The sequence below is a fragment of the Electrona antarctica genome, assembly GCF_951216825.1.
Source record: "Electrona antarctica genome assembly, chromosome: 9".
Lineage (NCBI taxonomy): Eukaryota > Metazoa > Chordata > Actinopteri > Myctophiformes > Myctophidae > Electrona > Electrona antarctica.
In genome coordinates, this window is record NC_136790.1 from 43,831,883 (window position 1) to 43,903,971 (window position 72,089).

The 72,089-nt window shown below is 41.8% G+C and overlaps 3 protein-coding genes across 3 annotated transcripts in view; 2 read left to right on the forward strand and 1 right to left on the reverse strand.

Moving 5' to 3' along the window:
- LOC306929425 (GTP-binding protein REM 1-like) overlaps positions 1–7,576 on the forward strand; it is a 10,379-nt gene extending 2,803 nt beyond the window's left edge. The window contains exons 3-5 of the mRNA XM_079509962.1: positions 605–687; positions 3,219–3,411; positions 4,373–7,576. Coding sequence (XP_079366088.1) covers positions 605–687; positions 3,219–3,411; positions 4,373–4,671 — 575 coding nt within the window. The 3' untranslated portion in view covers positions 4,672–7,576. The remainder of the gene's footprint in view (positions 1–604; positions 688–3,218; positions 3,412–4,372) is intronic.
- Positions 7,577–14,341: 6,765 nt separating this feature from the next.
- LOC306930009 (procathepsin L-like) lies at positions 14,342–43,942 on the reverse strand (the record flags this gene model as incomplete). Its single annotated transcript, XM_079510746.1, has 10 exons — positions 14,342–14,495; positions 14,771–14,882; positions 15,428–15,593; positions 16,446–16,637; positions 17,140–17,240; positions 18,174–18,273; positions 41,864–41,959; positions 42,491–42,633; positions 43,507–43,600; positions 43,865–43,942. 10 exons carry the CDS (start codon positions 43,940–43,942, stop codon positions 14,396–14,398), a joined length of 1,182 nt encoding a protein of 393 aa, XP_079366872.1. The 3' UTR covers positions 14,342–14,395.
- Positions 43,943–51,551: 7,609 nt separating this feature from the next.
- cers5 (ceramide synthase 5) overlaps positions 51,552–72,089 on the forward strand; it is a 48,999-nt gene continuing 28,461 nt past the window's right edge. Inside the window, exon 1 of the mRNA XM_079510416.1 lies at positions 51,552–51,824. Coding sequence (XP_079366542.1) covers positions 51,652–51,824 — 173 coding nt within the window. The 5' untranslated portion in view covers positions 51,552–51,651. The remainder of the gene's footprint in view (positions 51,825–72,089) is intronic.

Genomic DNA, 72,089 nt, shown 5'->3' on the forward strand with positions numbered 1-72,089 from the left:
TAACGATGATGTCACTTGTAGACGGGTTTCTGAACTGTCCACAGCCCCCTGAGATAGAGGGGCTACGGTACAAAAGAAATACCATATTATCATCAACATTAGTGAGGAGCAATTATATGAAGATAGTGGAGATGTCCCGATACTGTATCGGTATCGGAAAAGTATCGGTATCGGCCCTTTTTGGTCATATCAGGTCATATCGGTATCGGCGAATATCCTGTCTAACCACCGATCCGACACAGAGGTAAGGGGTTGACATATGGCAGGTACGAGATAATATCAGTAATTTTCTTTTTTTTATTATTATGAATATTATTCTCTGGTATCGGAATTCGGTATCGGCTTTGCCTTCTGGCTCAACTCTCTTTTCGTGCGGTACAGCGACTGCAATACCGCCCCTGCCGCTCCGATTCTCCGGCTGATCTCCTTCTCCGTCCTCCCCTCACTCGTGAACAAATGTGTGAAGTCGTCCTTTCAAATTACAGCAGTGTTTAATTATTATGTTTTGTCAGGGGAAAATGAGTCAACCAACAATATGTATGAGAGGGACATTCATTCATACAGTATATTAATAACAATAAGTTATGAATTATTATAATTATAGAGAATACATATGAGAGGACACTGGCTGTGGACGGACAAGAGACCACCCTGATCGTCATGGATACCTGGGACAACGACAAAATGGTACACTGTGTGTGTGTGTGTGTGTGTGTGTGTGTGTGTGTGTGTGTGTGTGTGTGTGTGTGTGTGTGTGTGTGTGTGTGTGTGTGTGTGTGTGTGTGTGTGTGCGCGCCCGATCTACAAGTGTACAATACGCTTGCAGTTGCAGGACATGTTGTGTGCTTGTAAATCATCAAATTCTGGTGTGCGACATAGGCTTTGGACAAGGTATAAATCGGGCTTACTGCAATAAGCTGGGCTCACATAATCAGGGTGATTTTTTTTGTATTCAGATAGCCAGCAATGAGTAAAATCCTCCGAAAAAAAATGTAGTCTCTGTGACACATCTTGGGGCCACAATCTGCAATAAAAGATGTTCCTAGAAGCTTTGTCATTGGTCCAAAAAGAAAACCCGGTCAAAATGACTAACCAATCAGGAAGTAGACAGGCGAATCGACCAATGGCAAATCTTCTAGGGAAATCTTTGAATGCAGATTGTGGCCCCTAGATGTGTCACAGAGACTACATTTTTTGGGGAGCGTTTTACCCATTGCTAGCTGTCTGAATAAAAAAATAAAAAATATAATAAAAAAAGCTCATTCAAATTTTGACATAATATTGCTTATAGCTACTTTAAGTCTCCTCAAGTTGCTCACAGGACGGTCTGGGACGCCCCGGAAAATGTTCAAATATTTGATATTTAATTATTTATCTGGGATCACTACACCGTCTGAGTGGAGCTATACAGCGGGAGACAGAGAGAATATAGGGATATAGGGGTTCTCAACGTGGATCACTACGCCGTCTGAGTGGAGCTATACAGCGGGAGACAGAGAGAATATAGGGATATAGGGGTTCTCAACGTCTGAGTGGAGCTATACAGCGGGAGACACAGAGAATATAGGGATATAGGGGTTCTCAACGTCTGAGTGGAGCTATACAGCGGGAGACAGAGAGAATATAGGGATATAGGGGTTCTCAACGTCTGAGTGGCGCTATACAGCGGGAGACAGAGAGAATATAGGGATATAGGGGTTCTCAACGTCTGAGTGGAGCTATACAGCGGGAGACAGAGAGAATATAGGGATATAGGGGTTCTCAACGTCTGAGTGGAGCTATACAGCGGGAGACAGAGAGAATATAGGGATATAGGGGTTCTCAACGTTTTTGGCTACATGGGGGCCCCTGGAAATGCTTTGGCCATGTCTCGCGACCCTCGCCCCGCCCCCCCTCCCCACTCTGGGCCACAATACAAATTGACTGCTACAATAACCTCAATAATAGAGAGTATGCGCATGCTTAAAGTGAATGGCACATCGAGTGGCAAATCGAGTGGCAAAGCAACAGGCAAAGTGAGTTTAACATTGTTTAAAGGTATATTCAGTGATTTCACTTAATTCAAATATCACTTATTTTTTGGATAATCCTCCCTACTATAAAGTGTGCTGACCATATAAGGAGTTTCTCCCTATCCCCAGTGAGCCCCTGGGGTAAAAAAAAACCCTAGTTTCGGTTTGGGCTTTGGGTGGCAAAGCCTTCATCCAATCAGGATGAGAGGGGCCTTCCTCCAATCATGATCCAGTGGGGCGGGCCTTGGTGCACATGCTGTTGGTCTGTTGTACTTCCCCCACTGTAGAGCGTGTGCATGTGCACATCTTGTTACCGGGTGGACCGGGTATTTTTTCCAAATCACCCAAATCACTGAATGCTCCTTTAATGTTGTTTAATGCAATCAGATATGACTTCTGTGTGGATGTATGGGCTGTCAAGGCCAGAAAGTAGTCATCATCAAACTTCCTGGTTTGATGATGATGTCACGTGTGACGCGCATACCCTCTATAGAGAAAACACATCATAAATAAATACTGAAACCAGATATAAGGAAAGTTTATGCATGTACTATGGTATATGTAAACTCTTAATTTCCACTTTCCAGCCATTCAGTTGCAAAAAAATAAAAAATATTTGTACATATTTTATTAATAATCTGGGGATCCCCCAAAATACTTTGGCAATTCAATTAAATTCAAAGGAGCTTTATTAGCATGAGAAAACGTACGTTTACATTGCCGAAGCAGAAGTGGAACAAGACAATCAAAATAAACAATGTATTTACAAATACATATTGGATATAAATAGGAATTAAATAAAGGTGTAAACAGAGCTGTGTTACATTAAGACTTTGGGTAATACTATCTTGTGAAACTATAAAAGATTGTGCATTTTTTGTCAGAGACAGTTATACAATATACATCCATATATAATTAGCTTTATACTTTTGATAAACAGTGTACACACAATGGTTTGTATTCCTTAAGGTGCTTGTATTCCATTTGACATCCTTCTCCTGTCACAGCAGCTCACAATTCTCGCACATTGTTGTACTTCACCCAACAGATATGGGAGTTTTTTGTCATTAGTCATGTTTTCAAACTCTCCTTGGGTGATTGTAATATGTCTCTGATGTCTTGGTACAGTGGGCAGACGGTTAGGAAGAGTAGCTCAGTCTCTACCTTGTTTCGTCTGACTCTCTCCCCCTATGTCTCTCTCTCTAGGAAGAAGAGGACTCCTGTATGAAGATGGGCAGTGCTTATGTCATCGTCTACTCCATCACTGACAGGTCGAGCTTTGACTTCGCCTCCGAGCTGAGGATCCAGCTGCGTCGCACGCGGCAGGCCGACAACATTCCCATAATCCTCGTGGGCAACAAGAGTGACCTGGTGAGGTCGCGAGAGGTCGCCGTGGAAGGTAGCTATATGTGCGAGGTCAGAGGTCACGTGTGTATGTGCATGTTCGTTCATGAGGGGTGTGCCCACATGTTATATTACGGCAGAGGGCCAAAATAAATGAATTACCAGCTGCATTATTATTATTATATGCGGGGGTTCCGCTATAACTGCCTCTGTGTCAGTTTCAGCGCAGTAGTATAGGTAGGAACCAAAATTCTCTAAGGCGGAACTACTGTGTTCTGAGTCGTTTGTTTCTGCCCAGACATATTTGCAGTGCGCACATACACATCGATGATAGACTCAGAGTGTAGAGTAGGAGAGTATAGTGACACGCTTTGATCTCGATCTTCAAACTAGTGACTGAAAGCTGACAATGTTTACTAAGACAATAAAATCAAGTGTTAACCTTCTAATCCATTAATGAGAACCATAGAGTTATAATATATCTAGAGAGCGACAGCCCCGCCCCCTTTTTGAAGGGGGGAAAAGCATTTTGAAGGACCCGGAAGACTTCCGGGTAGTATAGTATACCCCTCGAGCGTTGATATGATTGGTTGGCTCCCTCTCGTGCTGTTCTTGGGGTACCTCTACGTCACGTCCTACGTCACAAATTCCTTCATGAATGTAACCTGGGCCCAGCAGCACGCTCTCTTGCTCGTGCATTTTGACCACAGTCAGTGGCTTCAACGTTGCCCAGCCGTTCTGGGGGCTTGGGCGTTTGACTGTAGTTCCTGTGTTTTTGCCACCATTTCCCAGAGGGACGTGCGTGTGACTAACTATAGTTCTTGTGTTTTGCCTACATTTCCCAGAGGGCCGTGTGTGTGACTAACTAACTATAGTTCTTGTGTTTTGCCTACATTTCCCAGAGGGCCGTGTGTGTGACTAACTAACTATAGTTCTTGTGTTTTGCCTACATTTCCCAGAGGGCCGTGTGTGTGACTAACTAACTATAGTTCTTGTGTTTTGCCTACATTTCCCAGAGGGCCGTAAGTGTGCGGTGGTGTTTGACTGCAAGTTCATCGAGACCTCTGCGTCGCTGCAGCACAATGTGGCCGAGCTCTTTGAGGGCGTGGTCAGACAGATCCGCCTGCACCGTAACCATGCCGACAGAGAAGAGAGGGGCGTGGCCACTGGCCACGGACGGCGGCCACACGGGAAGCGCAAGGAGAGTGTTACCCAGAAGGCCCGGCGCTTCCTCGACCGACTGGTGGCGAGGAACAACCAGCGCGTGGCCGCCAAAGTCCGGTCCAAGAGCTGCCACGACCTGGCCGTACTGTAGACATTATTACTATTATTATTATTACCAAAACTTTGTGTGATAGGAACTTTGTTTGTTTACATAAACCAATTTAACACCATAGACTCCAAATTCTGGGGCGAATGTAGCAGCCAGACATTGCAAATCTACAAGCTCACAAGCTTGGTAGAGCTTTGGTGTTTTTTGGTGAGAAAAAGCAGACCAAGTACTGAGGCCTTAAGTGAAAATACACATTAATGAAACCAACCAGTCTATGAAGCTATCTATGAAATCTGAAAAGGTTTAATCTGTAGCAACTAGGGGTGTAATAATATAGTAACTGCATCGAAAAATCGGTTTTAATTTCAAGAATCGAAGTATATCGAAATGAAAACGGCAACATTGACTATGTATCGTATCGTTTTGCAATGCAAATAATCGGTATCGAATCGTTTTGCTATGCAAATAATCGATTGTATCAATATTACATTTTTGTGCGTGCAGGTATTTATGCATTTTTAGAAGAAAAAAGAAAAAGAGGGGTTTAATTACTTAGTTTAAAATAATGTCAATGTATTTTAAATAGTTGCAGTATCGATTTCAAATCATTGAATCGTATCGTATCGGATTACCATATTGAACCAATATGGTCCATGTATCATATCGTCAACCATGTATCGTGATACGTATCGTATCGCTGTTAAAATGTATCGTTACACCCCTAGAATTCACTGTGTAGAGACTAGAGGGAGGGGCACATGTTCCCAGATCTTTCACTGTGTAGAGACTAGAGGGAGGGGCACATGTTCCCAGATCTTTCACTGTGTAGAGACTAGAGGGAGGGGCACATGTTCCCAGATCTTTCACTGTGTAGAGACTAGAGGGAGGGGCACATGTTCCCAGATCTTTCACTGTGTAGAGACTAGAGGGAGGGGCACATGTTCCCAGATCTTTCACTGTGTAGAGACTAGAGGGAGGGGCACATGTTCCCAGATCTTTCACTGTCAGTGAAAGTTATGCAGTGTGATGCTGCACACTCTTACTGTGTAAAGAAGACACACACACACACACACACACACACACCAAGATAACCTGGGGTATTCGGGCTATAGAACGGCCCTCCTGACAACCTCCATTTAAATTGGGAGCCATTATTTTGGCTTCAAAGATCCAATCTTGCGGCTCCCGATGTGAACGAGAGAAAGACAGACTACAAGGAGACAGATGAGAAGTGAATGGCAGGACTAAAGGCTTCTTCTCACACATAATCCCAACATTGTCTGTAAAGTGTCTTCTCACACATAATACCAACATTGTCTGTAAAGTGTCTTCTCACACATAATCCCAACATTGTCTTTAAAGTGTCTTCTCACACACAATACCAACATTGTCTGTAAAGTGTCTTCTCACACATAATCCCAACATTGTCTGTAAAGTGTCTTCTCACACATAATCCCAACATTGTCTGTAAAGTGTCTTCTCACACATAATCCCAACATTGTCTGTAAAGTGTCTTCTCACACATAATCCCAACATTGTCTGTAAAGTGTCTTCTCACACATAATCCCAACATTGTCTGTAAAGTGTCTTCTCACACATAATCCCAACATTGTCTGTAAAGTGTCTTCTCACACATAATCCCAACATTGTCTGTAAAGTGTCTTCTCACACATAATCCCAACAGTGTCTGTAAAGTGTCCTCTCACACATAATCCCAACATTGTCTGTAAAGTGTCTTCTCACACATAATCCCAACATTGTCTGTAAAGTGTCTTCTCACACATAATCCCAACATTGTCTGTAAAGTGTCTTCTCACACATAATCCCAACATTGTCTGTAAAGTGTCTTCTCACACATAATCCCAACAGTGTCTGTAAAGTGTCCTCTCACACATAATCCCAACATTGTCTGTAAAGTGTCTTCTCACACATAATCCCAACAGTGTCTGTAAAGTGTCCTCTCACACATATCACAACACTGTTTAGGCTATATGGTGTCTTCTCTTCTCACACATATCACAACCGTTTGTCACCACTGCAAATTATACTGCCTCTGCTAATCTGCTGCTTCCACATGTAACGCCCGGGATTCGAACTCTGGCCTCCCGCGTGAAAGTCCAACATCTTAACCACTAGACCACGTGAGATGAAATGACGTGAGGTGCTGCGTTCTGGCAACCCCTGACAATCTGAATAGCAGCCTGTAGTGTGTGACGCCTCATTTGTTTTAGAATATTGTAGCGTGTGTGCATGTTTAAGAAAGAATCTTATTAGACGCTATACCAGATTAAAAGTCCTGCATTCTGAGCCCAGTTTAAAACACTAGCTGTGACTGCATTGTCTACTGTAGTACTGTCACTGTCCAATGGTTATTTTGTGACATCATTTCATTGTCCAATCAATTAACCCGTTTTATTTCACTGTCCAATCAATTAACTTGTTTTATTTCACTGTGTCCAATCAATTTATCATTATCACCAACGGTTTGATGTCACTGTCCAGTCCTATGAAATGTTTCATTTCACTGTCCAAGCATGTATAAGCCGTTACATGTCACTGTTAGAGTTGTCCCGATACCATTTCTTTTCAGACCGAGTATGTGTACAATACTTAATTTTTAGTACTTGCCGATACAGAGTACCGATACGAGTACTTTTTTTTGTTTTATTGAGTAACCACTTATTTTACCCCCTTCTTCTCCAATTTAATTTAATTGTCATGCCTACACTTGTCATTTATGCTTGTAGATCGGCTGTTGGCGATTTGCGATTTGAGTATCCCACGCTGAAAAAATGTCAGGCGGCTGTGTTGAGCCAAGAGGAAATGAAAACAAAAAGCATGGGTTACTTTTATGATGAGGGGTTGGTAATGCGCAAGTGTGTCCAAACGGTGCCTGCAGGAATCAGATTGGAGCGCAGTGGTCCAAATTGTGGTCCCCACTGCATACAGACAGCAGGTTCTCTCGTTAGCTAAAACATATTTTTATACCCTTGTAATTATTTATTGCATTGTATTCTTCTAACGAAATATAACCTTGTTAAAGTGTGGTGAATAAACTACAGTTCACTTTCCAGCCTTGTTGCATCCTTTAATAACCCCTAGACCTAAGGGAATGTAACAAGTGTTGAGTCAGACTTGCTCCCGTCGCATTTGTTCAGCCTAGTGTCAATTGGATGTTTTGGTATTCGGGTCAAAGTATCGGGGCCGGTTCCGAGTACCGAGTACACCGGAACAACTCTAGTCACTGTCCAATCAATTTTATCCTGTGTCATGTGACAGTCTCTGTCCAATCACATAAACTGTTTCTTGACACTGTCCAATTGCATACCCTGTTACTTGTTATTTCAAGGACCTTCAATTTAATACCGCAGTCAGGTCGAAACTAGTGTCACACAAAAATAGAAAAAATAGCAGATCTGCTCACATTACGACACTATGTGACGAGTTGTGAGGTTGTAGATCAGTAGAACAATGGTACTACAGGGGTATGTCTCCCCCTGGTGCTATGTGGAGGTACTACAGTGGTGAGAGAAGGGGAAATGGAAGAATTATTATTGTCTCCACCAAGCCGAAGGCATGGGGAGGCATGGGGAGAGAGTATGTGTTGCACTCCGTCCGTCCGTGTGTCCGTCCGTCCTTCCGTCTGTGAACAGCTAATCTCCGGCACCGTTAACCCGGTCGATGCCACATTTTGCACACACACTCCCTGGATGCCAACGATGAACCTCTGCCCCAAAATTTCCAGAACGGCTTGTTATAGCGCCACCAGGAGGCCGCTTTGTGCAAAACAAGTTTTTGGACAGTACACCTACAGATTTTGTCCAAACATCACGCAAATTGGTACACAGTCTCTCTAGAGCCATTCAACGAAACGGGTCTTTCAGATTTCTCAGACTCCATCCTGATTGGCTAAGATTGGCTTCCAAAGTTCGCAGGAGTGCTCAGTTTCTAACAAAATGCTGTAAATCATGAACACATTGTGTGACTTCCGTGAAATTGTGCACGCACATTCCCACTAGGCCGAGGAAGAAATGCCACATGAACATTTTCAACTCAGCCTCATGGTGGCGCTATAACTGGCCGAAAAGTGTTTTTACCTCTAACTGCACAGATCTGTGGATAACTTTGTATGCCAACTCCCTAGAGGCCAAGGAAAAACCTTTGCCTGGAATTTTTCACATCTGCTCTTTATAGCGCCACCAGGAGGCCGACCTATGTAAAACACATTTTCTAATATTACTCCTTCAGATTTTATCCAAATTTCACGCAAATCGGTACACATGCTCTTCATAGTCATGTGATCAACACGGGTTTGTTTGATTTCTCATAATCCACCCTCATTGGCTACGATTGGCTTCTAAACCTTTCAGGAGTAGCCCGCTTTGTACCCGTTTTGTACAAATCGCCACAACTACTCAACGCAGCGTCCGATTGTGGTGAAACTGTCCATGCATATTCCCACTAGGCTTTGGAAGAAATGCCACTTGACAGTTTTCAAATCAGCCTCATGGTGGCGCTACAACAGGCCAAGCCGCGTCACACACACACGTTTATATTGCTCCTAAACATTTTGCCAAACATCACACACACACTCCTATCCTCCTGGTGGAGACCTGTGCCCAGAAGGGCACTTTTTCTAGTTATTATATGAAATACTCATCTGAACACATATGAGCAACCCGCGGCCGCATACACATACTTCGAACTGTGTCATGCATACGAAATGCTTGCACGCATAAAAGTGAAACATATAATATATATCTGAAACACTCACACATGCACACATGAAAAGGCCATAGCCACTTGCCCTAATGGCTATGGGCATTTTTAGATAAAGGAGTGTTTTTGTGCCAAACTAATGCTTGCAATTGATTCAGAATCATGAAAACCCCCTAGTTTGACACGTCACATGCTACTTAAAGTATAATGAAATTTGGTTGATAATGGTACCCCATCTTTCAGCAGCTGACACAAAGTTTCCCAAGGGAGATGGGTTGGAACAAATGTATATGTGATACAGTGATTGTAGACACCTTTATGAACACATCTGTGAAGAAAGCTAGTGTTAAGCATTTTTTTTTGCAGATTTGCCACACATTTAGCTAATTCTCCCTTATTTTAACTGCTATCTTCTCTGATAGCAGATGGACAGCCTCAAATGGACAGCCTCAAATGGACAGCCTCAGATGGACAGCCTCAGATGGACATCCTCAAATGGACAGCCTCAAACCTTCAGATGGACAGCCTCAAATGGACAGCCTCAAATGGACAGCCTCAAACCTTGGCGCTGTGGGCAGAGACGGCAGCAACAACGGGTCAAAGGAGGCAATGACCTCACTCACTACTTCCTCTCTCCTGCTGGAAAAGTGCCATTTCAAGATGCTGCAATTATTTAATCAGCATTTCGTGCTTGTGTATTTCTTTTAGCTTAAATTTAGAGTAGCAATATTTTTTTACCCTATTTTTCTCCCCAATATAGTTATGCAAATTAATGCCCCCCCCCCCCCCCCCCCACACACACACACACATATTTCAACCAACTTATATTACATTTCAATAAAACACAAAAATGTATCATGTCATTTTGATAATACAAACATCGTCTATATTTTACTACAGTTCAAAAACACCACTTGAGACCTACTGCAATGTGCAAATGTACTCTTTTTTTGTGCTTAAATGCAATCTGAACATTACATTCTGAACACAGAATGCATTATATTCTGAACACAGCTCACAGTCCAGCAAGTGTTCATATAATGTCATGACTGCATTGCATCTGTAAACACAGGTCACAGCTGAACTACTGAACAAGAAATGACAGCAATCACTACTACATACAGTAATTATATAATAAAAGTGCAATGGGTTTGTAAACAGTCAAAAGAATTACAATAAAAGCTTGCTTTCCTTTGGTAACAATGTGGGTGGCTTGTGCACACATAAGTAAATACAACACATTTAAGCTAACTCTTTCCTCGTTTCATGTCGATCAGTCCAAAAAGCCCCAAAAAACATCTACAAAAAAGACAAACTAACACATTGTTGTGAGCTAGTAGATTGCCTATTTCTTCTGACCTTTTTGAACCTCGCATGGCTCTGACCAATCCATATTACAACTAGAAAAAGTGCCCTTCTGGGCACAGGTCTCCACCAGGAGGATAGGAGTGTGTGTGTGATGTTTGGCAAAATGTTTAGGAGCAATATAAACGTGTGTGTGTGACGCGGCTTGGCCTGTTGTAGCGCCACCATGAGGCTGATTTGAAAACTGTCAAGTGGCATTTCTTCCAAAGCCTAGTGGGAATATGCATGGACAGTTTCACCACAATCGGACGCTGCGTTGAGTAGTTGTGGCGATTTGTACAAAACGGGTACAAAGCGGGCTACTCCTGAAAGGTTTAGAAGCCAATCGTAGCCAATGAGGGTGGATTATGAGAAATCAAACAAACCCGTGTTGATCACATGACTATGAAGAGCATGTGTACCGATTTGCGTGAAATTTGGATAAAATCTGAAGGAGTAATATTAGAAAATGTGTTTTACATATGTCGCCCTCCTGGTGGCGCTATAAAGAGCAGATGTGAAAAATTCCAGGCAAAGGTTTTTCCTTGGCCTCTAGGGAGTTGGCATAAAAAGTTATCCACAGATCCGTGCAGTTAGAGGTAAAAACACTTTTCGGCCAGTTATAGCGCCACCATGAGGCTGAGTTGAAAATGTTCATGTGGCATTTCTTCCTCGGCCTAGTGGGAATGTGCGTGCACAATTTCACGGAAGTCACACAATGTGTTCATGATTTGCAGCATTTTGTTAGAAACTGAGCACTCCTGCGAACTTTGGAAGCCAATCTTAGCCAATCAGGATGGAGTCTGAGAAATCTGAAAGACCCGTTTCGTTGAATGGCTCTAGAGAGACTGTGTACCAATTTGCGTGATGTTTGGACAAAATCTGTAGGTGTACTGTCCAAAAACTTGTTTTGCACAAAGTGGCCTCCTGGTGGCGCTATAACAAGCCGTTCTGGAAATTTTGGGGCAGAGGTTCATCGTTGGCATCCAGGGAGTGTGTGTGCAAAATGTGGCATCGACCGGGTTAACGGTGCCGGAGATTAGCTGTTCACAGACGGAAGGACGGACGGACGGACGGACGGACGGACGGACGGACGGACGGACACACACACACACGGACGGACGGACGGAGTGCAAAACATACTCTCTTCCCATGCCTTCGGCCTGGTGGAGACAATTAGAAACTAAAGTGAACAAAACAAAACTAAAACTGAACTGAGAAAAGAATCCAGGCTCTAATCTGGAAATAACCAAGGGATACATAAAGTGCTGTCCTCCTTTCACTATCCTAAATCAACTAAAACAAATCTAAACTGAAAACAAAAACCCAAACCCCCCAACTGTCCTCCAAAAAACAGTTATGGTATTGGCATATCCTGGAACTATGTACACAGCAGCAGAATTAAATGTACACTACCTGAACTGGAAAGTATCTGTCAAAATATATAAGCTGCATGAAAGTTTTACCTGCAACAATAGGCAGATTAATCAGTAGCATGAATTTATAATTCAAAACGCATCTCATGAACTGGGGCTCTTTTTAAATGTTTGTCCATGTTTTTGGTTTTGTTTTAGTTTTTAGCTTGTGTTTTTTAAATAGGCTCTATGTTTGATGTTGCACTGCCAATAACTGAGGGGAAACGGTATTTCATGTTCTTTTGTATGCAAGTACATAGGAAAATGACAAATAAAGTGATTCTGATTCTGATTCTGATGAAGCAACTACACAGAACTGAAAAGGGCTCCTCCTTTTCCAGCCAGATGCTTGAGTTTTAGAAGCCTGCAGGCTGAGACACCAAAGCTCATCCTCATCATTTTTGTTAGACATGGTATCGTATCGTATTGTTTTGAAATTAAAATAATCAGTATCGAATCGTTTTGCAATACAAAAAAATCAATTATATCAATACCAAGTACTTGCGTGTTGTACAGCAATTTTTACAAAGAAAAAAGCTACTTTTCCATTCAATATTGCTATGGAAAAGTAATAATAAGTCAATATTGTCCATCAATAAATGTGTGTGTTCTCTGTGTTCATATATACAGGTTTGTCCATGTGTTCAAATATAATGTCTATGTATTTGCCAGAGAATGGCTGTACTTATTCATATCCATATTCATACATTTTCCCTTACTATCCACGTGTTTCACATAGATTTAATTTCTTCGCTAAATAGTCACTGTATGGATTTTAAATCATTGAATCGTACCGTATCACCATAAAGAACCAATACCGTCTATGTATCATATCGTCAACCATGTATCTTTTCGCTGTTAGAATATATCGTCACACTCCTACTTGGTTAAACTGGGGTCCCAGCTCCCAGGCGTTTGTGAACCACTGGCTTATTGTCCAGACTCCTGAACCACTGTAATTATAATACGCAGCTCTACTTTCTAGGTTGTATTTTGACAATAACGTAACAATCATTTTGTGTCTCCTTAGTTTCGATTAATAATTATATGTTTATTCAATTTTACCAAACAAAGAGAATACAGTCAAAGTGAAATATGTCAAAATAGGCCGTTACACCTATACCTCAGTCAGTGGAACAGTAGGTCTTCTATATTAGGACTACCTAATATAATTAACCTAATTCATAAATGATATGTGTATAGACTAGACTAGAGTAGGCTATACGTTATGGACACTGTTCAGGCTATTTTAATGTATTGACATCTCCACCAAGTGGGAGTAGCCTATAAATGCTGCATGGGTGTCCTGAACTACTGTATCTTAAAAAATATAAACAAACAGTATTCATTGCTGTACGTCCAAATGTCATCACATTTAACTAAACAGAAATGGGTACAAATGTGTTAATTGCATTGTGAATTTTTGATGACCCTTGGTGTCATCTTGAGTTGGTTTGTGTTACTGAACGTTCGAGAAACCAGAAATATCAAAGAAAAAACACACGTTTTGAGGCGCATGCACGTTACATTTTTAACAATGCAAGTTGGAAATGCATGCCCCACCCAGATATTAAGTCTGTGTCCCCTTTACAGTATGCCTGAATGATGTCAGAACAGGCCTTACACACACACACACACACACACACACACACACACACACACACACACACACACACACACACACACACACACACACACACACACACACACACACACACACACACACACACACACACTTTTAATGAAATTGAATTGAATTGATCCCATGATCCCATGCACACATGCCAGAAGTCTGATGCGGGCTCCCTCTGTTGGACTATACAAAGTGTTAACCCGGAAGCTGAACCTGTCCAGAACCTGACACTTTTCCAGTTCTGTGATGGTTCGTTGTATACGGTATATGTTTCCATTATAACCAAGCCTTACACGCTCACTATAAGAATCACAATGTGACGTGTTGTGGGCCTGATGTGGTACATCGGCTATTTGCATCACTATTTAAATTTAAAAGGGGATCTCTGAATGACAACAGAAATTGGAAATGAAACACTGTCAGGAACTTGGAACAAAATTGTTGCTCTTTATTTGACGTATCGTCGTTAAGACCTTCGTCAGGACAGACAATAACAACAGGGCACAATAACCACCAAACATCTAACGGCTCCACCCCCAGTGTGTGTAGGTCATTATTGTCCACCAGTAGTCCACTGTGTCGTAGTCTAGTAGCCAGCTGTCCTTGTCCCATGCATTCCCCCCTACCCCCCCCAGACGAGGGGGTAGCTGGTCGTTCAGACGAGGGGGAAGCTGGCTTCTGTGGCAATCCCACACTGGTTGTCCTTGTTCCTGCTCATCTTGATGTAGCCCATGTCGCCCCAGCCCTCTCCCCAGCTAGACAAACACACATTTATACCAACTGTCAGGGTAGTGCATATACATGTGTACCAAGACATTAACATTATTCTTTTAAAAATATGAACGTTATTAAAATGTTAGTGTTTTGACAAGTATTTGGGGACCCACTTGCAATGTCAATCAGGTCCCACCATTTTTGTACTGTACTGTACTGTACTGTACTGTACTGTACTGTACTGTACTGTACTGTACTGTACTGTACTGTACTGTACTGTACTGTACTGTACTGTACTGTACTGTACTATGTTTACCTGTTCTTCACTAGCCAGTAGTCCAGTCCATCCTCTGTAGTACCATAACCCACCACCAGGACAGCGTGACTCAGGTCAGACTCACTGCACTCTGGTTCATCATACACATCATCTACAGGAACACGCACGCACGCACGCACGCACGCACGCACGCACGCACGCACGCACGCACGCACGCACGTAATACGGTACTACTTGTAACTTAAGGACATCATCATTTTGATGTTATTTTATTTTTTACCCCTAACCTGTGATACAGTGACCCTGATCTCTAAATATACCTAATCCTAACACACGTTTTATTTAGCTTTGTAAAAAAAAAAAATGAATATAGAATAGAACAGAATAAATAGTACCTGAGTTCTACTGGAAATTTTATCGAAAATGAATTGCGTTTTTGAAGGCCTAAACATATAAAGTTGTGCTTTTTTTTCTACAATATTTTTGGGGCTTTTTATCTTTATTGACAGATTAACAGTAGTTTGACAGGAAAGGGGGAAAGAGATGGGGGGGGGGGGGGGGGGACACACGCAGCAAAGGTCGTCGGGTTCGGGACAAGAACCTGCGCCACGCTGTCAGGCCAGGATTACCAGCCTTGGTGCCCGGACCGCTCGGCCATGTTAGTTTCAGTATACAATAGCGCTGCATGGTTCTCACCTGACTTGAAGAGCTGGAAGGACTCGTGGTTGGCGTCGATGGCGACAGACACCGGCCCCTGGGTGGCCACAACATTCTGCAGTAACTCCTCGGTGGCTCCGGTGAGGTCCACCCAGCCGCTGCAGGTCGCTCCCACGGTGCTGGGGTCAAAGCGACAATCCCCGCCCTGGCGCCATGCAGTGGAGGAAGGACGAAAGAGCACCTGCGGTTATTAGTCGAGTAAAAAAAAAAAAAAAAATTGTAAAATATTTTTTTAATTGACAAACCTTTATCTAGCTCTGCATAATAATAACTGGCACTTGTACTCAAGTATAATTTGATTTATTTGTTTATTTATTTTTACATGACGGTGTGGCTACGTTTAGGCTACTGTCTTAAAGGACCACTTTCAACCTATCCTCATATTCAGTACCAGGTCCTCACTAATGCTCATTATAATATGGCGCCATTTCGGAAATCGTTGACCAAACCTGCCTATCCATGATGTCATAGCGTCTGTATCTCGGGCGCCATTTCAGGGAAGGCAAGCTTCTGCGTGCGTCACAGAAGGGGGCGTTCGGTATAGGCCAATCAGAGGCAATGTAAACGTTTGTTTTCTCATGCCAATATAAAGCTCAATTGAATTGATAAGTCTGTGATTGGCCAGCCCAGCGTGCCATCCGCACATCCGCTTATCTATAGGTGTTTATGTCTGTGTGAGTAGACAGACATGGTGACTATCCTGCTTGGCACTCAGCATCAATGGGTTGGATTGGGGGGGGGTCAAATCAACGAATCAAATGATTTCCGAGCGCGGCACAGAGAACAAAATTTCACTGCAGTAACGTGTGTGACAAATCGTACGACTTTGACTTTGATGATATGTCACAATTTTCTGTCTACTCGTGCTTTGTCTCAGAGGTTGATAGGCCTATTATCATGAGCATCAGTGATGGCCAATTATATGAAGATATACGTTTTAAAATGTAGTAAAGGAATTCAGAGTACAATAGAGTACACTTATTGTTCCACCACTGACTTCTTCTTCGTAGGGGTAGGACTCCTCGGTGTCCAGGCCTTCGTTCTGTGCAATGTAATCAAAGGCCTGGTCCATATCTCCTCCGTCGCAGCCCTGGTTTCCGTAGCTTCCGGAACAGTCCACCAGCTGCTGCTCGCTGAGAGAGACCAGTTTCCCCGTCTGTCTGAAGTGCTGTCCCTCCAGAGAACCCGTCTGGAGGTGGGTGGGACAGACAAGGACAAAGACATATCTTTTATATATAGTTTTATTTCGGTCTTGTCATGTACAGAGTTAGGTCACAACTAACATTACAAAAACAGTATAATGCCTACCCTTTCTGTCTTCAACAATAACAAAAGTGTTCTTTTCAAGATTTCAGATTTAAACAGTGCCGCATATGTGCGTTTTGTAATCTCTGAGTCAGCATCATTGGAAAAAATGATGATCCTGCCCTCAATATATTTCAGAGAAAAACAAAGGCTGAATGAATGAATGAATGAATAATAATGCGCACGCACACACGCGCACACGCGCACACACACACACACACGCACGCACGCACGCACGCACGCACGCACGCACACACACACACACACACACACACACACACACACACACACACACACACACACACACACACACACACACACACACACACACACACACACACACACACACACACACACACACACACACACACACACACGCAGCATACCGCGCTGAAGGCCCAGCAGGAACCACACTGCCCCTGGTCCTTAACATCAGTGACATATCCCATGTCCCTCCAGTCCACTGCGGTGGGCAGCTTGATGCCACCTGGAGGTATGAAACCATAATATCATTCATTATCGTTCATCTCGGGTCACGCTCACAATAATCATTATCGTGGGGATATTAATCTATGGTTATCGTTGTCATACACTGGACCTGAGTTAGCTCTGTACTTCAGAATCAGAATATCTTTATTGTCATTGTGAAAGACAACGAAATTGATTAGCAATCCAGCTCAGTCCATTAAAAAATAATCTATGTAAAAGTCATACTTCTACTCATAACTACAGTTACTGGATAAAGACACAAACACAAACATGCATTAACCACCTCATTTCGGCTATTTTCTAAAGATTTGAAAACTTGAAACATTCTGCAAAATGAGTACTTTCTCTTTTGTCCATCCGGACATTTACATTTTGAATTTCGTTCTTTTAATTGTAACAGAATATTTCTATATTGCAGTATTCATACAACATGTGCATGTGAATATACTTTTGTTACCTTTCACGAATACGATTCATAACAGCCCTAATGATGGTCCCAGAGCCATAAAGTAGGACAGAGTTACGACATTGAGGGGGCAGAAAACTGAGCGCTGTTCATGCAGCCAGGAGAGTGACAAGCTGGAGTTTGAAATACATTGTTTACAACGAGGGCGGCGCAAATATCAGCAATTTTAGGCATGTGTGCAACATGACAACTGTTTTAAAGTATTACGGTAGTACAGTGACAACTATCTACTCTCTGTAATGTTTAAGTTGTACTATTATTAAAAAAACGATCTATCATAAAGGGATTTAAGATCATTAAAGCTGGGCTGTTGCCTGAGTCCAGTGCATTCTGCCATAACTTCCGGTCCAGGACATTGTCACTCTTCGCCCATAGCACTAAGAGCCGCCATTGGACTGGCCCCATTATGTGAACGGAGTTGTCTTAACTCTGTCTTACTCTATGGCTCTGGATTGTCCCACGTACCTGCCGGTGGCAGGTAGGCGGAGCCTGTACGGCGAGGCATGGAGGAGTTGGAGGAGCGCAGGGGGCCTCGGGAGATGAAGCGTCCGTATTCCTTTCTGTCCTGTTCACATGGGTCAGAAGAAATGAAACTCTAAGTACATTTACTCAACTATTGTACTTTTTGTGAGGTACCCTCACACAAAAAAAAGAACATGCCGTAATCCTGGTCTCTATACTGACTCCCCCTGGTCAGCTGGGGTGCCTGATGAAGTGGAACGGAACTGATTGGAATAACTTATGATGAATTCCTGTTCTGTCCTTTGTCTATATAGAAGTGTCTATTTGTACGTCTCTAATTGTCTCCACCAGGCCGAAGGCATGGGGAGAGAGTATGTTTTGCACTCTGTCCGTCCGTCCGTGTGTCCGTCCGTGTGTCCGTCCGTCCGTGTGTCCGTCCGTCTGTGAACAGCTAATCTCCGGCACCGTTAACCCGGTCGATGCCAAATTTTGCACACAAACTCCCTGGATGCCAACGATGAACCTCTGCCCCAAAATGTCCAGAACGGCCTGTTATAGCGCCACCAGGAGGCCGCTTTGTGCAAAACAAGTTTTTGGACAGTACACCTACATATTTTGTCCAAACATCACGCAAATTGGTACACAGTCTCTCTAGAGCCATTCAACGAAATGGGTCTTTCAGATTTCTCAGACTCCATCCTGATTGGCTAAGATTGGCCTCCAAAGTTTGCAGGAGTGCTCAGTTTCAAACAAAATGCTGCAAATCATGAACACATCGTGTCATTTCCGTGAAATTGTGTACGCACATTCCCACTAGGCCGAGGAAGAAATGCCACATGAACATTTTCAACTCAGCCTCATGGTGGCGCTATAACTGGCCGAAAAGTGTTTTTACCTCTAACTGCACGGATCTGTGAATAACTTTGTATGCCAACTCCCTAGAGGCCAAGGAAAAACCCTTGCCTGGAATTTTTCACATCTGCTCTTTATAGCGCCACCAGGAGGCCGACATATGTAAAACACATTTTCTAATATTACTCCTTCAGATTTTATCCAAATTTCACGCAAATCGGTACACATGCTCTCCATAGTCATGTGATCAAGACGTGTTTGTTTGATTTCTCATAATCCACCCTCATTGGCTACGATTGGCTTCTAAACTTTTCAGGAGTAGCCCGCTTTGTACCCGTTTTGTACAAATCGCCACAACTACTCAACGCAGCGTCCGATTGTGGTGAAACTGTGCATGCATATTCCCACTAGGCTTTGGAAGAAATGCCACTTGACCGTTTTCAAATCAGCCTCATGGTGGCGCTACAATAGGCCAAGCCGCGACACACACACACACACACACACACACACGTTTATATTGCTCCTAAACATTTTGCCAAACATAATTTGTTCTGCATTTAAGCTCATATTTTGAGTTGATTCGACGAGTTGATTTGACTTCTATTATCTCCTATCCTATCGTATTACTCTGTGTTTTATTTATGTCTAAATTATTGTCTAAATTGACAAAAAAAAAATGTACTTGACAAACCTTGACTTCGGCAAGAAACCCTGCAGGACTGACCCATGTTCTCACCTCGAAAACATGAACTTGCTGCATTTTGTAATTTCATAAAAATAAATAAAAATAGCTAGCACCAGGAATAAAATGTGTGTGACTTCTGTTTATTTCATAACTGTATAGTTGCAGTTGATTGTGAACATTTTAAATCACAATGTAGTCTCTGTATATGTTCATAAAGTGACAGGCTAAAATATTCCAAAATTACGCAAATAACTACTGTAATATGATGTAATATGATGTGGCGACTGTGGCTCAAGAGGTAGAGCAGGTCGTCCAATGATCCATGGGTCGGCGGTTCGAATCCCGGCTCCTCCTGTCTACATGTCGAAGTGTCCTTGGGCAAGACACTGAACCCCAAATTGCTCCCGATGTGCTGGTTGGTACCTTGCATGGCTTCCACCGCAATCGGTGTATGAATGTGTGTGTGAATTCGTGAATGTAATGCACAATCTATGTAAAGCGCCTTGGATAAAGGCGCTATATAAATGCACCATTTACCATTTACCAAGCCACGAACCACCATTTCATGAGATTTAGCCTCTCAGACCCAAAACTAAAGAATATTTTGTTATCATTGGATAATATTTTGTCCACAATTCCATGCTGTATTGACGTTGGTACCACTAGGAGAGATAACAGGCAAATGTTGATCAAAATAACAATTATTCTCTATTCTCTAAATGATGCGTTGACGACTTGTAAATGTACTTATGCATATTTTTACCAATATTTTCACTTTTGAGAGTGTAAAATGAAACCAAATGCACTTGGTTTCATTTTACGCTCTCAAGAGTTAAATATCTATATAAGGGTCCATTTGGTTACCAACTCTCCATCATTTAGCTGGGGACCACCTTGAAACCCCTCAGCCCTCAAGGACCACTGCTTGAAAACCACATACCGGTATCTGTTTCTATGAGTCTAAAGAACGATTATAATGAATTCCTGTCACCTGTAGTTTTTTTTTTAGTATTTTGAGTTGATTCGACTTCTATTATCTTCTATCGTATTACTCTGTATTATTACTATTATCTCACATTCTGTGTTTTAAATTGTGTTTTAAATGTGTCTAAATTATTGTCTAAATTGACCAAAAAAATTGACTTGACAAACCTAAAACAAACTTCGGCCTGCAAACCCTGCAGGACTGACCCATGTTCTCACCTCGAAAACATGAACTTGCTGTACTGTCCACTTTTGTAATTTCATAATAATAAATAAAAATAGCTAGCACCAGGAATAAAATGTGTGACTTCTGTTTATTTCGTAAGATAGATATACTGTATAGTTGCAGTTGATTGTGAACATTTTAAATCACAATGTAGTCTCTGTATATGTTCATAAAGTGACAGGCTAAAATATCCCAAAATGACGCAAATAACTACTGTAATGTGATGGAATACGAGCTGCAGGCTACAGAAATGCTGAATCGCCCGCTACTACCTACCTCCTGAAACGTACGTGCGTGTGTGTGTGTGTGTGTGTGTGTGTGTGTGTGTGTGTGCTTTGTCAAGCAGCAGGCCATTGTTCATAGGCCCAAGGCCTCAAGGTCCAGGCCTTGAGGCTGGGCAACAGGGACGTGCACACATAGACATCAAAGGGGGCTTCAGCCCGTGCCCTTTTACCCGTCTGTAAAACAACCGATTCCCCACGATCATAATTTTAAGGCCTATATACCCAATAAAATAGTATTTCCCTGTGGGATAACAAAGGTATACAGACGCTACATTTTGAACAATCAGGCCTTCTCATCACATAGGGGCTTTTATGGAACTTGCTCTCAGGAACCACTCACCTGATTTGGTCGTACGCGTGATGTCATCAGTATGCACCCTACTTCGTATAATTCCTCCCCCTCTTCAGTCTTCAGTTCCAAATATGCATTTCCACTTTGTTTACAATGTCCACCATTGTTAATTTTCCAAGCTGCCATGGAATGGAAACAAGCCTGGGTTTTATCCATAGAGTATATAAAGGATAGAGACCGAACTGGAGCACTAGCCCCGCCCCCAAGCTATTCATTTCGATGAAGTTGCTCAGTGGCGTTTTGAAGCACCCGGAAGACTGCCGGAAGTACCTCCTCCGGACCTCAACTTTGAGGTCCGGGGTGACGTATGCAACCGAGCGCTCAATGTTAAAGCCCAGCTGCACAGGGTTTCCCGGTCATGAATCCACGGGTCCGCCTGTAGTCCCTCCTCCTACCACTAGGGCCCAGACCTTCAACGTTGAATAGCCTCACTGGCCCCAGTAGTCTATATATATGGCTGCACCATACACCATGTGGCCACTGGGGGCGCTAGTGAGTAATTTATGTTAATTTATGTTAATTTATTCATAAATATAATTAGCATAAAACCATAACTCATAAACCATAACTCATAAAACCATAACTCATAAAACCATAACTCATAAAACCATAACTCATAAAATCATAAATATAATTAGCATAATAATAATTATAAAATTCCACGCATTCCCTAAATTCCATGCATACCTTAATGTTTATGTTGTGATGTATGCCATGCTTTTTGTTATTGCTTATTATAAATCGCTCTGGATTAAGAGCTTAAGTGTTTTTTACATTAAGTGCTTAAATCTGTCCCTATCTCTCCCTATCTCTCTCTCTCTCTGTCCCCTGCCTGCGTGTTTTCAGGAAGGGGGGTTGTCCCTCAGACAGACAGACATGCCGGCTCCAGGTGTGAATAGAACAATAGAAAGTTTAGATGAACCACTGTGTGTGGGTGGGGGCGGGGGATCCCTTATCTTTTAGAAGTGCCAGGTGCAGTTGTAAACCCCTCCCCCCTCAAAACATCTGTTTGTTGTGTTAATGTGTTAATTAGATATAGTTAAAACCGGGGGGGTGGGGGTCCCCTTCTCTTTTGAAAGTGACAGTTGACAGGTGACAGGTACCAGGTGACAGGTGACAGATGACAGGTGACAGGTGACCGATGACAGCAGCTGACCGCTGACAGGAAAACACACAGCTTGTGTGTTGGTTTAGCCCTAACATTGCAATTTCCAGGCGCATATATACGTTGGAATATTGGGTGTACAGTAGGTGTACACTATTGAGTATAGGTATGGAAAAATAAAAAGTATGAATAAATTATGCAAATTTAAAAAATAAAATGAATTTAAGCAAAACTTATAATGAAAAAAATAAAAAAATAAATAAAGTTACAAAACAAAGTAAACTTAAACAAATAAAGAAAAGGAGACAAATGAAAAAATCAAGAACTTTTAGTGTAAATGTGGTTTCTCAATTGTACTGCCTATGTACGTGTGAGCTTGGGTGTTGTAGATGCCGCAAATATGTTCGAAAAGGTTTGTACATTGGTTAGTTAGAGGGGGTGGTCTACTGTGTGGGTGGGGTGTGTATGGGGGTTGGTCTACTATGTGTAGGTGTAGTCTAGTGTAAATGTGGCGTATAGCTGGTACTGCAGGTTTAAACATCAGATTGGTCTGCTGTCTAGCTTTTCTTTTTTGTCTAACAGATTTGTCCATTTTATGGTGTAATTCCATTTTTGACCCATAGACTATGGATCTAATATTGTAGGTGTAATTCCTCATACAGCCACTACAGACCTGTAGGGGGTTTCAGCCTCCTAGTGCAATTCATCTATTTATTTCTCGTCCCATTGGTTCAGAGGACACCCCCATCCATGGGCCCTACAAGGGGGGTGTAATACCAGTTTTGGCCCATAGACTATGGATTTGAGCATCTCATCGGTGTAATACCGGTTAACACCACTACACCCCGATGACTGTATGCCTATATGGCTGCATTGTGCATGTGTGGAACCACAAAGGGTGTAATATCAGGTTTGCCCCATAGGCTGTGAATTTAAGTAATGTAGGTGTAATTCAGATCTACCCCATAGGCTCAATACATACATGAAGGGGGTTATACTTAGCTTGAATATTGACCGGTGTAAATCTAGCCTGTGTAGCCTATCTGTGAACAATTACACAACATACAGAATAGTGAGCCATAGGTGTTTACGATTATTTGTACGCAGTAACTGTCAGTTTTTACAGTATTACATGGATCCAATATTTTCTGCTATTATTGTTACCCTCCAAACGTGTTGATGCTCTTAACATGTACCCTTGAAGTTGTGTATTTGTCCAAGATTTGCGGATTGTACATTTGTACAATATGGTTATGATCATTGGGACCAGTTCAAGTAGTGATTATTACTTTCATGCAGCATATGACCAAGTTGTATATAGTTATAGTTAGTACATCATAATCCCATATGGTCTAGTGGTTTAGGATTCATGGATTTCAACCATGAGACCCGAGTTCTACTCTTTGTGTGGGAAATATAAGTATATGTTTTCAATTATAGTGAAAGTTAATGATACCCCATAATGGTCAATATCTATAGAGATGATTACACTGCAATACCACTTATGACCTGATGTGATTTCAGCCCCCATAGTGCAGTGGTTTTCAAACAGTAGGCCGGGGGCCACCGGGGGGTCCTTGAGTGGGTGGGTGAGGTGATCCCCTGCAGCTAAATCATGGAGAGGTGGTAACCAAATGGACTTGAGAGTTGTAAAAGGAAAATCAAATGGTACCACAAAAGTTCAAATATTGCAAAGTTATTCTGTCATTTTTGTAGTTACGGCGTTTGTAGAAATGTTTGGAATAACGATCATGATATTTTTAAAATAAGCCCACCATTATGATCCATGGCTATATCACTCCTCAAGCTTTACATCTAGACAGTTTTCTTCAATGGGTAATATTCATCACATGACATCAATGATTGTGTTATAGGCAGTGTTGGAACTAGCGCCCCAAGTACATTAAGCCTACATACTTTACATAACGAAACTACTTTTTTCTATAACTTGTAATGCGACTCTTATAGTTATCTCTCATAGCTACTGTGTTCTCAATGTGTGAGTTAGTAGTTACCCATATTGCGTAATCTAATCCAAAGGAACCGTCTCCTTCTCCTGCCAGTGCGGAGTCTGTCATGCAAACTGCCATGGTGCGCTGAGTGCACCCCAGAGTGGTACACATTCCACATGAGAAAGAAAAAGTGGCTTCCACAGGGCATAACGTCATATAATCAACAGAATAATAATTACTTACTTAGGCCTGTCTGTGCAGGGGGGTAGGGTATCAGTATTATATCGATATCATTAGACTGGATATTGTCTGTGATTTTGGATATTGTACTATTGGCATAAGTGTTAAGAGTAGAGCTTAAAACACACCACAACTGGACAAGTGACATTAGGGAATATGTTTTCTTTGAACAACATTGGTTATAGGTAACTTGAATATTAACAGCTGTAAATACAGCTGACTGTATCGGTGAACAGGTCCAGACTTACAGTATAGCATGAAGATCAGTTATACAATGCAGCCTGACTATTTTCACCTAGCTATAACATTTTCCCTCCCCATATATGATAAAATCACCCGCGTGCAACTGTGCACATAGATAGATGGAATCCCTCTCTTTCATACTTAGCCCATAAGCACTCCACTCCCCCTTAGCCCATAGCACTTGACGTAGCACATAACCGAGCCTCAATGATCTTACAGGCATATTCAAAAGGCATAACTTATGTAATTTAGATAGTATTATATGTAAACATAGCACACTATAGTGTATGCATGTAGTTTCAAGATATTACACTATGTAGAAGGGAGTTCCACCCTTTCCCTCTAGCCTATGGTCAGTCTGGTCAGTCTGGTGTATCTCAGAAGCAGGACCGGTTACATGCAGAACATTGTCACTTTTTACTTGCACCCTGTTATTAAACTAAGGGCTTAAATTGTCTGAGCTGCTCAGTGCCTTCTTTTTCATAGATATTACACGGTTAGACTGAGGTTATTGACTAGCGTATTATTCTTGGCAACCTTTTATGTATTTGATGTATTAAGTGATGTACGTGATGTATTATGTGATGTTCTTGCTCGCTGTAAATTGCTCTGGATTCAGAACATCGGTTAAATAAATGCCTAAACTGTAAAATTGTAAACTACATAGCGATGCTATTACAACAACACGAGAATTACACAAAATCAAAGGCTACACAAAAAACAAAACAAAACTTGACAAAACAAGCACAAACCATAAAAACACAAGATGTACATTAAACAAAAAAAAATTATGACAACATATACGTAACACAAACAACAAAAATAAGAAACAAAACACATTATGAAAAAAGAAAACATGGATACAAAAACAGAACACAAAACAAAACTTAACAAACAAATCACAAAAACACAAGACATACATTAAACAAACATTATGACAACATGAAGCACAGAATTCAAAACTCAACGCAACACAACAAAATAATACAAGACATACATTAAACAAAAAATTATGACAACATGAAGCATACAGAATTCAAAAACACAACACAAGCTTTTGCTCATTATCACAAAACAGTATAAATCAAAAGTAAGCACAAATATCAAAAGTGTTCAAATGTACATGTATGGAGGTTAGATTTGACGGAGGGGCACTATAGTGCAGCCTCCAACTTTTCAGCCTAGCCTAGAGGTGGAAAACTGTTTCATGTTTTATCAAAATATGCTAATGTTACACAGTAAATGTGTAAAACACATTTTATATTACTCCTCCAGATTCTGCCCCCAAAGAAAAATCCCACAATTTGTTACATAGTATCTCTATAGTCATGTGTTCAGGAAGGATCTATCCGATATTTCATATTCCATCCTAATTGTCTAACATTGGCTTTCAAAGTTTACAGTATTGACCCTGTTTTGAACAAAGAATCATCAAATCATGAACGCAGTGTGTAATTTATGTGAAATCATTGGGGTTCATCCATCTCTACATTTTTCTTAAGAAAACCGTGTATTGGGGCCCTAGTAAAACTCTGTACTTTTCTTGGAGTCCTTTCAATGCTTTTTAGCTCTTTCAAGGTTATTTATCTGTTGATCTGTATGATTGTTCGTACATTCCTACAGATACACTTAAAACTAGTATGAGTGTATGCTAATGTTGATTGACCGGAAAGTATGTACATGAACATATAGGTTACATCGATATGATATACATGCTTACTTTAAACATGTACTAGCTTGTATAATCTTGTAAACCCCCAAATATCGAAAATATATCGTTGGTATAGTTTGCCTTGAGAAATGAACATTCACCTCTGCTGAAGTAAACATGCTGATTCAACAGTGTGTCACCAGGTATAAAACTCGAAAGGACTAGCTTACATGTTAGACATCTGTGCTGGTCATCCACACCAATATGAATCATGTTAGCAGGGTCCCCTAGCCATGCAAATTTAGATTTAGATTTTAACCCATAATTAATGTTTGATTTGATTCTGGGGACATTGGTTGTTGGAGGTAGTCCACACAATACGGCATCATGGGCATACGTAGAATTGTCATCATGTGCAATATTACGGCATCCGTCAGTATAGTTCATCCAATTAATTCAGTCTGCCATAGATCCATCAAAATATGGATCTATACCAGTGGGTACATATTGTCTATGTTTATAAATTATTCTGTCAAAAATTGTGGGTCGTCCATTTTCGGGGTTTAAGTGGAATGGTGTTTCATCTTCATTAGAGGTGTAATACGGATTTGCATTAAAAGTAGAAAATGGGTTTCTTGTTGTTGTTTTGCCAGAATCCGGTTCTAGTAGACATGACCGTCTGTTATCCATACCCTAAGGTTAGGGTTATCCGTGGTTGCCAGGAACGTTTGTGATGGTTGTATGGGATGCAATGAGTTATTTTGTAGGATCTCTGTGAGTATCTGTGACGGATACACTTTGCTTACACTATAACACACTAATGTATGTGGATACTAGGTACCTCCTAGGTACTAGGTTCCGAGGGGTGGGTCATTCAATTTCAATTCAATTTCAATGGATCCACATGAACCAGTAATAGTGACAGTGGTTCAAAACAGTATTCTCCCATACCATTTTAATTTCTGGAAGACTGGTTATAAGTCATTTTAGAAAATGTCTGTAAACCCCCAACTACTGTATAGTGATGGATTGAATATTAATTTAATACATTCTGGTATTCTGAATTCTCCTAGAGTCTGATACACTACCAGCCACAACACAAACATTAAGGTATGAAATTATTATATATTTTACCATGTGAGAAACTAACTCTACATTTTAGTAGTTTAGTAGTTTAGTTCTAATAATATAGTATACCGTCTCTGTAGCCTGATAGACTACCATATATTACTATGTCTAAAGAAATCTGAGATGAAATAATATTTTGATGAAACAATATTTTTATTTAGCAAGAAAAACATGAAATTATATTTGACATACATATTTACACAGGTATGTTACACAATACATGTAGTAGTAGTAGTCGTAGTCATGTAGTTAAAAAAAAAGAAAAAAGAAGATAACATAATATACCCAAACATTCATTAAATAAAAACATTTAGTTTTCTCAATACAGTACATACAATGTATAGTATGTACAATATGTGACAATAACCGGTCATCAAACTATTTGCAATATATGCAACTATGCAAGCGGGTCATTCATCGGGACATTAGTTATGTCTTTGACTTTTGCGTGTATATAGGGTAAATCCTTCAGGTCATGCAGAAAACATCTGCATATTCCATGGATTCTTGACAGTGGTGCTACAATTCCGTGAGTTTCCAATACCTTCATAACCCTAGGTATAAATTCATCAGTCCATAGTTTTTTCATTAAATCTTTAAAATGATTGTAGAAGTAATATCTAGGCGTAGGGCCTAAACATGAATGTTCGGTTTGACTAGGATGATCTATTTGACAGCCATGGCAACCCTCTTTCATATGCTCAGTTATAACCTTTTCGAGTAGTTTAACAACACGTATTTTCATAATATCTATATGTACTGTACTGATCACCCCGTCATTCTCATCCATAGTCAGGGGCAAATTCACTGGGGATGGCGTCGAAAGCACTGTTGAGGTGGTTGGAGTGTCATGGGGGACGGGTGAATTTGTGGATAATAGGTCTACCCTCTCAAAATATTCAGCGTCCCCTGTATCATAGCCCCAAAATGCCCTCTCATCATATTCATAGTCTTTGTCCATATCATCATATTCATCGTCTTCGTCCGTATCCCCAGTACTGGTGGGATTCCACCATGATGGTGTCTCATACACAGCCCGCCGAGGGTCCATCCACCAAGCTTTGTCTCCTCCACTTGGGCTGGATTCTCCCACTGAAAAAGTAGAGTCCTCCATGGTGAATGATCAATGATCATATCGCAATTGCATGCATGGAGTATAAGACAACGGTGTATAAGGAAGAGGAGGAGGAGGAGTTCGCCTTTTACCTATAGTGTAGGAGGGGTGGGCGTAGTATCTGCAATTGTTGGTGCGTCATTTTCCAGGCTGTCATCAGGCATTGAGAATAATGTAGCGCCAGCCGGTTTTGCGAGATCGATACCAGTAGGCCTATTAGGTATATAATCACCGAACGAAAACCCTGTACGGCCGGTAGGGCATGCCTGGTAATCCACACGCCTAGGGTTATTTTCAGTGACTGCATGACTGACATGACTAAACCCCCTAATACGGTCTTCAAGCAAAGTTATCTTTCGCCTCTCTCTAGTTGCTTTGAAAAAATCAAAACCTACTCTCAATACATGCCTTAGAATCCCCAAATCTTTCACGTCAACGGATAGTTGAATAGGGAAGTCTTTTTCTTTTTCCATAATACTTTTAGGAATTTGAAGCGGAGTAGTGCCTTGAGATTTGTATCTCAATAACAACCATAAATTTGATCTAGAACAATCCACGATGAACCCCTCTGCTTTATTACGAATAGGTATTGTATCGTCTACGCGTACAATTTGAGATGGTTCTATATAATCTAGATGTATTTTTGATACCAATTGCAAATAATTACAGAGCTCTAGAATAGCTGGTACCAATTTCTCATATTCAGATTCATAAACTCGTATGTAAGGCACTCTGTCTTCAAACATACTAACCCCTGCTTCCAATGTATATAGTTCGATATACGGGTAGTATATGAATGGTGAGAATGTCATTCTTATTTTCCTCCCCTCAGATAAATCCCAAACCTTTCTATCATCGTCTTGATAGCAGGTAGAGTAAATTCTTCTTTCTTTCTTTCGTTCTTTCATTTCAGAGCTCTTTCAGTGTCTCAATGTCTCAATGTCTCACGCTTTGACATATATCGTATATTACGGAGTAGCCTATGCTATACACCCCCATGGTATTTGGTATTTAACAACACCCTCAGAGAGGTGGAGCCTTCCAATTCTGGTTATGTAAAACACCTTTATTCATGGCCGACCTTTGAGGTTAAGCGCTGTTTTATAGGTCTACACCCACAGCAAAAGAAGGAAGGACCATTCACCATGGCATAATCCTAATTAGTTACAATAGTTACAAAGCTTAGTATACTACCCCCGTAAGAACCTAGCTAGAATCTAACACAGGTAATAGCGAATAAAAACTAAAAACCACAATCAAAATATGTTTGATATTTTTATTTAGCGAGAAACATAACATATATTTACAGGTATGTTACACAACACATTTAATAGACATGTCAAATTAAATCATATAGTACAAAATGGGTAAAGCAATCATACTGCTTAGATTATACAGTTCAATACTATTAGTTTGCAATCGTTGAGTTATCAATGATGGTTTTATCTAGGTCTAGGTAAAAGGATAATCATATCTATCAGAGATTAATGTACTAATGTATCTCTAACAGGCCCCTTCATGTGAATCTCTGTTTTTCTGTTCGTGTTCGATATCCCATAATTTTAATGCACTCTTTATATCTTTAACATTCCTGCGACCCATTCCATATGTGGGGACATGAAGAATGTCATCCATTCGGTTCATCCAGTTAGTTTTGGGTTTCATACAGCTAGTTTTGGGTTTCACCCAGTTAGTTTTGACTGTAGGTGAAGCAGACTCCGCGATCCAGGCCTTGTATGCAACTAGAGGGGATGTTGCATCCTCATCACCAGAGTCTGCAGGGGATGGTAGTGGTTTTGAATAGTTCTGTGTTTCATAGTTCGGTTCTGGTGAGTGAGGGGATTGTGATGGGTAGTTGTCCAATTTGTCCATTTTCTGAGTTTTCTTGCTTGTAGTCAAGTCCAGCGGTTCGATCGGCGCAAAATACTTGTTGTCAGGATCGAATATTAGCCCCTCCAAATCAGAGTCCACTAGGTCCTCCTCATCATCCACCACCAGGTCGTCCTCATCAATAATCGGCATATGGATGCTTAACAGTTCACCGGTCATGACCTCGTCCTCCATTCTCTCTTCGTATAATTTGAGATCCGGTGTATAGACCAATCTGTCCTCTTGCAGATTCACATACCCCCATACTTTGAAAGGATCGTATGAGTTGAATATAGGTACGATAGATGTATTTGCATCGATTGGTTCGGTTGACGATAACGTCTGGTGTTCCACTGATTCATTATGGGTATGTGCTTTACCCATAGCCTCCATGACTAATATTGAGAGGAAATAATTGATGATAAAGGTTGTTTCTTGAGGAATTATCTCCTAACCTTATCCTTCTGGTGTGAATACGCCTAGCTGTCTTTTCTCCGCAAGCATAGCATGCCTACAGATCTGAGGCATCCCTTTTAAATAGGGACATGACTCCAAACACCACGCCCTCACCTCATTATTATTCAAATCACACATGTTTACAAAGCTACAATTCAAGATGCCATATTATAGCTGTTCATAAACTAAGTTCACAAGTATCAATAATACAATAATATAATAATTTCATACCTTAATGTTTGTGTTGTGGCTGGTAGTATATCAGACTCTAGGAGAATTCAGAATACCAGAATGTATTAAATTAATATTCAATCCATCACTATACAGTAGTTGGGGGTTTACAGACATTTTCTAAAATGACTTATAACCAGTCTTCCAGAAATTAAAATGGTATGGGAGAATACTGTTTTGAACCACTGTCACTATTACTGGTTCATGTGGATCCATTGAAATTGAATTGAAATTGAATGACCCACCCCTCGGAACCTAGTACCTAGGAGGTACCTAGTATCCACATACATTAGTGTGTTATAGTGTAAGCAAAGTGTATCCGTCACAGATACTCACAGAGATCCTACAAAATAACTCATTGCATCCCATACAACCATCACAAACGTTCCTGGCAACCACGGATAACCCTAACCTTAGGGTATGGATAACAGACGGTCATGTCTACTAGAACCGGATTCTGGCAAAACAACAACAAGAAACCCATTTTCTACTTTTAATGCAAATCCGTATTACACCTCTAATGAAGATGAAACACCATTCCACTTAAACCCCGAAAATGGACGACCCACAATTTTTGACAGAATAATTTATAAACATAGACAATATGTACCCACTGGTATAGATCCATATTTTGATGGATCTATGGCAGACTGAATTAATTGGATGAACTATACTGACGGATGCCGTAATATTGCACATGATGACAATTCTACGTATGCCCATGATGCCGTATTGTGTGGACTACCTCCAACAACCAATGTCCCCAGAATCAAATCAAACATTAATTATGGGTTAAAATCTAAATCTAAATTTGCATGGCTAGGGGACCCTGCTAACATGATTCATATTGGTGTGGATGACCAGCACAGATGTCTAACATGTAAGCTAGTCCTTTCGAGTTTTATACCTGGTGACACACTGTTGAATCAGCATGTTTACTTCAGCAGAGGTGAATGTTCATTTCTCAAGGCAAACTATACCAACGATATATTTTCGATATTTGGGGGTTTACAAGATTATACAAGCTAGTACATGTTTAAAGTAAGCATGTATATCATATCGATGTAACCTATATGTTCATGTACATACTTTCCGGTCAATCAACATTAGCATACACTCATACTAGTTTTAAGTGTATCTGTAGGAATGTACGAACAATCATACAGATCAACAGATAAATAACCTTGAAAGAGCTAAAAAGCATTGAAAGGACTCCAAGAAAAGTACAGAGTTTTACTAGGGCCCCAATACACGGTTTTCTTAAGAAAAATGTAGAGATGGATGAACCCCAATGATTTCACATAAATTACACACTGCGTTCATGATTTGATGATTCTTTGTTCAAAACAGGGTCAATACTGTAAACTTTGAAAGCCAATGTTAGACAATTAGGATGGAATATGAAATATCGGATAGATCCTTCCTGAACACATGACTATAGAGATATTATGTAACAAATTGTGGGATTTTTCTTTGGGGGCAGAATCTGGAGGAGTAATATAAAATGTGTTTTACACATTTACTGTGTAACATTAGCATATTTTGATAAAACATGAAACAGTTTTCCACCTCTAGGCTAGGCTGAAAAGTTGGAGGCTGCACTATAGTGCCCCTCCGTCAAATCTAACCTCCATACATGTACATTTGAACACTTTTGATATTTGTGCTTACTTTTGATTTATACTGTTTTGTGATAATGAGCAAAAGCTTGTGTTGTGTTTTTGAATTCTGTATGCTTCATGTTGTCATAATTTTTTGTTTAATGTATGTCTTGTATTATTTTGTTGTGTTGCGTTGAGTTTTGAATTCTGTGCTTCATGTTGTCATAATGTTTGTTTAATGTATGTCTTGTGTTTTTGTGATTTGTTTGTTAAGTTTTGTTTTGTGTTCTGTTTTTGTATCCATGTTTTCTTTTTTCATAATGTGTTTTGTTTCTTATTTTTGTTGTTTGTGTTACGTATATGTTGTCATAATTTTTTTTTGTTTAATGTACATCTTGTGTTTTTATGGTTTGTGCTTGTTTTGTCAAGTTTTGTTTTGTTTTTTGTGTAGCCTTTGATTTTGTGTAATTCTCGTGTTGTTGTAATAGCATCGCTATGTAGTTTACAATTTTACAGTTTAGGCATTTATTTAACCGATGTTCTGAATCCAGAGCAATTTACAGCGAGCAAGAACATCACATAATACATCACGTACATCACTTAATACATCAAATACATAAAAGGTTGCCAAGAATAATACGCTAGTCAATAACCTCAGTCTAACCGTGTAATATCTATGAAAAAGAAGGCACTGAGCAGCTCAGACAATTTAAGCCCTTAGTTTAATAACAGGGTGCAAGTAAAAAGTGACAATGTTCTGCATGTAACCGGTCCTGCTTCTGAGATACACCAGACTGACCAGACTGACCATAGGCTAGAGGGAAAGGGTGGAACTCCCTTCTACATAGTGTAATATCTTGAAACTACATGCATACACTATAGTGTGCTATGTTTACATATAATACTATCTAAATTACATAAGTTATGCCTTTTGAATATGCCTGTAAGATCATTGAGGCTCGGTTATGTGCTACGTCAAGTGCTATGGGCTAAGGGGGAGTGGAGTGCTTATGGGCTAAGTATGAAAGAGAGGGATTCCATCTATCTATGTGCACAGTTGCACGCGGGTGATTTTATCATATATGGGGAGGGAAAATGTTATAGCTAGGTGAAAATAGTCAGGCTGCATTGTATAACTGATCTTCATGCTATACTGTAAGTCTGGACCTGTTCACCGATACAGTCAGCTGTATTTACAGCTGTTAATATTCAAGTTACCTATAACCAATGTTGTTCAAAGAAAACATATTCCCTAATGTCACTTGTCCAGTTGTGGTGTGTTTTAAGCTCTACTCTTAACACTTATGCCAATAGTACAATATCCAAAATCACAGACAATATCCAGTCTAATGATATCGATATAATACTGATACCCTACCCCCCTGCACAGACAGGCCTAAGTAAGTAATTATTATTCTGTTGATTATATGACGTTATGCCCTGTGGAAGCCACTTTTTCTTTCTCATGTGGAATGTGTACCACTCTGGGGTGCACTCAGCGCACCATGGCAGTTTGCATGACAGACTCCGCACTGGCAGGAGAAGGAGACGGTTCCTTTGGATTAGATTACGCAATATGGGTAACTACTAACTCACACATTGAGAACACAGTAGCTATGAGAGATAACTATAAGAGTCGCATTACAAGTTATAGAAAAAAGTAGTTTCGTTATGTAAAGTATGTAGGCTTAATGTACTTGGGGCGCTAGTTCCAACACTGCCTATAACACAATCATTGATGTCATGTGATGAATATTACCCATTGAAGAAAACTGTCTAGATGTAAAGCTTGAGGAGTGATATAGCCATGGATCATAATGGTGGGCTTATTTTAAAAATATCATGATCGTTATTCCAAACATTTCTACAAACGCCGTAACTACAAAAATGACAGAATAACTTTGCAATATTTGAACTTTTGTGGTACCATTTGATTTTCCTTTTACAACTCTCAAGTCCATTTGGTTACCACCTCTCCATGATTTAGCTGCAGGGGATCACCTCACCCACCCACTCAAGGACCCCCCGGTGGCCCCCGGCCTACTGTTTGAAAACCACTGCACTATGGGGGCTGAAATCACATCAGGTCATAAGTGGTATTGCAGTGTAATCATCTCTATAGATATTGACCATTATGGGGTATCATTAACTTTCACTATAATTGAAAACATATACTTATATTTCCCACACAAAGAGTAGAACTCGGGTCTCATGGTTGAAATCCATGAATCCTAAACCACTAGACCATATGGGATTATGATGTACTAACTATAACTATATACAACTTGGTCATATGCTGCATGAAAGTAATAATCACTACTTGAACTGGTCCCAATGATCATAACCATATTGTACAAATGTACAATCCGCAAATCTTGGACAAATACACAACTTCAAGGGTACATGTTAAGAGCATCAACACGTTTGGAGGGTAACAATAATAGCAGAAAATATTGGATCCATGTAATACTGTAAAAACTGCGTACAAATAATCGTAAACACCTATGGCTCACTATTCTGTATGTTGTGTAATTGTTCACAGATAGGCTACACAGGCTAGATTTACACCGGTCAATATTCAAGCTAAGTATAACCCCCTTCATGTATGTATTGAGCCTATGGGGTAGATCTGAATTACACCTACATTACTTAAATTCACAGCCTATGGGGCAAACCTGATATTACACCCTTTGTGGTTCCACACATGCACAATGCAGCCATATAGGCATACAGTCATCGGGGTGTAGTGGTGTTAACCGGTATTACACCGATGAGATGCTCAAATCCATAGTCTATGGGCCAAAACTGGTATTACACCCCCCTTGTAGGGCCCATGGATGGGGGTGTCCTCTGAACCAATGGGACGAGAAATAAATAGATGAATTGCACTAGGAGGCTGAAACCCCCTACAGGTCTGTAGTGGCTGTATGAGGAATTACACCTACAATATTAGATCCATAGTCTATGGGTCAAAAATGGAATTACACCATAAAATGGACAAATCTGTTAGACAAAAAAGAAAAGCTAGACAGCAGACCAATCTGATGTTTAAACCTGCAGTACCAGCTATACGCCACATTTACACTAGACTACACCTACACATAGTAGACCAACCCCCATACACACCCCACCCACACAGTAGACCACCCCCTCTAACTAACCAATGTACAAACCTTTTCGAACATATTTGCGGCATCTACAACACCCAAGCTCACACGTACATAGGCAGTACAATTGAGAAACCACATTTACACTAAAAGTTCTTGATTTTTTCATTTGTCTCCTTTTCTTTATTTGTTTAAGTTTACTTTGTTTTGTAACTTTATTTATTTTTTTATTTTTTTCATTATAAGTTTTGCTTAAATTCATTTTATTTTTTAAATTTGCATAATTTATTCATACTTTTTATTTTTCCATACCTATACTCAATAGTGTACACCTACTGTACACCCAATATTCCAACGTATATATGCGCCTGGAAATTGCAATGTTAGGGCTAAACCAACACACAAGCTGTGTGTTTTCCTGTCAGCGGTCAGCTGCTGTCATCGGTCACCTGTCACCTGTCATCTGTCACCTGTCACCTGGTACCTGTCACCTGTCAACTGTCACTTTCAAAAGAGAAGGGGACCCCCACCCCCCCGGTTTTAACTATATCTAATTAACACATTAACACAACAAACAGATGTTTTGAGGGGGGAGGGGTTTACAACTGCACCTGGCACTTCTAAAAGATAAGGGATCCCCCGCCCCCACCCACACACAGTGGTTCATCTAAACTTTCTATTGTTCTATTCACACCTGGAGCCGGCATGTCTGTCTGTCTGAGGGACAACCCCCCTTCCTGAAAACACGCAGGCAGGGGACAGAGAGAGAGAGAGATAGGGAGAGATAGGGACAGATTTAAGCACTTAATGTAAAAAACACTTAAGCTCTTAATCCAGAGCGATTTATAATAAGCAATAACAAAAAGCATGGCATACATCACAACATAAACATTAAGGTATGCATGGAATTTAGGGAATGCGTGGAATTTTATAATTATTATTATGCTAATTATATTTATGATTTTATGAGTTATGGTTTTATGAGTTATGGTTTTATGAGTTATGGTTTTATGAGTTATGGTTTATGAGTTATGGTTTTATGCTAATTATATTTATGAATAAATTAACATAAATTAACATAAATTACTCACTAGCGCCCCCAGTGGCCACATGGTGTATGGTGCAGCCATATATATAGACTACTCCCCTTGGTTTTATCTAGCATCAGTATTATAATGACTCAAATATTAAATAAATTGCATATCAGCGCCCCCACCACCTCAGGACATTGTGGTACTGCAGCTAAAACTGCTTCAGAGGCCAGAAAAGAATGACTTGGACTGGTTATATCAGAGTGGTGATTGAGGCTCAAACCATTAGAAATATGTTTGAGGGGCATAAACAATGTATTAAATATTAAAAGCATGTTAAAGCTTCTTTAAAACGGTGCTGTCCTCTCACCTTGAGATTACCTGTTCATGTTTAGTCTACCAGCAGAGGCTCTCAGACTTTGAGATACCCCTACCCGAGTTAATTAGAACTAAACACAACCATGTTTTTTCTTATCTTTAGGGTTTCCCATTAATGAAATGGATTGTTGCTAAATTAATAAATTAAAGGACCAGGGTATGCCATAATCATCTAGATTAAACAAAAACAAAGGGTTTTAAATATTTCACTTGCTGCGCAATGAGAATAACTGAAAGTTTCACTTTTGAATGATATTACGGAAGAAAATGAACTTTTGAGAAGGAGCTGTATACACAGAACTCTGTTACCACCACATTGTTTGTATGTTGTATCACACATCAAATGTGTGTTGAAGCAACGTGACCTGAATGCACATGGCATGTTCAGTATATCTTCTTTTCTTGAGGGTAAAACATACATACTGTATAAATAGTTACTGTAGATTCAAGTCAATGAGTATGATCCATCTACCATAAAGTACATGCTACAGGTGGTGGTAAACATTCCGCTTTGTGTATTTTACCCTCAGGAAGATCCAACATGTCCTGTGACTATAGTGACTACAGTAGCCTGGGGAACTAAGCGCTCAGTCCCAAGCCATGATGAGGCCCATAGATAAACAACACACGCGTGAACATGTGTGCTGTACATTGAAATGTAACTCATGTTTGCTTCCCACAGACCCTAATAACACTCTATGCTTTCTATAGCATAGGCAGGATCTGCCGGGAGAATCTAGACGCAGCTGCACGACATGAGACTAACTAATTAGAGCGACAGACAGAGAGAGAGAGAGAGGAGTGTGTGTCTGTACGTGTGTACGTGGGTGGGTGACGTGACATGCTGTCCTTTGCTGTCCTCAGTGTCAAACGCGTATAAATAAAAAATATATTTGTCAAAAACCTTCTGAATATTGTGCAGGACATTATGCTTCATGTGAACATACTCAAGATTAAAACATTTCATTCCTCATTTCTTCAGAATTTTCAACCAAACATAGCAAAACTCATATGGTGCGACTGTCCTGGCCCTGTTTCTCAAAGTAGGAACTTGAATAAAACTAAGGGGAAAAAATGCTAAAATTCTTTTAAAAATTCCATAAATATAATATAGATGTCTATTTGTGAGCCTAATCTTTTCAAAGTCCAAGCATAATGTTTTCAGTCATTTCTGATCAAAAAGATTTTGTCCCCCAAACCAAAATCATATTGTGTGACACCATTTTGGGAAATTTCAACAGGCAATTGTTTGGACACCCATTGGGATAGAGAGGTCCTTCTTCAGTAAGGCTGCTCAGCACTTGCATTACAATAGCATGACAGGTGTCTGTGGTGAATTATCATTTTAACATTTCCATGAAATACGATCTTGTTGGAACGCTGACCAATGCGACTCATCCAAGTGTCTGTGGGTGTGACACCTTTTTCATTAAAAAAGCTAAAGTTATTAGATTTTTTGGTCATAATTACATGTAAATCTATGTTGCTTTGTTATAGCTAGCATGTTGTTAGCATGCTAATGTGTAGCTAGTAGCCTCAAGGTTATGTTAAGTGCAGAAAACATAATATGGTGTGAAACTATATCATAATGGTGTGACTGTCTGCCTGTCACTCCATATGACTTTTTTGTCACACCATATGATGCAAACTGTATTTTCCTACAGATAAAACAATAAATAACAAAGACCCATGTTTCTTTTGTCCATTTAAACATTTGTTTTAAACAGCTTCACCTAAAATCTGCAACTATCCACAATAAAATGTGTTTAATTTTGTTTTATTCAGTAATTGCATGTTATTCAATGTTAAAGCAATTTTCCTGTTGCTGTTTTTCCTGAGTAATTGTTTAATCAATCTGTAAAGTTCAGTACTCACTAATAGGTAGGTTAAAACACAGTTTGCTTTGAAAAATGAAGATATGATCATACGGTGTGACACTAAATAATTTGGTGTGACGTTCCAAATAGTGAAAAAATCATACCTTTATTAATGATGAAACCATTAATGTTCATGGATTACATAGCAAATAGTATCAGGAAGAGTCACAAATATTTGTGTAATTTTAGAGAAAGTTTTGTCACAATAAATACAAAATATGTTGAAAGACCGACAACATGGGCCTCACATTGAGTGTTGATTACGAAAATAATATACAGATTTAATACATTTTCACAAAACTATAGTGGATTACAGGTTAGTTATGATAAAGGACTTTGATAAAGTGAGTAACTTAAGAAAGGTGTACTCCATTTTCATTTTATAAACAATTATTGTCATGTCACACCATATGATGATTTTAGGCACAAGTACAACAAAATGCTGAATAAATTCTGATTCCAATAAAATATCTAAAAACAAAATATGTTTCCATAAAGATGAGAGTGAGTAGAACAAAGGTAAATCATTTTTATTCCTGTTATTTAAAGGTTTTTAAAAAACACTTTTTTAGGGGTGTCACGTCACTGACCCACGTGTGTGCGTCAATTTATCAAAGGTGCAGACGATCAGAAATCAGCAGTGATCGACGTTTGCGCTACTCTGTATGCTGTATTGAAGTGGACTCGGACCCAGACTTTTTTTTCTCCCTGGAAATAAAAACGTCTGGGTTTCCGAGGCTACTAAAAACAGTCACCGTCAAGACAATCTTCTTTCTTTGGTGTATCATGGTCAGATGTCCGGTCTATATACAACAAGGCACAGCCAGGTGGTGATTTAAGCAATATTACACAAGAGGGGTGTGCTTCACTGTCATAATGGCACGTCTCACTCTGGGGTTTGGACTTGGATAGAGGATATATATGATTGTCATTCACTGAGTCCATGATGTTCCTCCTGACTTCATGATGTGCCTGTGGGAATGTTTGTATAGAGTCAATAATCATGCAGTCTCATGATCCACGGAACTAACATGATGTTAATATCCCAAGGCGTGAACACACACCTCTGATGGAGCTTAATTGTCTCCACCAGGCCGAAGGCCTGGGGAGAGAGTATGTGGCCTGGGGAGAGAGTATGTTTTGCACTGCGTCCGTGTGTGTGTGTGTGTGTGTCCGTCCTTCCTTCCTTCCTTCCTTCCTTCCGTCCGTCCGTTACCAGCTAATCTCCGCCACTGTTGGCCCGATCCATGCCAAACTTTGCACACACACTCCCTGGATGCCAACAACAAACCTCTGCCCCAAATATTCTTCAACGGCCTGTTATAGCGCCACCATGAGGCCGATTTAGGCAAAACACATTTCTGTAGATTACACATTTTATCCATACATCACACAATTCGGTATACACTATCTTCATAGTCATGTGATCAACACGGATCTGCACCATTTCCCATCTTCCATCGTGATTGGCTAAGATTGGCTTCCAAAGCTCACATGATTGGTCCGTTTCGAACAAAATGCCACAAATCACAAACACAGTGTGCAATTTCCGTGAAATTATACACGCACATTTCCACTAGGCCGAGGACGACATGCCACTAATTTTTTTCCAAATCAGCCTCATGGTGGCGCTATAACAGGCCAATTCCTGTTTTTAGCTATAACTGCATCGATCTGTATACAAATGATCTATGCGCACTCCCTATAGGCCATGGAAAAACATTGTCTCTGCATCCCTCCACATCTGCCGGTTATAGCGCCACCATGAGGCCGATTTCTGCAAAACACATTGCTTATGTTAGTCACACAGATTTCATCCAAATCTCACGCAAATCGGTACACATGATCTCTATAGTCATGTGAACAAGACAAGTCTGTTGGATTTCTCAGATTCTACACTGATTGGCTAACATTGCCTTCCAAAGTTTTCAGGAGTGGCCGGTTTTGTTCAAAATGCTGCACATGTCCTGCTCATCCAGAATTCTATCCTCAGAGATGCTATGAGTGATCTGGCTCTGCATTTCCTCAACAAAAGAAAATTGTTGCAAAAAACAAACAAAACATGTTTATATTACTCCTAAACATTTTGCCAAACATCTCACACAGTCCTATCCTCCTGGTGGAGACCTGTGCCCAGAAGGGCACTTTTTCTAGTTAAAGCTGGGCTGTTGCCTGAGTCCAGTGCATTCTGCCATAACCTCCGGTCCAGGACATTGTCACTCTTCGCCCATAGCACTAAGAGCCGCCATTGGACTGGCCCCATTATGTGAACGGAGTTGTCGTAACTCTGTCTTACTCTATGGCTCTGGATTGTCCCACGTACCTGCCGGTGGCAGGTAGGCGGAGCCTGTACGGCGAGGCATGGAGGAGTTGGAGGAGCGCAGGGGGCCTCGGGAGATGAAGCGTCCGTATTCCTTTCTGTCCTGTTCACATGGGTCAGAAGAAATGAAACTGTAAGTACATTTACTCAACTATTGTACTTTTTGTGAGGTACCCTCACACAAAAAAAAGAACATGCCGTAATCCTGGTCTCTATAGCCTACTGCCTCCCCCTGGTCAGCTGGGGTGCCTGATGAAGTGGAACGGAACTGATTGGAATAACTTATGATGAATTCCTGTTCTGTCCTTTGTCTATATAGAAGTGTCTATTTGTACGTCTCTAATTGTTGTCTATATTGGCTATTTCCAGCATGCAATCAAGTCGAAAATCTGCCATTACGACGCCAGAAAGCCCAGCCAAAACACATTTCAGTTGACTAAACGATATATTACGATATATGTATTATTACGATATATATATATATATATATTACGATATTTAGTCGACTAAAACTAGACAAACACTATAACATTGCAGCTGACTACAATGTGACTAAAATAAATGAAAACTCATTCAAGAAGACTATGACTAAAACTAAATTAAAACTTGCTGTCAAAACAAACAGAAACACTACCATGTCAGCGAAGGGGGTCATGCCCAGGCGGAAGGACTTGATTCCCTGGTCCGCAAGGATGTTGTGAACCAGCACCCGTTTGCGGTTATTGAGCCAGACATCTTTACGATGGGCCTCCTCTGCCGCAGAGCTGTACACCTTTCCTGGATAGAATGAGAGATCAGGGGTTTTTGATTGATTGATTGATTGATTGATTGATTGATTGATTGATTGATTGATTGAAGAATGTATTAACAGTTTGGAGAATTACAGTACATTTCAAGTACAACTCAATACAAAGACTGTCAACTGTGGATGACAGTGACACCATAAAGCATTACGCTTGTTTACAATAGGGTCCACCATGTTCAATTCATCATAACCTTTAGAGACGTACACATATGTACACTTCTATATAGTTTACTTTATTTAACAGTTTGCATGATGGACAATTATAAGCACAATACAAGGTCTGCTAAAAAGGATAAAATCATGAAACCAAGAAAGCCCCATTGACTTGTTTCCATTGCTGTCAAGTAACTACTGTAAGTTTAAAAAACCCTCATGTTTCTATGTCATGGTTCTCAACCTTTTTCATGTCAAGGACTCCCAGAATAAACCCTCATGTTTCTATGTCATGGTTCTCAGGAGAGGGTACGGTGCCCAACAATGAAAAAGGAACAAACACCCGCACACTGTCTTTGTGTTCATAAAGATATCCTGATGAATATGGCCGAAACGTTGCTGTTTCCCTATTAAAAGTTGGTCACTGCATTTGAAGACAGTGTGCGGGTGTTTGTTCCTTTTTCAATAGCTAAAGTATAACATAATGCTTAAAACACCAAAAGGGGTTCCCGTCCTGAATGGGGTTAAGGACATGTCACACCAACGCAACTCCTTGCAACTGCCATTGGGGGATAACCATTAACCGTGGTTGCATCATACAACTACGTACATGGCATGCAACTACTCGCAAACCGTTTGGTTGCAAGGAGTCGCATGACGAGTCATTGGTGTGGTTTGGGTCTCAGTCTCACCAAATTTGAGTTTCCACGCGTGGAACTCCAGGTCTTCCAGGGTGAGGGTGGCAGCGCTGGACACCGCCAGGATGACACTAGCAGGAACTGCATTCTGACAGACAGACAGACAGACAGACAGACAGACAGACAGACAGACAGACAGACAGACAGACAGACAGACAGACAGACAGACAGACAGACAGACAGACAGACAGCTTGTAAATATTTGTGTCCTTGTATCTCTAATGTGGACATAAATAAATGATTAAAATGTGCGTGCGTGTACGTGCGTGCGTGCGTGCGTGCGTGCGTGCGTGCGTGTGAGAGAGAGAGTTAGAGAGAGAGAGAGAGAGAGAGAGACAGAGAGAGTCCTTACCTTGCCGTATATGGGATGGAGAGTTGGTGGAAGGTTGGTGTGAATTCTGTTCTTATATAGAGTGTTGTAGCCGAGCATATGGGGTGACACAAGGAACGGGTATAGGTGGGAGGGTTCTGTTGTTTCACTTTTTTTATTTAACTTTTTGTTTCACTTACATGTCAGAACTGGCAGGGAGGGATATAGCCTGAATTGTCCTTTCGTTTCACTTCATGCCCAGAACATTTTTTTAATGGGTGTGGCAGACAGACTGGAGCCAGGCTATAGGGGAAGGATATTCGTAGTGGTTTTCTTTTTTTTAATAATTTTTTATCCCACAATTTTGTAACCCATTTTTCACCCCTGTGTCAATTATCTAATGTGATCCTGGGCTCTACACACCCTCCGCCAACCTAGTCCCCATACATGGGGAGAGCAACGGACTTGAACTCATGCTTCCTTCATGCCTGAGTGTCCAAGTTGCTCCTTTACACCTGACAGGGGGGAGTTTCCCTGGTTGGACGTAGCACGTGGAAGGAACGCGTTATTCCAACCAGTTCCTTTCCCCTCCATCAGGCGCCCCGGCTGGCCAGGGGGAGGCAGTTTAGAGGCCAGGATTACTGCATGTTTTTTGTGAGGGTACCTACCCTAGGGGACACGGGGAGAACATGCAAACTCCACACAGAAAGGCCCTTTCGCCAACCCCGCCTCGGGTATGGGCACTGATGACGCGGAGGAGGAAACACGCCGCCAGCACCCACAGCGCCCCGAGCGGGAATCGAACCAAGGACCTTCTAGCTGTGAGGCGACAGCACTACCAACTGTGCCCCCGATACCAGTGGTTTTCAACCCTTTTCATATCAAGGCCCATTATTTATTCAGCATTGGATCCACGGACCATCATTTGATGACATTTAGCCTCTCTGACCCCAAACTAAAGAATATTTAGTTATCGTCGGACAAGATTTTGTCCACAATTCCATGCTGTATTGATGTTGGTATACCATTAGGAGAGATAACAGGCAAACCAACAACAAAATAATAATTATGTTACATTCTCTAATTGTGTAGACTTCTTGTAAATTAAGTAATGCAGATGTTTAACAATAATTTAACTCTCGAGAGCGTAAAATGAAACCAAATGGACCCGGAAGGGTCAGAATTAGTCCTGATATTAAATAATTACAATAATAACGTCACGTTATTATTAATTTACTATGAAAACCTGCATTTCCTGTGCGTCCGTCCGTTAGTTAGTCACCCCATGCACGCCTCCATATGGTCACGCCTCCATATGGTCACACCTCACGACATCACACCTCCAGGTCACGCCTCGTGACATCACTGTGACATCCATATATGGTCACGCCTTGTGACATCACTGTGACATCCATATATGGTCACGCCTTGTGACATCACTGTGACATCCATATATGGTCACGCCTCATGACATCACTGTGACATCCATATATGGTCACGCCTCTCACGCCTTGTGATATAAACAGTGCCCCCAGTGGGGAGGGATGGTATGACAGACTGACTGGTATAAACAGTGCCCCCCAGTGGGGAGGGATGGTATGACAGAGAGACTGGTATAAACAGCGTTCCCAGTGGGGAGGGATGGTATGACAGACTGACTGGTATAAACAGCGTCCCCAGTGGGGAGGGATGGTATAAACAGCACCCCCAGTGTAGAGGGATGGTATAAACAGCGCCCCCAGTGTAGAGGAATGGTATAAACAGCGCCCCCAGTGTAGAGGGATGGTATAAACATATTAACCTGCGGACCGCATTAAGTGAAGGTGGGGGCCACATGTGTTTTTTTGGCGGGGGGGGGGGGGGGGGGGGGGGGGGGGGGGGGGGGGGGCATCTGGAAATATCCTGCCTGGGGCAGCATTTTCAATAGGGCCGGCCCTTACAGCTATACATGACAAATTGTAATAAAACAATTGTACACTTATACCATTAATGCTGGTAGAAAATATATGTTTTGAACCTAAACCGATTAAACTAGATCTTTGGTTTCAATGGACATACTAGCGTTAAATAAAATAAACCACAACACAATTAGTTATAGATTAATCACACGCACACACATGCACGCACGCACGCACGCACGCACGCACGCACAGAGAATCAATGCTGTGTAGTATCATGGCCGCCCAATGCATTTCCAATGGAGGTCACATGGTTTGACACAACATTGTGTTGTGTGAGGGGGAGGGGCGCAGTCGAATGTGCCCCTCCCCCTCACACAACACAATGTTGTGTCAAACCATGTGACCTCCATTGGAAATGCATTGGGCGGCCATGACACAACACAGCATTGATCCAACGAGCACAGAGAATTGCATTAACCGTGTGAGTGCACCCTAAGGCCTCACTCACACCTTTCGATCTAGCATACAACATTGATGCATGCTAGATGTAAGCAAGATGTAAGTGTCATGGCCGCCCCAATGCATTTCCAATGGAAGTCACATGGTTTGATACAACATTTTGGACTACAAGCTGTTGTATGGCTTTCGGCTGTGTTTCGACTGCCCCCCTCCCCCGCATACAACACAAATGTTGTGTCAAACCATGTGACTCCCATTGGAAATGCATTGCGAGCTTGCATCAGCTATACATCTCATACAACAAGCATACATCAATCTGTTGCGACCGTGTGAGTCAGGCCTATGGCATTGTTGTCTCCACCAGGCCGAAGGCATGGGGAGAGTATGTTTTGCACTCTGTCCGTGTGTGTGTGTGTGTGTGTGTGTGTGTGTGTGTGTGTGTGTGTGTGTGTGTGTGTGTCCGTCCGTCCTTCCTTCCGTCCGTTACCAGCTAATCTCTGCCACCGTTGGCCCGATCCATGCCAAACTTTGCACACACACTCCCTGGATGCCAACGACAAACCTCTGCCCCAAATATTCTTCAACGGCCTGTTATAGCGCCACCATGAGGCCGATTTGGCCTCATGGTTCACAAATCACAAACACAGTGAGCAATTTCCGTGAAATTATACACACACATTTCTACTAGGCCGAGGACGACATGCCACTAATTTTTTTCCCAAATCAGCCTCATGGTGGCGCTATAACAAGCCAATTCCTGTTTTTAGCTATAACTGCATAGATCTGTATACAACTTAAGTATGCGCACTCCCTAGAGGCCATGGAAAAACATTGTCCCTGCATCCCTCCACATCTGCCGGTTATAGCGCCACCATGAGGCCGATTTCTGCAAAACACATTGCTTATGTCGCACAGATTTCATCCAAATATCACGCAAATCGGTACACATCTCTGTAGTGATGTGATCAAGACGAGTCTGTTGGATTTCTCAGCTTCTACACTGATTGGCTAACATTGCCATCCAGAATTCTATTCTCAGAGATGAGTGATCTGGCTCTGCATTTCCTCAACAAAATAAAGAAAATTGTTGCAAAAAAACAAACAAACAAAAAAACATGTTTATATTACTCCTAAACATTTTGCCAAACATCTCACACAGTCCTATCCTCCTGGTGGAGACCTGTGCCCAGAAGGGCACTTTTTCTAGTTTTACTTTTGTTTTCATGATAAAACTTTGACAAACTTTGTGTCACCCTGTTGATAAGTAAAGTGAAAATGTTAAAAAAAAACAAAAAAAAAACACTTGATTAGCACATATTTTACTGATTAGAAATCAATATTTACTTGCCATTATGTCATCAGAATTTGAACATAAACATTGGTTGACTTTTTTGATTATGTTGGTGCCCATTTTATCACTGGACAGACCAATTATTTGTTTATACAAACATTGACACTGCAGGCACAGGTGCTGGTTTCATGTAATCAATCCCCAACAGATCCACAAACATACATGCACTTACAAACCTTGCTTTCACATCTCTGTCTTATTATTGTGCAATAATAATGTCAATCAATTTCCATGTGCATAACTCAGAGCAGAGTGGCACATCGGAAGCTACTGCAGGGCCCACAACCCAGAGGTTGATGAATTGAAACATCCTCTCCTCATTTTTTTGAGTGGTGTAAACCACTCCTACAACTGGCTTTGTTAGTTTACGTGTCTGTCTGTCTGTCTGTCTGTCTGTCTGTCTGTTCGTACCAAAAAATGAGCATGGTTGCTATGGTCACCCAGTTCACACGGGTGTGATTTCATTAAGTCAGACATTACGTCAGACCACAGCTGATCAGTCTATATAAGACCTTACACCACTCAGTTCACACAGGTGTGATTTTTTTCTTGATTTCAGCATTTACTCATTGCAACATTAACCTGCTGTCTTGAGTTTCTATCTCAGCGTGAAAGAAAAATGCTCCTTTGTCATGCAAAAAGGATGCAAGGATAGGAGGTTGTGACTTCATGTCTCAGGTCTTTATGGAGTTGTGGCATCAAAAACCACTGCCAACAGTGTATGTTAATTTCATTTCTAAATATTCAACCTATTCCACGACTGTGGGAATGTGTTACAATACATAGTCCCAGTGGCATAATGGATACAACATTTTGTTCAAATCCCATCCAGGGAAGTGGAAAGCAGAGTGGTGCAGCGGAAGCGTGCTGGGCCCAGATTCCAGCGGTCGATGGATACGAAACCATCCTCTGCTAAAGCATCAAAGCATATTGCTTCTTCATCATCACAACATAAACCTGCAGTCTTTTCATCATGCTGGCAAATTCCACCGAATGTAGTTTCTGAAGAGAACTATAGGCTGTGCTTGCCCATACTTGGCCGTAATTTTAGACATGAATCGAGGCGTGGGTTCAAATCCCGCCAGTGCTTTCTGTTCATTAATTTCTATACATTCAAACTATAGGTGCATATTCTGTGGCTATGGCTTTGTGTCCGTGTGTTACATAGCCCCGCAGCTGTAATGTGCATTAGAGCTATGCTACTCTCGTCTTCCTGCACTCGCATTAAATGCAGACCGGCCTCTCGATTGTAGCGAAAATAAAAAATTACGTTTTTGCTACTCACCAATACAAAGACGGTTTGTGTCATTACAAAGCCTATACTTTCCGTGGTGGACGCACTCTGAGCCCCCCACCACACGTATAAAATGCACTTTTTGCACAGAAAATGATTTTTCTTCACCGGAAGAAAAATACTTTTAGTTACTCCAATGTGCCCTCTACCGATATTACCAAGAAAAAAAAACAAAGACGAGATTTCTTCTTCCGGTTTCTCCCTTTCTGGCCAAAAAGTGGGGGGGTCAGAGTGCGTCCACCGCAGAAAGTAAATGGTAAATGGTGCATTTATATAGCGCCTTTATCCAAGGCGCTTTACATAGATTGTGCATTACATTCACCCATTCATACACCGATTGCGGCGGAAGCCATGCAAGGTACCAACCAGCACATCGGGAGCAATTTGGGGTTCAGTGTCTTGCCCAAGGACACTTCGACATGTAGACAGGAGGAGCCGGGATTCGAACCGCCGACCCATGGATCATTGGACGACCTGCTCTACCTCCTGAGCCACAGTCGCCCACGCCCACGACGAAAGTAGGCTTTGGAATCACACAAGCTGCTACAGTCGAGAGGCTGGTCTTCATTTAATGTGAGCACAGGAAGTCAAGAGTAGCATAGCTCTAATGCAAAGGCATTTATAGAGCCTGGCCTAAAGCCCAAACCACACAGAGTCGGGTTGGGACAAAACGTTTTTTTAACCCATTTAGACCTACAAATGCCTTCTAAATCCTGACAGTTTTCTGAAAAACCCTATGTTTCTATGTCAGTGGTTCTCAAACATTTTCATGTCAAGGACCCCAAAAATGATATGGAATTGGCCGCCGACCCTGAAAATATGTTGTTCCAGGGACCCTCCCAGAAGCAAAGATTTGAATTAAAAACGTTCACTCTGAAAGAATATATTCAAAGATTTGTGACACATTTTCACGTTTTTTCAAAAATAGCAGACCTACACCCGAGGGAATCCCACGGGTGTGCCTGTGAAAATATAAGAGCTATCTTCGGCCTGTGGAGGGCAGCATTACGCTTCAGCGTAAAAAGTGTTGCCATGTCTGTCTGTCTGTCTGATTCCAATTCTGTCTGATTGATTGATTGATTGATTGATTGATTGATTGATTGAAGTAGGCCTATTTATTAACAGATTGGAGAATTACAGTACATTTCATGCACAACTCTGTTAACTGTGGACGACACTTGTTTACAATAGGGTCCGGCATGTTCAATTCATCATAACATTTAGAGACATACGCTCCACATCATAGAGGAGGTAAAAAAGGGGAAGAAAACAATAAAATGATACCACCATATGTGTCAGAATACTTCCTTAATGTCAACGAATGTCAACGAAGTCCACAATCACAACACCAGAGGGAGTTCAACAAACCACGTGCCACCCAGATTCGGCTCAAACAAGGGGTTAAATTAATTTAGCTCCGATGCCACTAAAATGTGGAACGCCCTACCAACAGCTATTAAGAAATGTTAATCCCTAGCCTCCTTCAAAAGCAGTGTTGGGGTAATGCTCATCATTAGTAAAGCAATATATTACTGCAGTAATATATTACTGAAATGCGGTAATGCGAAATATAATACATTACTAAAAAATTATATGTAATATATTATAAAAATCATTCTGCATTACTGCATTACTTTCCGCATTTTGGTTGTGGCACCACTGACATTTTTTACATTTGCAACATTTAATAATAATACTTTTTTTTTTTCTTCACAATATCAAAAGTTTTATGGTCATGACTCATGAGTCATGACTCACCAGGATCCTGGATCGATTTTAGGTTTAAAATAATTGATTTTTGTAAATCTCTATGGCAAAAATGAATGGCAGAAAACCATGCCAACTGCTATGCCCTATATTGACCTGTACTTTCTTTCTAAATGTCTAGCCTACCCATGCTACAATCTGTTAATGACATTTTCAATCAATCATTATACTGGCCAGTCACAGAGGGGGTTGCCTAGACCTAGAGCTGGTGTGTGATGTTGTTAAAACAAATCAGAAAATTCCACATTTGTCACTTTTTTCCTAGATCTATTTTAAATAGCCTCAGTAGTCACTTATTTTGGGCTTGTTTTCATAGACCTGTCTGACGAATTGAAAAGGGTGGACCCTATTGTAAACAAGTGTAATGCTTTTGTATGGTGTCGTCCACAGTTAACAGCTTGTATTGAGTTGTGCTTGAAATGTACTGCAATTCTCCAAACTGTTAATACATTATTCAATCAATCAATCAATCAATCAATCAATCAATCAATCAATCAATCAATCAAACCTACAGTTGCATTTCTCTCACAATCTGGCAACACTGTACCTAAACCAGGGATTGTATTAGCTCTGGTCCATATAGCCCTAATGCTAATTCTGCCCAGTGCCCAGTGCAGGGCAGAATTAGCATTAGGGCTATGGACCAGAGCTAGGATAAGGTAGTGGTAGATAGCAGAGTGGCGCAGCGGAAGCGTGCTGGGCCCATAACCCAGAGGTCGATGGATCGAAACCATCCTCTGCTAACCCTTTATTTTTTTCCAACTAGAAAAGTACGCTCAAGACAGAGAACATGCGTCCTCTGGCGTCGGCGGTTGCCAGACAACGAATCATCTACCAATCAATGCACGACTGTTCCTCCTCAAACTCCGGAGCGATGGGATGTAAGCCTCTACCTTCCTCCCTAGCATCTCCCTAGGGCGGTAACGTTAGTGAAGTGGGGGGCAACTCATCAACAAACTCAAGAAGGAGATCATCCATGTCTACTTATTTGACTTCTGCTATAAATTCTTCTTTGGGGATAACGGAACTTCTTAACAATAAAACAGCTCGTTGAAGAATGGCTGCTCTTTCAGCCTGGTTTTGGAACGAGAGATTCTGGCTGCCACATAATGTAACCTGGGCGGATCTCGCGGACCCAGCACCGGGGACTGAGTATCCCAAAGCCGGACACTTGCTCTCTGCCTTGCCGCTGGCGGTGGGGATTTTTATCGTTAGGATCTTCTTCGAGAGGTTTGTATACTCTAACTCCCAAACAATAATGTACACTTAAAGGTTTAAAAAGTTTAACATATAACGGTAGGGGGTGGGCGGGACAACTTTACATACCCACTGACTGCACTGCTGTTATAGTTGGGCTGCCTGTATAAACTGTGTCACTTTGTTAAAAATATGAACTTTTCGTGGCTAATGCTAGCTGGCGGTTTCCTGTCGTTTTATTATACACTCAAATCAAGACCCTGCATGATGCCATGGGCGGTCTGGTCTGGTATGCTGCTGTGAAACTGCATATTGTAACATCTTCATGTGTCATAACACAGTAGGCACTTCTTAGGCATGGTTGGTGATGGATGGAGAGTATGATCTCTAAACCCAAAGTGTGGATGGAGTTGTAAACGTTTTAACCTGCAAAATGTTTGTATTATTGCAAAGGCATTGGGAAGTGCACAGTAGAAAAGGTATTGATGTGATATGGCATTGAAGCACACCCTTAACCCTAACCTATATGCAACATGCCAATAAGCTGCAGGCAGTTCACGGTCTAACCAAGTGCAGACATGTCTGTCACGGAGGCGTTTACTTTGGCAAACCAGAGAGAGGCAAACGGGATTTGGTTATTCATTTGACTGTTAGACAGGAGGGAAGTTATATTATCCTTAAAAAAAGATAAGGCAGGCCCAGGCCAGATTGCTATTATTATAATACTGATAACATTAGGAAAAACATTGGAATTCCATCTCCCACAGTAGTTGATTTCTTGTGGGCTATTATGCTGTGACAAACGTGCATGCTCGATCTTTTGATACTGGTAATAACAGATGACCAACTGAAGTATGGAATTCACTGGTGAATCTGAACAACGACTACTTCCAGGCACTGCATAGTGACTTAAACCAAAACCAAAACCACAAACTGAAGAAGTATGGAGAGTGTAATGATTGATGATCCAACTGTAATAACGTTTTTTTTTTTCTTCAAAATCACAGGCCTGTCAAGGCTTAGCAGTATACTATTATTTGCATTGATACTGACATATTTGGGGGGAAAAGTCATAATTGCTAAGTTTATGCATGTTATCTTCTAAAAACAACATTGTCACGTGCTGAGAATAGCCACAAGGTAGCTACAAGGTCAAGTCACAACAACACCTCCCTTGTCCAGAGCGCAGGGCTACATTTTGGGCTAAAGATAAAATGGCTAGGGAGTCTAGTTCATGCAGCCTATTAGTATTAAAGTAGAGTTTCAGGACAAGATTAGATGTTATCATCTTGTGAATCTGGGCTCGGTAAAGCGACTAAAGCGCCTGTGAATAAAGAGCAGTCGGATACAAAAGGTTATCAGAAACCATAGCCGAGGTGTTATAGGGACGTCTCACTATCGGGTACGGTAACCGCGGAACCTAGTAGTATCATGTGCCAAACAGCTTCTGGCCTTTCCGCTCTCAACTGAGGCTCTAAAAGCCTCCAGGAGTCCAGAGGGGAGTGGAGCCGCCTGCAGGGGTGATATTATCACACCATTTAACTCCTAGCACTAGTCTGTCACTCTGGCGTGGCTGACTCATGCATTTATTCATCAGAAAACTAGCAGACCTGGGCTTTGGTTTCCAACACCTGCTGCTGTCCACAGCTCAAACGCAGCGTGGAGTTAAGCACACACACGCGTGCAGTCACGCAGTCGCGCACGCACGCACGCACGCACGCACACACACACACACACACACACAGACAAACAAAAAGTACAGCAAATGTGCTCACACAAACCTTTGAATACATACTGTAATGTACATGGTATTCTGCACAGTGTCGTACTTAATTTGTGCTCTCACAATCACATACAATAGCAAAGTGTTGATGGGCCCCTGCCTCTCTCTTTGCATGCCAGCTGCCAGCCATGGCTTGTGCCAAGGTTTGTTAGCTGCGTGGCTAGTGGGCAGTGGCAGAACAATGGGAACTATAAGCCAGTGTAACCAAAACTCGGGCCTAGATAAACAGGCCTGAATATCATCATAACTATGTGTTCAAAATTAACCCAAGCCATGTTGAATCAACACTGCATTTTAGAAAGGTGATCAACAAAACGACGAGCATTTAGTCCTACCATAATTATTGTAGCCATAAACCTGCCTCTCTGGGGCCCAAGTTTGGTCTTTGTTTACCATTATGCCATGTGCTCGTATGCAGTGCTCCAATTTCCAAACATGTAATTTGTCCTCCTAGTGAAACCGTATTTGTATGCACGAAAACAAGGATGCTCATCTGCAAGATCCTCTTTTCTCTTTTACCTACAGTATACAGGCAGTGGGTGCTTTGGTCAGGTTGACGTTATTATTGCAGAAGTGAGGTGTTCTTTGTTAGACTCGTTTCTTGTTTGATCATAATCATTATACCTTTCAGCGACTGCTGGTGTGCGCGGGCTGAGGCCTTTCAGTAAGCCCTGTCATGGGTTGAACATTGTTAAGACTGGAAACAATACTGTGACTGGGATTATGTCAGTCATACATACAGTCATTGTTGTAATCTGTGGACTGCTGTTAACCTGTTTGTCTATCTTCCGCCATCTAAGTTGTAACTTGTAAGTAGTAGGGTAGGTAGGGTACAGTATGTCGCCTGTCGGACTCATCTTAGAAGGAACACCGCCTCTTTTGGGAATAGCTAGGTTTTGTGGAAGCGAGGAAACAAATGTCGGATGTCTCATATATCGACACATCTTCCCGTTCTGCATTTTGTTTCCTTGAAAACTGATATTTGTTTTCCTGATGTGTCATTTTCCCCTATGTTAGTTAACCACTTTCACCCTATTTGTCCCTATATTAGGCAGTGAAAATAGAAAATCTACATGCTCAATTGTTGTGATACACATGTTTACATAATTGCCTAATAATCAGTTAGTTATTTGAGATAATTACAATTTCTTTGCATAATCGTCATAGTCGTCTCCATATTGAAATTCTTTATTTTTCCTACATTTTCAAAAACAGTGGAAAGAGCCAATCTATAACCTCACAAGGTGTCGCAAATTAATGAAACACATATTTAATATTTAATATACAATAATTAAATATGGCCTTTTGGCATAATACATTATCTATTTTGATTATTGGTACTATGGACTGATGGATATCTCTCAACGGCCCTCATGGGTACCACCTGTTTTGATTATTGGTATACTATGGACTGATGGATATCTCTCAACGGCCCTCATGGGTACCACCTGATTATTGGTATACTATGGACTGATGGATATCTCTCAATGGCCCTCATGGGTACCACCTGATTATTGGTATACTATGGACTGATGGATATCTCTCAACGGCCCTCATGGGTACCACCTGATTATTGGTATACTATGGACTGATGGATATCTCTCAACGGCCCTCATGGGTACCACCTGTTTTGAATTTCACAATGCAGTCAGCAGGACGTTGCTTTACTGAAAGCGAGCGCTTCCAATTCCAACACTTCGAAAAAATAATCACCTACAAGGAATGTCTTGACAGAAAGTAGGTAACATAACATGTCTAAGGTGGATTTTTATCAAACAAACACTTTGCAGATAGATTCAATTCAATGCAACTTTATTAGCAGACTCAGGTCCATAGGGATACATATACGGGGTTAACATACAAGAGATACAACAGGCAGTAAAAATCATAAAAGAATGTAAAACAAATACAAAACTTACATAGAAAGAGGATAATTCAAACTTTTCATACAGCTGCAATGTCGGTGAGTTTGATGTCGTTTAATACAATTAGATAGGACTTTTCTGTTTGGACGTATGGGCCGTCAATGGCAAATTGCGGCTAGTTGCCACCCTGCCATTAACGTATTGGCAAGATGGCCGCGGTCTGCATAAGGTCTATTATAGCAGCACCCTGATAGCCTGGAGCTAATAAGCCAGACCGAATCAAAAAAATTGCCTGCCGGCGGATTACGGTCTGGAGAGGCTCAATTGTACGCCCATTTCCTACACCAGAGAACTGGTGTGGCCAATCGGGACACGGTATGCAATATGGGCGGGCTTTGGTACAGTGACGTTCAATGCTTAAGACCTTTGACTGACAATAGCTCTAACCAATTGCGTCAAAGAGAAAATGTTTGAACCCGCCCCCCGGGAAACAAGATCCATACACAGCATCTCCAGACTCAAATACCACACGACAGTGTGATTTGAGTCTGGCTTATTAGCCAGGCTAGCACCCTGACTCTGTTTGACTAGAATGAAATAGAGCCTTAATCAGTATCATCGGTAACAGCTGTGAAGGAAGTCGGAAGAGGCCCGGAAGAAGGAAGCGTTATTTCCAATATGGCGTATGTTGTGAGGGCTCCATTTTCGTCACCGCTAAACCCCTTATCCCTAAACTTCTTTGCCTTTTTTTTTTTTTTTTACTATTTTGAAAAATATTTTTGAATAGTTCAACTAGCCAATCTACATTGACACATTGTGAGCTTGTAGACTGGCCATTTTAACTATTCAAAAATGTTTTGCAAAATAGTAAAAAAAAAAAAAGGCAAAGAAGTTTAGGGATAAGGGGTTTAGCGGTGACGAAAATGTAGCCCTGAATGGGCCTCTGCCTCTGCATTCAGAACGGTCCAGGGAAAGCTTTTCTTTCTCAAGTCACAGATTGTGCCGCCCCCACCCCTCCGAAGTGCCACCGCTGTGAGCGTATACACAGACCATGCCGAGCCGGTCTCCTGGCAACAGGCTTTGTGTATGTTGGAGTGGTGCAGGTTCTGAGCATGAACAGGGATGTTTTGACACATGACACACTAAATATATTGGTTTGTCCCTCTTTTCTCCTAGTCTTCATCACTTTTGTCAGCTGTTTTCATCTGTCCATCCCCACTAGTCCTGAGGTTAATCTGCAGGCTCATACTAACATGGGCTATTTTGACGTTAATCCTCCTTGTTAAAGATCCCTGGGTTCAGCTAAGTTTTAGGCTTATGAACATCTTAACCACTGACAAATTGTAAAATGATACTCACAAGAGGAGGGGCCAGTTGAATGAGTGGGCCAGTTGAATGAGACTTGCAACGCAACCTACAAGTCGATTAATATGAGTTCATCTTTTTAAGTATTAAGTACCATGTTCAGCACTTCAGAGATGCTCCTTTCCAAGGCTCAGTGACATGGATGAATCCCAAAGAATCACTGTATTTATTTTGTATTTATTATATATATATATATCTTTTTTTTAGCCTAGCTGATGCTTTGAACTGCAGAATAAACACCAATTTTTAATTCGCCTTCATTCCAAACAAGGGGTAAATCAAAGGACAAACCCTTATGCCCTGGTGGTGTTGCAACAGCGAAAATAGCAGATCAACAATCTCGAACTTCAAGATTGTGTGGTAGATATGTGTGAGATTGTACATTGACTTGGATTTATCTCAAGAGATCATGCCTTAGTCTTAGTGTACTACAGTATTTGTCATAGAAATTCGAGATGGTTTTCGAGGCCTAGTAGGCATTATTTGGAGTGTACCTTCTAATCTGAATCAAAATGTTATTATTATTTTTTCTAATGACACACACACACACACACACACACACACACACACACACACACACACACACACACACACAGCACCGTTCTGATAATTAATTCATAATAATTCCATTCCATTGTGCCACTGCACAGTACATAGGAGATGGCCATTGGTGGGAATCTGACACTTACTGCCCAATAACCTGAGCCTGAGAAAAAACAGAAACACAGTTTGTGACGCTAACAAAAAAAAAGCCTCCCACCTCCCTGTTCTTATTGTCTTGCAACATGAACCAGCTTCGCCTTGTGATACCTGGCCCATCCAGTTCTGAAATGGCACCTGTAACACCTGATCACAATCTATGCGGATTGCAAACCGTGTGCTGTCCCACTATACTGTACATTCTCAAAGCAACCAATTGTGGATTCCATAGGCCTATATAATACATTGTTCAATGCCTCTAGCAGTCGAGCCTATTGAACAATAACGATTGCATGTTTGATCATCTGTTTAAGTGCCAGGGACGTTAAGACAAGCTGAATCTAACTATGCACTGATTGCCAGGGACGTTAAGACAAGCTTTTATTTTTTTTATTTTTTTAATCCATGTTTTTGAAAATTCCTCTAAACTGGTTTTCAGGTGATGACATGCACATGACATGCACAATAGAATTAAAATGTCTTTCTTTTATTTATAATGGGAATAGTGGCACCCAGGACCAAAACTGGTGTCCACCCCCTGGCACTTAAAGAGTTTTAACCCATTCAGGCCTGACGTTGAAATTTAAAAAAAAAAAGTTTTCTAAATCATGACAATTTTCGGAAAGATTTGAGGCACATTTTAACGATTTTTCAAAAATAGCAGACCTACAAGTTCATAGCGCGCCACTCGGTGGCGCGCTATGAGCTTGTAGATCTGCTATTTTTCAATAGCTAAATTATAACATAATGTTTAAAACGCTAACGCTAACGTGACATGGATGCGTTCCAGGTATCAATGGATTAACAAACATAATAGCAATAGCCATTACACTTCGCATTGTTACGTTGATTTAGCTGAAAAGTGAATTATCCCCATTGCAATTCTGGTAGATGGATTGTACGACTGGTAGATGGATTGTACGAATTTTGTAGCCCACCCCTGGGCTACAAAATTCAGCTTACTGTGACATCTTGTTAAACATTACTCCAGGCAATGCATATTATGCCTCTCTCGTCACAGGCTGCTACTGTACGTGTAGTCTACCTTGAACAATACATAATAACCACAATTTAAAAGGTGAGTCAGGGACATTAACATGCAGGCTCCATGACAACAATGCCATTGTGAATAATTGAAAATTCGAATAAAGCTCTTTAAAACAATCTGTGACAAACAAACAATACCGCAGTAACATTTGTGCTAAACTAATGAAAAGCCTTTCTGGGAATATTAAAATTCCTTAGTTCCTCGAATACACCTCTCAAAAGCCCATGCCTTCACAGTTCATCATTGTCCAACTTGACCTCAGCTGGCTTAACGAGTGCTTTCTTTCGGTAAAGAATTTGAACAATTTGAACAAGCCCACAGGGGTAAATATTGTGATTGTGTCCATATCGCCTTAGCCCTGATGTCATCACTAGAGTTCTCCTCACAGCATGATTGGTTGTGTAATAAGGGGAGTCCCCTGGCTGTAACAGCTGACACTTCCTGGGATTTCCTATTATGCCATTTTTCCATTTAATGTGAGTTCATCTTTTTAAGTATTAAGTACCATGTTTAATGACTTGACACCTTCAGAATCAGTACATTATAGTCCATTGGTTATCAACTGCTAAGCTCAGCTTGTATATCTGCTATTTTTGAATAGCCAACGTATACAATCTAAAATTACACAGATATGCTTCCCTGGGTTAAGTAAGCAAATCAAATGTGCATACAAAAGCAAAAACAACACAATGATTTGAACAAAGCAAAGCCTATATGATGTAACAATACAATACTTACAGTAGTAAGTATTGTATTATAGTTACAGCATGTAAACAGTATGTAAACAAATCCAATGTGGAGGTGTTGACATTAAAATAGTTGCTGACACAGTTGCTCTATGACACTTAGATGTGTCGGTTCCTTGGGCATCAGATGTCATATATGCTACTCTTTCTCCAGCCAGTACGTGTCAATCTTAGCCTAGGAAACCCAGACATTTTTATTTCCAGGGAGGAAAAAAAAAGTCTGGGACCGAGTCCACTTCAATTCAGCATAGAGTAGCGCAAACGTCGCTCACTCTCTGCTGATTTCTGATCGTCTGCACCTTTGTTAAATTGACACACACGTACACACACACACATTAGTCTCATGTCGCGCAGCTGCGTCTAGAGATTCTAGGTGGACCCCAGGCTAGTGTCATCTAGACCAGGGGTTCTCAACCATTTTGGCTGAGGACCCCCGGAAATGCTTCGGCCATGTCTCGCGACCCCTGCCCCCCCCCCCCCCCCCCCCCCCCGCCTACAACAACCTTATATTATTCCGACAACACCGTCGCTCCCGACATGCGCAGCTGGTTACAACTAACCCGTGGCTCCTGAGTGACATGCGCGGCAGGTTACAACTAACCCGTGGCAGGTTACAACTAACCCGTGGCAGGGTAAAACTAATCTGAGGCTTCCTGTGAGGTTAGGTTTAGGGTTGGGTTTTGGATAGGGTGTCAGACACATGACTGTAGGACTGTTAGTATGTCGGACCAAACACATGCATCCATCATTGTACTTATTGACCAGTTTGTGTCACAAAAAGATCTTGTAATATTTTGGGGGAAAAATACATAGTTCCAGACTTTTGCCTTTTATGGTTATTTTTTCATTTTCAGTTACAGATATCGTGATATATCGTTGATGAAATCTCTTGCAATATATTGAATATCGTGATATTATCTTTATCGAGGGCCCTAATATCGCCACAGATATCGTATCGTGGGGTACCCATGTCGTCCCACCCCTATAATATTTGCATCCGAGATGTGGTGGTATTTTATTGTAAATCCTCAAGTAAAGTACAAAATAAATGCATCCACAAATGCATGAAAGTCGAGACTCATCAGCTGTGTGTGACGTGGCTGTGGATTAAATTGTGCATTGTGTGCAATGCTAGAAATATATAAAAAAATATGGCGCCTCTTTGTCTCACGAAATAAGAGCGCATTCCGCAGCTGGCACGGGTTCAAATCTGACCTGAGGCTCTTTACTGCATGTCATCTCCCCTCCCTCTCCCCCCCCCCTTCCTGTGTCTCTGTTCACTGTCTCTGTCTTAAATAAAGCATACAATGGCCAAAAAATAAAGAAGAAAAACCAAAGAAAGACTTTGAAATTAACAGAATATTTTAATGTTTGGATTGCAACCTGTCACATATCCATTTGAATATTTGGGGCCAGCTTTTATAACGAATGTACACATGCAAACAAGCACGTACGCATTGCACGCACGCACGTACGAAAACACACACACACACACACACACACACACACACACACACACACGCTATATACATGCCTAGCACATTAAACCCACAATATTACTTTGACAACAAAATAAGAAAGGTGTTTACTTAACATTTTTTGAAGTTGAGTTGACCAGGCAGTGATGCAAATCGCCTGCATCCCGCAGACGCAATCATGTCACCCTCCGGGGGTCCTGGGATGCAATACTGTACTCAATACTGTACTCTAATGTTGTTGAAGTAGGACTCATCAAATTAATGTCCCTGAGATCCATCTAAATTTTAGATGGGTACCAGGGACCAAGGGGTGGTCTGGGTCCCGGGACCCATTACATTGAAAACCTATTACATCACTGGCAGGTTTAGCTTAGTTTAGTGTCGGTCATGGTTTATCCCAGCATTATTACATACAGAAAAAAGGATTGACATGATACAATTGACCGAAAAGGAAAGGGCTGAAGCCGAAGCTTATTATGCCCAAGTTATCTCATAGAAGGAAACAAAGACTGAATAAAGAAATCTAATCAAATTTCAACACTGCTGCATTTCTAATCAAATCAAAAATAAACGAAATCATGTGGAAAGAAAAAAGATTTTCATCAATCGACAGAAAAAGCACTACTTCTACCACTAATAATAGTGATAATAATAATTGTAACAATGATGCTAATAATAATAATTATTAGCAAAACTAATAATAATTATTATTAGCAATGTGTTGTCTCATCGCTACAGAGAAGATTGTGTGCACAACTCAATGCCTATATTTAGGCCAGGTGCTGGAAGTCAGGCATCAAGGGAAAGGCAATTTGTTGCCTCTAAATATAGTAAGTCTCGGAGGTCTAGAAACTAGTGTGCGGATGTTCTCTCTCTTCCTTGATGTCTCATCTCTAGCCATGCAGGACCTTGCAGGCAACATTGTCAGTATAACCGGTTAGCATTGCCGGAAGCAGGTTATTAAACGTTGTGCATGTGTGTACCGGTCTGCTTTTCCTCAGTGCAGTGCCATATGCACACCGGCATTCCCCAAGCCCGCTGTAGAAAATTCCCCATAGCTTAATTTATTTGCCTTATTTTGTACAGGCCTATTTTGGGCAACCTCTAGTCATTCTATAGGACCCAGTTTTCAACTCTAGCTCAGGCATCTGTTGGGGCACTCCCTAATGCAACAGGACCCCAGTGTTGTGACTGTGCAGTTCTAAACTGCAGCTGCACAGACTAACCTGACCAACAGAATGTGTTCTTGAGGAAGTAAGGCAATTATTTGTGTATAAAGTACAATATAAATTCATGTTGTAACAGTTCACTGTGAAAGATGTCATCTACAAAGTTCGTTTTTGGGCATTAATTCATATGCTAATTTCTGTGGCTAAGCTAACAGGTATTACCTTGTGGTTATTAGCATCTTAAGCTAGCCTTCTGCTTTCAGTAAATGGCTCACAGTGAGCAAAGGTGTTAACATGTTTATTTCCATAGTTTCGTGAGGCTTTGAGCTAAGCTTTAAAGCATTATTTACCATAAGCCTGTACTTTGTGCAGTGTTCACTTTAATTCATGTACCTTTCATTGCATACAGCTAAAGCTAAATAACTGACATGTTTCCTATTCATCTACAAAATGCAGTATGAAAACAGCTGTAATTTCTATTTCATTTCCCTAATATTCCCATGTATTTCTGTTACTGTATTGCAGATACCATTCATTCATTGAGTCATTCATTCATCAAACCAACCCTGTCTGTTTGTACATCTATCTTCATATAAAACCATAAATACCAACACTGTGTCAACCTTCTTCATGCTCTCTGACTGGAGCCCCGTGGTGGGCATAGCATCAACCCCCCTAAGTTTATACACGCCTCCACTAGGCTAGTAATATTTTACATGGTCCTTCGAACCCGGATGCTTCACTCACCACGGCGAGATGACACAGGAGAGTGACTCAAGGAGGATCCCATCCCATCTACTACCGTATCAGGTCAACCTTCATCATTCCTTACTGCCACCCCCAGTCCCTATCGGCATTCAGGCGAGAGTGCATGGGGACACCCCGATCACCAGCACAGCACTGATGTGGCCAATCAGTGGGCAAGCCGAGCTTGCCTCGACTGCAGACCAGTATTCAGCTGTGCCAACGTATCTCAGTGGGCAGTATGGACCGGACCCCCTACGCGGTTTCAACCAACAGATGGCGTATCCTAGAAATCACATCGATACCTTGGGTCCCCTAGCGCACACACAGGTGTACCAGCAGCACCCAGCATACCAGCAGCACCATGCGCCAGCCTCACCGGAGCTGGTGTACCAGCAGCACCCAGCATACCAGCAGCACCATGCGCCAGCCTCACCGGAGCTGGCATACCAGCAGCACCCAGCATACCGGCAGCACCATGCGCCATCTCCGCAACAGCTGGCGTACCAGCAGCACCAAACACCAGCTACCCCGCAGCTGGCCTACCAGCACCACCAGCCTCCAGTTACCGCACAGCTGGTCTACCAGCAGCACCCAGCGCCAGCTTCACCTCACCCGGTGTACCATCAGCATCCGACACCGCAACCGGTGTACCACCAGCAGCATCCGACACCTCCGTTGTACCAGCAGCCTCCGACACCTCCGGTGTACCAGCAGCAACCTCCGACACCTCCAGTGTACCACCAGCAGCCTCCGACACCTCCAGTGTACCAGCAGCCTCCGACACCTTCGGTGTACCAGCAGCAGCCTCCGACACCTTCGGTGTACCACCAGCAACCTCCGACACCTTCGGTGTACCACCAGCAACCTCCGACACCTCCAGTGTACCAGCAGCCTCCGGCACCTCCAGTGTACCAGCAGCAACCTCTGACACCTCCAGTGTACCAGCAGCCTCCGGCACCTCCAGTGTACCAGCAGCAACCTCTGACACCTCCAGTGTACCAGCAGCAACCTCTGACACCTCCAGTGTACCAGCAGCAACCTCTGACACCTCCAGTGTACCAGCAGCAACCTCTGACACCTCCTCCAGTGTACCAGCAGCAACCTCCGACACCTCCGTTGTACCAGCAGCCTCTGTCAACTCCACTGCAGTCTGTGTACCAGCAGCCTCCGACACCGCAGCCGGCATACCAGCAACCTTCGACACCACAGCAGGTGTACCAGCAGCTTCCGATGCCACCTCCTCCGCAGCCAGCGTACCAGCAGCCTCCGACGCCTCCTTCACTGCAGCCAGCGTACCAGCAGCCTATGACGCCTCCTTCACTGCAGCCAGCGTACCAGCAGCCTACGACGCCTCTCTCACTGCAGCCAGCGTACCAGCAGCCTCCGAGGCCTCCTTCACTGCAGCCAGCGTACCAGAAGCCTCCGACGCCTCCTTCACTGCAGCCAGCGTACCAGCAGCCTACGACGCCTCCTTCACTGCAGCCAGCGTACCAGCAGCCTACGACGCCTCTCTCACTGCAGCCAGCGTACCAGCAGCCTACGACGCCTCTCTCACTGCAGCCAGCGTACCAGCAGCCTGCGACGCCTCCTTCACTGCAGCCAGCGTACCAGCAGCCTCCGACGCCTCCTTCACTGCAGCCAACGTACCAGCTGCATCCGGCGCCAGTCTCCCAGTCAATGCCAGCTTCCCAGCTGACGTTTCAGCCACACCTGACACCAGACTCTCGGCCAACGCCGCAGCTGATGCCAGTATCCCAGCCGACGCCTGCATCCAAGCAGACCTCTCGGCTACTTCCAGCACCAGCCATAGCACGCTCAACGTACATGCTGCACCCAACGCCAGCCGTAGCACAACCAGTCTTCAAACGGTACCAGCCGACAGCTTCCACACCGCAAGCCTTCCAGCAGCACCCGGTGACGGCCTCAATGCCACCAGATTCATCCTGCCCTGACATCAGGCAGTTAACCTCAGACACAAACCTGACGAGTCCCTCTCAGTCTCTTCACGGGGCGGCAGCCTCAGATCCAAACCTGCCCAACCCCTCTCACTCTCTTCACGGGGCGGCAGCCTCAGATCCAAACCTGCCCAACCCCTCTCACTCTCTTCACGGGGCGGCAGCCTCAGATCCAAACCTGCCCAATCCCTCTCACTCTCTTCACGGGGCGGCAGCCTCGGATCCAAACCTGCCCAAGACCAACCCAGACTACCAGACAACACCAGCCGCTACATCGAATAACTGCCAAAGTGATTGCTTCCCCAACAAGGCCATAGCTCTTACCAACGGAAGATCGGGATGGCACTTCAACCATCTTGTCACCCATGAACCAGAGTCCTTCTCTCACTCAAGTCAAGACCCTGTCTTCGATGAACTGTTTCACCAGTACTGGGGCCTGCGCGGGAGACAAGCCATAAACAATGGAGCATGGCCGATCATACCGGCCATGGCAGACCTACCTCCAGTCAACGTTCTGTACCAGCCCCCATTCTTCTCCACCGACGTGGAGAGGGATCTCCAGCACAAACAGTTACCAATGAGCAGAGATGGAGGACTGCATCTGCTCGCACCCGATGACCCTACTCTTAGGGCGGCTTGCCGTACCAGAGGGGACCGCTAAGAGACTGGTGCAGCTAGGGGAATTTTTCCTCTTTACATATTAGCCCTGCTAATCTGGGGGCGGCTGTAGAAAATTCCCCATAGCTTAATTTATTTGCCTTATTTTGTACAGGCCTATTTTGGGCAACCTCTAGTCATTCTATAGGACCCAGTTTTCAACTCTAGCTCAGGCATCTGTTGGGGCACTCCCTAATGCAACAGGACCCCAGTGTTGTGACTGTGCAGTTCTAAACTGCAGCTGCACAGACTAACCTGACCAACAGAATGTGTTCTTGAGGAAGTAAGGCAATTATTTGTGTATAAAGTACAATATAAATTCATGTTGTAACAGTTCACTGTGAAAGATGTCATCTACAAAGTTCGTTTTTGGGCATTAATTCATATGCTAATTTCTGTGGCTAAGCTAACAGGTATTACCTTGTGGTTATTAGCATCTTAAGCTAGCCTTCTGCTTTCAGTAAATGGCTCACAGTGAGCAAAGGTGTTAACATGTTTATTTCCATAGTTTCGTGAGGCTTTGAGCTAAGCTTTAAAGCATTATTTACCATAAGCCTGTACTTTGTGCAGTGTTCACTTTAATTCATGTACCTTTCATTGCATACAGCTAAAGCTAAATAACTGACATGTTTCCTATTCATCTACAAAATGCAGTATGAAAACAGCTGTAATTTCTATTTCATTTCCCTAATATTCCCATGTATTTCTGTTACTGTATTGCAGATACCATTCATTCATTGAGTCATTCATTCATCAAACCAACCCTGTCTGTTTGTACATCTATCTTCATATAAAACCATAAATACCAACACTGTGTCAACCTTCTTCATGCTCTCTGACTGGAGCCCCGTGGTGGGCATAGCATCAACCCCCCTAAGTTTATACACGCCTCCACTAGGCTAGTAATATTTTACACCCGCTATATTCTGACGCATGGCCATTCCGACTTGCCGCATTACTAACCCAGTCAGTCCCTGACCCTAACCGCACGCAAAGCCACATAGTCGGAATGACACTCTGTCCCTCCATGCACACAGCAGGACCTGCATGGTCCTCTGCATCATATTTTCTCACCCAGCCCTGTCATTCATGTCCCCTGGAGCAAGCTTTCCTCCAACAGAATAATTCCACACAGAAGAGTGGAACAGGATAAAGTCTGAACATTGCATTAATCCATTTAGACCTGAGGACGATTCAAAAAAATGTCTTCTAAATCATGACAGTTTTCTGAAAAACCCATGTTTCTATGTCAGTGGTTCTCAAACATTTTCATGTCAAGGCCCCCCATCTGAAAATATGTTGTTCCAGGGACCCCCCAGAAGCACATATTTCAGTTAAAAATGTTCGCTCTGAAAGAATATATATATTCAATGGTTTGCGCCACATTTTCACGATTTTTCAACCCCAGAACTAAACTACCGTATTCCCTGTACCAACAAAAGGCTTAATGACAAACCTGAAAGGTTTTACTTAAAGCGCAAATAACATGCATTTTAAAACTGCTTTTAATATTCAATATCATATTGTCTATGTCCCTCAAAGTTATTTCTAATGGTTTGAGCCTCAATCACCACTCTGATATAACCGGTCCTTGTCATTTCTTTCTGGACTTTGAAAGCAGTTTTAGCTGCAGTACCACAATGTCCTGAGGTGGTGGGGGTGCTGATATGCAGATTATCTAGATAGATAGAATACTTTATTGGCAGTTTAAGAAAATTACAGAAAATGACATCATTTTAAAAAACAACAAAAATGGACTTAGACACAAAAAAGCCTTCGCTTGTTTCTATTGTGGTCCACTTTGTAACATGAAACTATACACAAACATACTGTGCAAACAAAACAACCATGGAACATATAATAAATAATCCTTATATAAGGCTGGGAGCTATATACATAGGGCGGTATGTATATATAGCTATATACATACCGCCCTCAAGACCCACCTCTTCAATATTGCCTTCCCTAGCTAACCCTTCCCACTGTCTTTCTTTTTAATGTTTTTAGCTTTTAGTGTTTTTCCTTTTTCTAATAAAGTTGTTTTTATTTTGTTGTTACCTCTGTAAACCCCCCCCCCCCATGTCCCTCCATGCACACAGCATGACCTGCATGGTCCTCTGCATCATATTTTCTCACCCAGCCCTGTCATTCATGTCCCCTGGAGCAAGCTTTCCTCCAACAGAATAATTCCACACAGAAGAGTGGAACAGGATAAAGTCTGAACATTGCATTAATCCATTTAGACCTGAGGACGATTAAAAAAAAAGTCTTCTAAATCATGACAGTTTCTGAAAAACCCATGTTTCTATGTCAGTGGTTCTCAAACATTTTCATGTCAAGGCCCCCCATCTGAAAATATGTTGTTCCAGGGACCCCCCAGAAGCACATATTTCAGTTAAAAATGTTCGCTCTGAAAGAATATATATATTCAATGGTTTGCGCCACATTTTCACGATTTTTCAACCCCAGAACTAAACTACCGTATTCCCTGTACCAACAAAAGGCTTAATGACAAACCTGAAAGGTTTTACTTAAAGCGCAAATAACATGCATTTTAAAACTGCTTTTAATATTCAATATCATATTGTCTATGTCCCTCAAAGTTATTTCTAATGGTTTGAGCCTCAATCACCACTCTGATATAACCGGTCCTTGTCATTTCTTTCTGGACTTTGAAAGCAGTTTTAGCTGCAGTACCACAATGTCCTGAGGTGGTGGGGGTGCTGATATGCAGATTATCTAGATAGATAGAATACTTTATTGGCAGTTTAAGAAAATTACAGAAAATTGACACAAAAAAGCCTTCGCTTGTTTCTATTGTGGTCCACTTTGTAACATGAAACTATACACAAACATACTGTACAAACAAAACAACCATGGAACATAATTATAATAAATAATCCTTATATAAGGCTGGGAGCTATATACATAGGGCGGTATGTATATATAGCTATATACATACCGCCCTCAAGACCCACCTCTTCAATATTGCCTTCTCTAGCTAACCCTTCCCACTGTCTTTCTTTTTAATGTTTTTAGATTTAGATTTTAGTGTTTTTTCTTTTTCTAATAGTTGTTTTTATTTTGTTGTTACCTCTGTAACCCCCCCCCCCCCCCCCCCCATTTAAAGCGTCTTTGGGTACTCAGAAAAGCGCTATATAAGTTTGAGATATTTTTATTATTATTATTACAAGAGGTACCCTGAGAGACTAGTCCAGAGCATGGGAGATGGGCTATCCAGGGTCGGAAGCTAACTATGACCAGTTAGTGTGTAGATGGAGCCATGAATTCAGGTCTTTCCTAAATCTTGCAATAGAATTTAGGGATTTCAGGGCTGGAGGGAGTGCATTCCACAGAGTAGTGGCTGCGTAGTAAAAAGCATTTTTTCCCTTGAGTGTCCTGAAACTGGGGGGAACTAGATCATATGGACTTCCTCTGGTTGAGTACCTGTGAGCATCCCTCACTCTGGGCAGGTAGCCCAGCAGGTACTTAGGAACAGAGGCATCTAGGATCTTGAAGACCAGACACAATGGGCTGTATTTTGCGTGTCTTAAGTACCAGGTCTTATTACTTAACTTAAGACCTGGAGGCGTGGTCAATGCTCTTTGGCCACTCAGAATAGCCAAATGGCATTGATCACGCCTCCAGGTCTTAAGTTAAGTAATAAGACCTGGTACTTAAGACACACAAAATACAGCCCAATGAGAGCTGAGATACTCTCTCCTCCACTGTTAGCCATCCCAGGCTACTAAAGTGGGCAGAGGTAAGATGAGACCTGGGGTTAAATTTTAGTAGTAACCTCACAAGCTTGTTTTGGGAGGTCTGCAGCTTTGTTTTCAATAGCTTGGAGATACCTCTGTACCATGAAGTACAAGCATAGTCAAAGTGGCACTGGATGAGGGCACCGGCCAAGGTCCTCATAGCACTGCTGTTGACATAAGGGGATATCCTGCCCAAGAAACAAGTTCTCTGGTTGACCTTTGAGATCACTTTCATTGCCATTTTTTCACCCGTGAGTTTGTTATCTAGTATACAACCCAAGTAAGTGACCTCTTCCCTATTTGTGAGTGACCACACTGTCACCCACTCTAACTGTGAAGCCCGGGGACTTGTTGAGGTTATGACTTGAACCAAACAGAATAGACAGTTTTCCCAAGGTGCAGTGACAATTTGTTGTCGGAGAGCCAAAGACAGATGCTACCGAGCTCTGTGCTGAGTACTCTCTCTCTCGAGTTGAATTTTATGTTATAAGTCCTTTAAACAGAGCACAGCAGGTCTGTCTCAGAACCTCTGTGAAGGCAAGGCATGGGAGTAATGACAAAATGGCTGTACTACACAGGTGGCTTATATAGGGTGATTGCTGAAGGTGATTGGTGGAAGGATGATAGGAGGCCCAACCAGTACTAGTGAGAGGCGGAGTTGAATGAAGATTGAATCAGACCTGCATGAGAATGAATGTTAGACAGGGAGGCAGAGGCAGAAAGCAGCAAACAAGTGTATGCCTGAATGGCAGTATATACACGTAACACTTTTAGCATTTTCATTTACTCATTCATATGTTTTGATAGATGGTACATTAGGGATGTCACAAAGATAGACAGCAGACACAAATCGATCGTCCATTGAAATGAGTACAAAAAAACCTTGAATTTGCATCAAGAGCTAAATCGGCACCTGCTGTTTGATGTGAAGAGTGCACAGAACTGGCTGAACTGCACACTGCAGTTATGTAGAAGAAGAGCCACTATACTGTAGAAGAAGGGTGTTTTAAAACAGTTTGAGTTGTTTCCTAGCCTGCTTCTTTCCGGCGAAAGTATATTCATTCATATATTCACTTGTTACATTTTATAAATAGACTGCAGCGCACAATGTGCACATACAGTATGTTCACTCATTCGGACATCCAGCTGCTATTATAGAGCGTCGCAGTCCCGCCCCCTACCATGGACCAGGAAATGAATCCCAATGCATTTTTCCCATAGACATTTCCCAAGTATTTATTTAAAGACGGTTACGCCGCGGACAAAGCCAACTCGAGTCATGACAACACAAACAATATTTTGGACCAAACAAATAATTACAAAGAAGAAAAACAACAAAGAAAGTGTTGTAACCTGCCGTTTTTTTCTTCTTTCTAATTATTTTTTCGGCCCCAAAAAACGTGTTTGTTGTCATGATTTGTCACGACTCGAGTTAGCTTTGTCCGCGGCGTAAACGTCTTTAAATAAATACTTTCTGAAATGTCTATGAGGAAAATGAACGGAGAATCATTTCCTGGTCCCTGGTAGGAGGCGGGACTGCGACGCTCTATAGGGCCAGCAGCTTGGTATTTCTATTCTAATTGTATTGGCTCTGTTTCTTGACTCTCCTGTGTTTCATTCTCTCTGCTGTTGCTGCTCTGACACCTGAATAATCTGGGATCACTAAAGGTTTACCTTTATCTTAATACTTTCAGCGCCATTGCCGTCGATTAAAGTCAATTGAAGCCTAATTTTGATACTGACGCTTAACGCCATTGCCGACGGCCTTCGGCAATTGCGCTTTTATGGCGCGTTCGATTGCTCGAGCCATAATGCTACTCACGTTAGCCGGTTAGCTAGCTGTGTTGTTAGCACAGCACTGGATCGCCCATCTTAGATCGTCGTCGCCATAATAATCCATTCTATCCATTTCTTTCAATCGCCTGTATCTCCTATTCCTTGTCCCAGATGGCATTTTGGTCAAAACAGCGTTTCTTTGACGGCACAGATATGACGATCTGGAGCTCTGCAGAGCTCCGGTCTGGCTTCAGATGGTAAACAAGGCCTGTCCGCTCTGTGTAGCTTCCAAGGTTATGACTACTGCTCATGGGCCGGAAATGGCGGCTTTTCAAAATAAGAGCTCAAATTAAAAAAATGCTGGCGTGAATTAGATCCTAATTTTTCAATAAATGATAGCGGCCTAAGTGTTAACCTGTGATGATAAACGAACGGCATAGTGCATACTGATCTTGTGGATTTGTATTGCTTTTATTTGCAAATTATTTTATTGCAGTGATAACATTGTACAATAGTGTCACTGTTGTGAAAGGCATTGATCTCTGTGCCCTCGGCCGTCGGCTGTGTGTAGTATTTTCTGGCTTTAATTCAGAGGCTTTTTAACGTCACGAAATCTGGATTAGAACGGACCGTTTACTGAGCGTAATATTAAGCACAGTGAAATCCTCAGTGTATAAACATTAAACAGCACACATGATTAATGATTTACGTGACTTTATTCAACTTCACCGTTTAAAAAACAAATGTAAGAATGTCAGCTGACATAGCTTCACCCAACAAAACAACCTGTGAAAGTTATGGAAATGTCCTTGACCTTTTATGCCCCGAATGTGTGAAAGAACCCCAGATCAAGCTATTTACATACCAGACAAAACAGTTGACGCTCATGCACTAACATAGATATAAATCTCTCTCTCTCTCTCTCTCTCTCTCTCTCTCTCTTGCTCTTGCTGTGGACACGAGGAGATGCAAAGCTACAGTCTACCGTTCATTGTCATTGGAAGCCAGCGACATGAAGATGCAAAGATGCATCCGACTTTGCAGCTGCTGCAAAAGCTACAACAGCTACAAATACACTGTGTAGCTTTTAGTGGTGCACGATATGTGGATATAATCGGCAGGCATATTGGAATCGGCCAAAAAAATGCCATATCGGTCTCGGATCGGTCTCAAAATAATCCTGATTATTTAATCGGTTTTCACCAGCAAAAAAAATAATCTAATATGATTTAATAAAAATAAACTTTAT